We start from the raw sequence: 72,089 nt of genomic DNA on the forward strand, positions 1-72,089 counted from the left end.
GTATTAAGCACTTACCCAGCACCCTCCTGGTATTCCCTGGGTGCTCAGGATTGTTCACTCTAATGCATCATTGAATCTCATAATCTAGATCTTTTGCTATCTTCTTCCCTCAGTTTTTTACAACTCTATATTAGGTGTCTATTGCTATGTGACAAATTGCTCCAAAACTTAGCGGCTTAAAATAGCATATTTATTATCTCACAGTTTCTGTGAGATAGGAATTCGGGAGCAGCTATCAATGGTTCTTGTTTCCGAAATTCTCATGCAGTTGCAGTCAAGACACTGGAAGATCTACTTCCAAGATGTCTAACTTACCTGGCTGTTGGCAGGAGGCTCAATTCCTTGTCACGTGAGTCTCTTCATAGGGTTTCTAAAATATCCTTTTGATAGGGCATTTTGATAGTGAATGATGTGTTTTATCACTGAGTCTTAGAATTCCTATACATTCAATTTCCTCATATTCAATTCCTTGGTAGCAAGTTACTGAACCCAGCTCACACATAAAGGGAGAAAAATTAAGCTCCACTCTTGAAGGGAAACTTATCAAAGTATTGGTGGACCTATTTTAAGACTATTTGCTATGATTTGGATATGTGTCAACTCCAAACCTCATGTTGAAATTTGATCCCCAGTGTTGGAAGTGAGGCCTAGTAGAAGGTATTTGGATCATGGAGGCACATCTCTCTGAATAGATTAATGCCCTCCCTCTCATGAATAGATAAATGCCTTCCCTCAGAGCTGGTTGTTAGAAAGAGCCTGGCATCTCCTCCCCTCTCTTGATTTGCCATGTGATCTCCATGCTCTCTGGCTCTCTTTCACCTTCCACCATGAGTGGAAGCGGCCTAAGACCACCAGAAGCAGATGCCCAACTTGGAACTTTCACGAGGCAAATAAACATTTTTTTCTTGATAAATTATTCAAATTATATCTCACATCTTTAAAATAAAAATAATAAAAAAGTTACCAAGCCTCAAGTATTCCTTTATAACAACACAAAATAAAGCTAAGACCCTACCATATCACACACACCCATCCTTGCCTTTAATTCATCGGTCTCACATTTTAGTTGATGGTATGGTTCTGAACTAAACTAATAATTGGGAGTAGTTATGTTAAAATATTTAGTTCCTTTAGGAAACATATTATAAAAATGAAAAAAAAGGAGTATATACATCCACTTTATATCCTGGCTCTGCCATTTAAAACTTGGTGATTTGGGGGAAGTTATGTAACTTTTGTAAACCTCACTTTCATTATATATAATATGGGCATTTTGGTATCTGCCATGCAGAATGTAATGCAGAGTAGAGGTCATGCATTTAAAGCAACTAAGACAGGATTTTAGGTGGAACAGGTGTGTAATAATGTATAACCATAATAACAATAGCATATTGTTACTCAAGGCTTGGTATTGTACTTGGGGACTTTTGTAGACATTGGCATAACTTTATAAATGATAGGAATCACTGTGGCAGATATGTGTGAAGCAGCATTTTTTTTCAGAGCTCTCCTCAGTCCAAACGTTCACCTCCATCCCCCCTCAGTGATCCCTGCTTCCAGGTTGTAGTGTATTATAATGAAAATGTCTGTCAGTGTAAGGTCCTGGCTCTAAGCCCTTGCTCTATCATCTATGAGCTAGATGACCTTAGGTAAACTTTTCAACCTTTGTAAATTGTCTTTTTTCATATATATATTTAAGATTACTCATCCCTTTCTTGCAACACAGTGAATCAGTAGCAGTTGAAGCAACACAGCCTCACAAATTGATATCTCATTCTTTTGTTCAAGTCAGTGGTTCTCAAACATGGCTGTATATTGTAATCACTAGGAGTGGGTTTTTTTTGAAATTTTCCTGATGACTGGTCCCACTCCAGAGATTCTGATTTAATTGGTCTGGGGGCCAAATGGTGCCAACACATCTGGGGTTTTTTAAATCCCCCTAGGAATTCCTAATATGCTGAGAACTGCTGATAAGACTGATAATTTTATCTCCCACAGCAGTCATGAAATCAATTAGACCAAAGTTAAAAGTCTAAAAATTTTTAAAATCTTATCTTTCTATGTTTTTGATGTTTCAATTCTGTTTTTCCCTTGGTAAATTATTGTTTTTCTAAATATACATTTGACTCACTTGATCTGTAGCTTCTAATTTTATTATTATTCTTGCTTTGCTCAAACACCAAATTTTCCCTTGTGCTGAGGTCATATATTCTACTTTGTAAAGCAATAAGTAAAGGACAAGCAAGTACACATGCATGATATTATTTTCCGTTAGGAATATTCTTTCAGCAGGAGAAATGATACCATGTTGTTTTGGTAGAAGTATGTAGGCATCCTGCATGCTCACTGAGAACCATCAATGCACGGTGCCATTGGCACATTGGGCTGTGTATTGGCAACGATGCATGCAGCAGATGGGACTGAGTGTAGGCAGTCAAGTGTTCAAGCTCTGTCTCTGAATTGACTAATGGTTTTGATGGCAGAAATTCAAAGCCAAAGCACTGGGATGCCAGTCTTTGTGTTGTATTGAGTGTTTGCAATTAAAGCTATGGGACCATTCCCTTTCTGCTCTAACTCAAACTTAATTAATTTTGAATTAAAACAAATAGTTTCTGTGACCACATGAGGTACATTCTGGGTTTGGCTTATTGGGATTAGTATAACGAAGTCTCCACCCCTTCATTATCCCCCCACAAAAGACCCCTAAGAAGCTGATTTAAAATGTCATCCAAAGTGGCATGTTGCTGCTAAATATTTTGATATGTATAGGGCATTTTCATATCCGTGTCCTATGTAGAAATCTGTAGGAGTCCTCTTGGAAAATGCCAGTGACCTAATGTAGCATAGAATCAGCATGGGTATTTGGCAATCCTCCACAGCTCTGAGAAGGTCATTTGTCAGGGTTTTCAGAACTATTTAAGGCTAGTTCCTGGTTTAAAATAAAGATACAGTATAAGGTGTAGTTGCAGTTGGAAATTTCTGATCATACTTTGATTATTGTTCTGAGAATTAGCTCTATGACTAAAGATCTGTCCTAATGTACCCAAGATCATGAATTTAGCTTTCATGTGAGATATTTAGGTTGATCTATTTCATTAGCATCAATATATCTTTTAATCCTGCTGGAGGCCTTTGAGTTTTTTTTCTTTAGCAAAAGGGAGTTTCTGATGGGTGTCGTTGTACTACTCTTACTAGGAGAACATTGCAAAGCCCATACCCAAGAATGTGGATAACACATTTAGATGACAAGCAGCCAAAATCTAAAGCTACTCCTTATTTCAATATGTTTCTGGGTACAAATGAAGTGCTCTGGATTTCTATGAGAATCATATTTGTGCAGTGTAAGTTTTTAATTGATCACTGCAGCTGAGGTCTTTGTCGACTGAATTCTTGCTAAGCTGTCCACTGTGATGAGAATAACCCAGCACAGCAGGTACTCTGCTACATCATGACAAAGGACACAGCTTTACTGGCTGGTAGCTTTTGCCTAAAGGAATTGTATATAATTATTTGTAGACTTTATAGATTGTGTATAATTACTTATTCCACATTCTCTATATTGAAGACCATGTAACCCATATTACTTGGCTTTGTATGCTAACTCCAGTGCGTTATCTTGAGTTATGTTGGAACTGAGTCCATATAAGCTGTTACTTGTATTGTTTTCATTTTGCTTGCTTCCTATTAGAGACTCCAGAGTAGAAACATCCGTGGACACAGGAACTGGGTAATTATAATGCTTGAGGAAAATCTGCCAGCAAGTCACCCAGGATGCTGCCTGATAGTGTCTGACAGCTGACGTAGAGTGTGAACTGAGTGGCAGGATGAAACTCTGCTTGCTTAATTCAACACTTTCCATGGCTAGTTCTGTGTCGACACATGGAGAAGAGTGTCTTATGTCCTTCTCCTTCTATTCTACCTCCATTCTACTATTGTATAGTCAGAAGGCAGAAAGAATTTTCCTAAGAGTTGTAGGGTTGCGACTTCAGGGTCATGTGTAATTCTTCCTAACTTCCAATTTAGCTTTTTAAGAAAACTACTGTTGTAGAGAACTGTTATTGCTGTGATTAAAAGGAATTCCATGTTTTGTCAATGACTCAAAATTATGTTATGATTAAAAACTCATAGTTGCTGGGCTCGGTGGCTCAGCCTGTAATCCTGCGTATTTGGGAGGCTGAGGTGAGTGGATTGCCTGAGTCCGCGGGTTCGAGACCCGCCTGGGCAACTTGGCGAGACCTCATCTCTACAATAAATCAAAAAATCAGCTGGGCATAGTAGCGCACGCCTGTAGTTCCAGCTACTCAGAAGGCTGAGGCGGAAGGATCGCCGGAGCCCAGCAGGTTGAGGCTGCGGTGGCCGGGAGCGGCCACTGCACTCCAGTCTGGGCGACAGAGTGAGACTCCAACTCAAACAAAAAACAAAAACTCATAGTTAATATAATTAAATACAAATGGGGGAAACATGCCATTGCTCTTATTGCTCAGCAGGTATTCTTTAAGTGTAATGTGCTAGTGCCATTGTTTAAATCACCAGCAAATTCTGGCTTTTATCTCATTTTAGTTTTGCTTCCAAGGCTAGGGTCTTCAAAGTCCCTGAGTACAGCTATCAATTCTGACACAGTCATCTTTGTATTACTAAGAAGAGATTAGTCTATGTTTGAGTAATGGACCTTGAAACATTAAGAGCTTATTATAGATAAGTCTAGTTTTTACTCACTCAAAGTCTGCTGTCTGTTCAGCAGTTCTTCAGGGTAGTTGCCTTCAAGCGGTGACTCGGAGAATACACTCTGCTACTGTCATGTGACTCTGTCATCTCAATATGTAGCTTCTAGTTCCATATGACAGGGAAAAAGAGACCTAAAGGGTTTTTGCCTACTCTTCTGCTTGCAAATAGAACTAACTAGAGAATCTATGCCCAGGAAGAGAAGGATGAAAGGGAACCTGGTAAATACAGAGCATTATCACTGTCACATTGTCATTTCATTCTCTTGATTTTCCTTCTCTGCTTTGTCACCTCATGTTCAATTGCTTGAGATGTCTCCAAACTAGTCTTCTTGGCTTTGGTCTATGACATCTACAATACATTCTGAACATCCTTGCCAGTGTCACCTTTAAACACTGCTTTTATCACATCAGCTTTTCTGCAACACCTTCAACACTCCCAACCCTACCATTGATTATAAATACTGTCTTCATTTCCTCAGTGTGTGTCATGTAAGTCTTTGCAGTTTGGCGCCAGGCTGCATTTCTAAGCCTAGCCTTGTGCATCTTCAGCATGAGCACTAAGCCTGAGTTCCCAACTTCATGCTTTCTTAAATCTGCCAGGTCCAGTTTCATGCTTTCCTAAAGCTCATGCTTTCCTAAACCTACTGTGCCCAGGTCTAACTGCATCATTATTTTCACTGGGCTGCCCCCCCCATCTATCCCTGAGTATTCCCAGTTCAAGAATTCAAAGTAATTGTTCTCTTGCCCACTACATCTATTATTTGTGTCACCCATCTGGCATTGTGGACTAGTACTATTACTTAGCTCTTTCTGGACATTGTCTTCTCTCTTTTATTAGGTCATTTGCAGAACGGGAGCTATATATATTCTTGCACATACCAAAGATCTCCAGAAGATGCTAAATATACAGTAGTGTGTGGTAATAGATACCTGAGTGATTGACCTGGGAACACTGGTTTGCTTTACATGATCCATAAGCTCTGGTTTCTTATAAAGTTAATGTTAACGTTATAAAGAGATTTATACTCTTATTTCTTGTGAATGAGGGGTCTCCCCAAAAGCATATAATTTGTTACAAAAAATTTATTCTTACATGTTTAAACTTCAGTCACTTTCAAAGTACTCTCCATTTGATGCAATACACCCATTAAGACACCTTTTCCATTGCTCAAAACAATTTTTGAATTCATCAATTTTGATGCCTTTTAGGGCTTCTGTCATTTTTTTATTTCACTTCTTTCACACTAGCAAAATTTTTCTCTTTGAGGACTTTTTTCATCAGGAGAAACCAAAAAAGACTCTCGGGATGAGATCAGGTGAATAGGGAGGGTGGGACACGGGGGCCAAACTGTTTTGGGGTTAAAAACTGCTGAACACTAAGAATGGCGTGGTCATAAAATGGGCAAATGCATTGAAAGAATCTCCAAAAAATATTCACTGAAGCTGAAAGCAGCCTCTCACAATGGTAGCTGGTACACTGATACTGATGGGTTCCTGGAACAAATACAAATGGGGGAAAGTGCCATTGCTCTTATTGCTCAGCAGGTATTCTTTAAGTGTAATGTGCTAGTGCCATTGTTTAAATCACCAGCAAATTCTGGCTTTTACCTCATTTTAGTTTTTCTTCCAAGGCAAAACTACAAGGGGCCCACCCTCCAAAAGATAATTTTGGGTTTTTTTGGGGGTCCCCCTTGTATGATGAGAGAATGAATTCTGTGAATTAGAAATCCTAAGATGAATATCTTGATTCCTAGTGAAATTTTGCTTGTTTTCATTATTTCTCTTTCTTTCTTTGAAAGCAGGATTTATTGAGAGGACAGAAAAACTCCCACAGTTGGAGGGGACCCGAAGGGGTTGTCCTGTATATATATATGGTTTTAAAGTCTTTTACATTAGTGACCTAGGAAAGTCAATGGTTCATGGTAGTGAATGCTTGATACTATATTCTGCTTTTAATCAATGTCTTAATACCATGATTAGGAATGGGCTACAAAGTTAAGTTGGGAAGGTTTGGAGCAAGACAACTGTGTGTTTAGATTCTCAAACCTGCAACTTGTGACTGAGCCTTTGGGTTTTTGGCTTCCCTGAATCAGTTTCTGTGAAATGGTTATAACTGCCTCCACCCCAGAACTGTTGAGGTGAGAAATAACAAAGTCTGCAAGACACTTAGCACATTACCTTACAGATAGTTATTGCTCAAAAATAATTAATTCTACTACTACTGCTGTTTAAGAAAATATAAATGTCACTTTATTGGTGTTTAAAAAGCCACATTGTTTCCATTATTTTTCTTTCTCCAGTTTCTTAGCAAAACAGGCAGGTGGAGGAATTGATTCTTGGAGGGGGTGAGGGTGGGGGCACTTCAAACAAAAACATTTTGGCAGCAGGTGCCTCACCAAAGTTCACATGCTGAAGTCACTGCACAGGTAAGAAAGACCCTCCTCTATCGGTTCACTGGGTTGCTGGAACTGTTTCTGTGGTGACTGCAGGGCCAGCTTGAGAGAGATGTGGTTAATTGTGGGAGGAGACTGTGATATGACAACCTTGGCCACAGCTGCTCCTAGAATCAGGTAAAATCATAATGGTCATTGACAGACAGAGGGCAGCTCCATTTAGAACATCGAAATAAATGGTAAGAAAAAGTAATAAAAGGAAGACACTTTGGTTCATGCCCAGTCTTGTTTTGTTATGCTGCCTAGCAGAGCAGCTGAATGAGAATTTAATTTGTTGTGAATACTGGCAGTGTGCTGGGGAAAAATGGAATTTACAAACGTTTTGAATTACTGGGAAGCTTGTGAAATTGTATGCACTGTTCTGTTTTATACGTTTTGATGGGTGTGATGCCTTATTTCAATAGTGGGGGTTGAGGCTGCTGTGAGCAGGATTTGGAACTCCACCGTATTCTAAAAGACTTAACAGATTTATCTGAGTTTTCAGGGAAAAAAGGCTTCAGCAAGTATACAGATCAAAATGTGGCAGATTGGGTTTGATATCAAGTCCAAAATGCCTGTTCATAGAAAGAAGGAAATGAAGGGACAGCGGGAGTGGTGAGTGGTGATACTTTCTTCATTTAATGTCTCCAAGTTTCTGCTTTTCCTTTTCTGATTTTTGAAAACCTACTACCTGGGAAGAACTATCAAGGATTTCTTAAACTACATTTCTTTGCATTATTTCTGTAGTGGGGGAATTATCTAAAACACTAGTACCTTAATAGCTTTAACTATTTAGACTTTTGAACTTCACATTTCTAGCTTTAAATATTATGAATCCTTATAGATCTGGATCATAAACAAGCTTTCCCTATCTCTGGGTTATATTTGGGGGCAAAAATAGAATCAATTTTCCTGCATTTTAGGTAGGTTCTAAAATTACTTACCTAAGGTTGGAGCTTCCTATTTTTCTAAATCAAGACAAGAATATAAGATATACAATACAATAAGTGATTCTAAACTGAGTTCAAAAAGTCAGTAATTGAGAATGGTCAGGAGGCCTGAAGTAGGAAAGCTTGATTTATTTTTCTTAAGAAGATTTCCTCTTTGCTTCCTTAGAAGCAATGTAAGTAGCCCTCTCACAGATAATGGTGAGAGAATCTTATCAGGCTTCTATCTTCCATTCTTCTAACTAGTTCTGGCTCCAGTGCAAGTGCTGATAGGTGACAGTTCATGAGATAGTAATAAAGGGCAGCAGGCATTGGTGGAAGAGGCACTGGAGTCAACATTAGAGCTGGAGTTAATCCCCGGCATGAATTCACTTTGGGGAAACATAATTCAAGTGAAAAACAATGAGCTTGCTGTGGAAAAGAACAGTTCGAAGAGAAGCTCTCTGAGGCTTCCCTTTCATATGCCCACCATAACCTGCTCCCTCTATTTATAAATTCTGGGGCTGGCATTACCTTTGGTGGCTTGTTTAATCTGCTGGTTAGAGCCTGTTAAGAATAAGCAAGAAGATAGTGCCCAAACTCTTACTGTGCTAAGGTCTAGGTAGAGGTGAAGGTAAGAACTCAGGCGGATGTTTTATCAAAACAAGCTGGTCAACCAGAAACAAAAGGAAGGTAGAGGAATTGATTCTTGGGGGGCTCCACACAAAAATATTTTGGCAGCAGGTGTCTTCCAAAGCTCACAGTAGGAATAAAAGGAAGAAGGGTTAAGTGATAGGTGTTACAGAGGCAAGAAAACCAGACAGCTCGGTCCATCTCTTAGTCCTGAACATCTTCAGAGGAAAAACAGAGAGCAATAGTACTTTTTGAATTATGTGACTCAGGGCTTCCCAGGTACCTCACTGTAGTTTTTAAAAAAGCAAAACAGTTCCTGGGGAAAGTTACAGGATTATGCAGAAAAACGAATAAGAATCTTCAGAGTTCAGATGTCACAGAACAACTGCTTTCCTCTTTATCTGCGCCTGGGAACTTTTCTTTCTTTTCTCTTTCTTTTTCATTCCTCTTTCTACTCCCTTGCTTTGATGCCTTTGCCCTCATTTGTATTTTTTTGTCACCTGACAGCGACCATAGTCTTTCTTGATCCTGCTAAGGTTAGACATTGTTAGGGCTGAATTTATCATTTCTCTATTTTAAAAAAATTTAGTAATAGGGGTCAGATTTCAATCATGGCTTCAGGTGAGTTGAAGATTAACATATTCTAAAATTTTACTTGCATGGTTATAAATGTATAGAAGGTTATATCCACATCATAGTGTTTAAAAAAGTCATGCTCATATATTATTGAAAGAATTAGGTTAAATAAAGATTACATATTGCATAGGCAGAGACATTTTAAAATGAAATAGTGACCCTTCAAGATGCCTAGTGACTCTTAGCAATATCTGCTTTTCCTAAGCTTTGAAAATGAAATTTTAAAAAGTTATTCCAAATGATTTTTTACATCAATTTCATTTATTTTTCTAGGAGACTTAGTAATACGGATAGCATTTTTTTCTTTTCTTTTTTTTACAAGTGTAATCAATTTGTTAAAATACTTGATAAGTTTATTTAAAAATAAATTAGAGAGAGAAAGGGAAGGGAGAGAGAAGATTCACCTCCCCAAGATGGAGGAGGGACCCACAGCCAGGAAGCATGGCAACAGCCATACCTCAAAGAGCACATGGCCACACCAGAGTCTAGCAAGGCAATGGCCAGCATTTTTTTTTTAATTGTTTAGCCTAATAAGTGCTCAGCTTTCTGTTTCACAAGTTTGAGTTTTATTTTCTTTTACAAGAAGTTTTCAGGGTTGGAATTTTTAGAAATTCACATTGTAGCTACCCTGTGGTCCATTTTACTACCTATCTAGATCTTTCCCTGAAGGCATAACAGTGAAGAAAATAGGAAAATATTGCATATTTTTTCCTGGAAGAAGGCCGATATTTATTTTGTATACTGCTTAGTAATACCACTCCCTTAAGAGATTGAGGGTATGGTCTCAATTTATCTTAAACAAGGCTTGGGCCTACTTGATGTAACATTTGGGGATTTAACACATTAGCCAAGAAACCACATGCTACAAATCTGCAGGCACATGACACTGAAAAACAGCTAAGGGTTTATACTATACATAAAACTCTGAATGTGCTTTCATGCTTTAAGGACTCTTTTAACCCATAGGATTACTTTAGCAACGATGGTGGTCTCTGAGTCAGTGGTTGATTGTTTCTTTTTTATTACTCTTTCTCCTCAATAATTGCATTAATCCCATTGCTGTGCTATAGACACTGAAGTAGGGTACTAATGAGAATAATATCTCAACATTCATGGGTCAAATGCCATTTAGATCTTTTGCTCTGTGAGACGGAATTAGCATATTGCCTAATTTTATTATTTTGTGTTCTATTATGTTATCATATTATTGAATAGCTACTTTACATATAGTCCAATAATTAAATCATATATCTGATAAGTAGATAGAATCAACAAGAGGCTCAAAATAATCTTTTTTGGTATCACATCTCCAATGCAATTTAAAATTAGAATGAATTATTTTCAACTGATTGACTCACATTTTCCTTATCTGTTTTCTGCTGTTCACTTAAAAAAAATTTTTTTAAAAGTTAATGTGGCAAAATGAATAGTGATAGCTTAGTGATTGTGATGAGAATCCATGAATGGGACCTGGGCCTGTTTTTCATCTATAGTCCCCTTTGGGACAGTTATGTAACCATTATGTTCAACCCCATTATGTTCAAGGCTCCTCCGAATGTCTCCATCTTCTCAACCTGTTCCTCTCTTCCTCATTCTCCACATAAAACTTCTCCCACTTTCTCTTTCCCACCACTGGGCTTTGTATAATTTTTTTCTTCTTCTTAGAACATCTTTTCCCATCCTTATTACCTTCAAATCTCCTCATCCTTTGGGTCTTAGCTTTATGTTTTTCAGAAATCCATCACTGATCTTCTCAGCTACCTCCAATCCACCTATGATATGAGTACTTGTCCTTCTTAGCACAGTAGCAGCTGAAGTTTCATATTTATTTATGTGATCCTTGGCTAAAGTAGTTCTTCCTATTAGAATGTAAGCCAAATAAAAGCAGGAGTAGTTTCTGGTTCCCTAGCATAGATCCTTGCACGTAGTTTTTATATATTTGTTAAATGAATGTATAAATCAATGAATGAATGAACACAGTAGTTAAACACAGTAGTTTAAAATATTTTTATTATTTTAAGGGGAAAACCTTGACAGTATAGTACCTTCATTTGTTCAAATACCTCTTTTGGTAGAAACAAAGCAAATTGTATAGTTTGGTATGTATCAGGTTGAAATTGGTTTAAAGTTAAAACATGAAATCTATTAGAAATATTTAAAAAATTCTAAACAGAAATTGAAACAAAGTTCTATTCATATTGAATATGGGTAGAAGTTTTTACTTACATATATTTATGCATACATATATAAATAAAACAATTTTAAGAATATTATTAGGCACCTATTATGTACAGTTAATTTACTGACTATTAGAGGGGATGCAGACAACTAACATTTTGAATAGGTACTGTGATGGGTGCTTTCACATATTTTATTACATTTACTTTCTCTAACAGTTCTATTCTTGCAAAATGACTTAGAGAGATTCAATAACATTCCCAATGTGACAAAGCCTGTAAGTGGCCCAACTGGGAATTGTTCCTCTTTGTAACCATGTGAATACACCTAACAACCCTCTAATTATGGGGTAGCATAATTGGCCTGGGTTTCCAGCTGCTTTGCTCTGAAATCCATTGCCGTGTTTGCACTCTGGCCATGATGTCTCTGGGCTGCTCCCAGCCAATGACTGAGAGCAGTAGGGATTCTAAGGTATGTCTATTCTTGAGACACATGGACCTCCTCATTGACTGACTTTGGCTTGAAGACTTCCCAGGGCTTTATTAAACCTTCTTTAGACGGTGCTGTATAGCTTTCACCCAAACTTCTCTCCCTGTCTCTGGATCAGACTTGTGTCTGACAGCTCTACCAGTTTTCCTACCCTGCTCAAAATGCTTACATGTTTAATCCTATTTTGGCATCTATTTTTTGAAGCATTCAGACTAAACCATTCTTTCATCAAGAAGCCCTTGGGAGGAGAGAGAAATAATGTATGCACAGACAACTGGAAGAGGGCAGTGAGAATCCAGATAAGGCAGAGATTATGTTTGCTAGAGGCGGGACTATAAGAAGGAGTTAGAATTTTGCTTTTTCTTTCAAGAATTGACACCTGCCTAGCTGCCTGGGAGAGAACAGAGGAAATAGCACGGGAAAAGGAAGAGACATACCAAAATCTATTTTCAGACTCTTTGACTAGAGCATAAGTAACAATGAAGGGGAAAAAGATGAATTGAAAAAGAGGACAAGTGACATTACATATTATAATCTCAGAGATGATATAGATTGGGGTTAAGAATATAAACTCCAGAATTAGAAAGATCTTGATTTGAGTTCTGGTGTTTTCAATTAATAGCGGTGTTAAATTAGGAAAGCTTTTAAACCTCTATTAGTCTTGCTCACACATAAAATGTGGTTAATAACACCTATATTGTAGGTTAAATGGTATAATGTATGCAAAGAGCCAAAACAAAAAGAAACTGCTTCTGAGGTTAATCAAAGATCATGAAGATTAGGATTTGGGAGTTTAGGTGGGTGTTTAGTTTTTTTTTTGTTGTTGTTGTTGTTTTGAGTTGGAATCTCACTCGGTCACCCAGAATGGAGTGCAGTGGTCGCTCCCGGCCACCACAGCCTCACCTGCTGGGCTCCGGTGATCCTTCCGCCTCAGCCTTCCGAGTAGCTGGAATTACAGGCATGTGCTACCACGCCTGGCTGATTTTTTGATTTATTGTAGAGATGAGGTCTCGCTGCCCAGGTGGGTCTCGAACCCGCGGGCTCAGGCAATCCACTCACCTCAGCCTCCCAAAGGCACGGGATTACAGGCTGAGCCACTGAGCCCGGCTGGTGTTTAGTTTTAAGGTGGGTATACTTTTTAAACTGTATATTAGAGGAGGATTTTGTTTTAAAATTGCATAATATTTTCATTGTGCTACAAAACAAATTTGACTGAGAGTATTTCAATGGCTAATATAGTCTCAGAAATTGCACCTTGTGCACTGCTAGTATACTATAGCTGTGTGCAAAAGTTATTGATCTAAATGTTTTTGTCCAAAAAAGATAGACTAATTTGAGTCAATCAGAAATATTTGCATGAAATTTATGATATGAAATGATGTAATAGTCACATAGTCAAAGATAATTACTTTTTTTTTAAAACCCTGGCATCTATAGTTATTTCAGAATCTCTGGTAGATGCCAGTTATGGATGAGTTTTCCTTCTGACATTTATCATTCTGTAGTTGTTCAATGAGAAAGTTTCAAAACAGTGTACTTCTAAAACATGTATTTCAATGGCAAACTATTCACTTAATTTTGTAAGTTTGTTCTTTTTATCTCTGAATTTTGATGGAAAGTTTTCATCTGTATGAATTTAACAATAGGAAAATATATTATTGAGTAAATTCTCTGTATAAAGTAGAGCAATATCTTACATCAGAGAATGCATATTATCTGATGATGTTCACCCAGTGTTTGTATGACTTTCTTCAATAAAGGTGGGTCATCTTTATTGGCTCTGTGTTTTCTGCCAATGAGTTTTGTCAAAGTAATTTGGCTGTCTAAACAAGCAAGCAAGCAAACAAGCAAACACATGAACAAAACCAGCAAAGCAAAAACAAACAAATAAACAAAGTGCAATTCAGAACAGTTTTATGAAAATATGGAAGGTCAGTTAGTGGTTCCTGCATCAGTCCATGATGCATTATGTGGTTTCCATTAGAAACATAGTTGACTTTTGGCTTAGCACTGTCTTTCCTGGACAAGGGTGAATGTGTTCCAAACAAAAACACTTATGACTTAGTTGTTGAGTTTAAGTAGAGGAATATATGGCCGAAGAGACCTACAAAGAAAGGCAAAAACAAGTTATAATAATAGAAAAAAAGTTGAACTACATATTGACAATAATGGCTTCTGATACACTTGCTACTTCTGGCGTGGAAATTTGGCATCAGTATAAGGAGTAACAATAGGAATAATCAATGAACAGTGGAGAGATACTAAAATTAGATTGAGCAGAAAAGCATGGCTAAAGCTTAGAATATTTACCAATATTGTGAAGACTGAAGATTCTTCAGTTGTCCATTGAAGAATATACATTGGTTCACAGACCTTGGGGTCATACTGAATTTGAATGAATATTTAGTAAATGGGAAAAGCTAGTTTCAAGTGAATATGTTTACAATATATTTTGCCTTTATTTGTTTTTCTCATAAGACAAGAAAAATTGAATTATATTGTATAAGATAATATATGCTATTGTAAATTTCCAAGTTTTTCAGTAAATTTAACATTACAATAATATTTTGTCCATTAATAGGGGTAAGAAAACATCTGTTGGTAGGTTTTACTGCGTTATTGTGTTTTTGCAAATCTGAAGTGGAGAATAAGATAGCAATGACTAGCATCAGAAATTGTTTGCTGCTAATTTCCTAATTTGCATAATGTATCTCTAACAAACTGGATTGTCAGTTTATAGGAGACACCAAATGTTCATATAATGAAGTTAAAAAAAATTATCTTCTGAAACATGGCTTGTTGCTTGGCCAAGCTGGGTGGCATGATGTTTACTTTGGATACTTCCATAGTAAATCCTAGTAAAAATGTTAAACCCTTTTAAGAGGAATTATCAAATGTTAACCAGACAGTAATATATTAGAAGTGAATATGATTCAATGAAATATACTACAGTCTTGATTTTTTAAATCCATATTCTATGATTACTAGTAATGTAAGTTGAAAAAAAATAAACATAGCAATTGCTTTGAGGCCCATGTGTGGTATCTGATACCTGTCACATCTAAAACTTCTAAGATGCTATGTCTTATATTCTGCAGTTACACTTACAGAGGAATAATGCCAGTGGAAAATGAAATTTGACTTTATTCAAGACAATACTCTTTACACTTATCATACTTCTGTGTATACTCTCTTACTAATCTGCCTACAGAATCAGTGTAAATGATTTTATTCATATCCAGAATTATCTCCAACTGGACCCCAGTTGTCTTCTCTACTACTTCCTTCCTTCACCAGTCTTCTGATTATTCCTTTAAATTAACTGTCTACAACAAAGAGGCAGAGAACCAAATAAAAAGCACAATCCCATTCATAGTAGCCACAAAAAGAAAGAAAGAAAGAAATACCTTAGTATCTTCCTAACCAGAGAAGTGAAAGACCTTTACAATGAGAACTACAAAACACTGCTTGAAGAAGTCCGAGAAGACATAAACAAATGGAAACATATTCCATGCTCATGGATAGGAAGAATCAACGTTGTTAAAATGTCCATCCTACCCAAGGAAATCTTCAGATTCAATGCAATATCTATTAAATTGCCAGCATCATTCTTCTCAAACCTGGAAATGGCAACACAAAAATTCATATGGAAACATAAACACTATGAAAGAATCCTTAGCCAAAGAAGCAAAACAGGAGGCATCACACTCCCAGACATTAAATTTTACTATAAGACTACAATAATCAAAACAGTCTGGTATTGGTACAGAAAACAGGCATATGGACCAATGGAACAAGATAGAGATTCCAGAAGCAAAAACTCAATATTTCAACCAATTCATCTTTCACAAAGCCTCCACTAACAACCACTGGGGAGAGGAGAACCTATTCAGTAAATGGTGCTAGGAAAACTGACTGGCCACATGCAGAAGATTGAAACAGGACCCCAATCCATCACCATACACAAAAATCAACTCTAAATGGATCAAAGACCTAAATGAAAAACCTTAAACTATAAGAATCTCAGAAAATGCAGGAGACACCCTAACAGAAATTGAAGTAGGCAACCAATTCCTGATCAAAACCCCAGATGTGCATGCCAAAATAGATAAGATAGACAAGCAGGGCCTCATCAAACTGAAAAGCTTCTGCAAAGCAATATAAACCATCAAGAGTGGGGAGACAGCCCATAGAATGGGAAAAAAAATATTTGCCAACTGCATATCTGACAAAGGCTAAATATCCAGGATCTACTAGGAACTCAAACATCCCAAAAGGAAAACAACAACAACAACAACAACAACAAAAAACAGCCCCATTAAAAAGTGGGCAAAAGACATGAATAGACACTTCTCTAAAGAAGACATACAGGCAGTCAGCAGACACATGAAAAAGTGTTCAACCTCACTAATCATCAGAGAAATGCAAATCAAAACCACACCAAGATACCACCTATTCCCAGTGAGAATGGCCATCATTAATAAGATAAACAACAATAGATGCTGGCGAGGATGCAGAGAAAAGGGAATGCATCTACATTGCTGGTGGGAATGCAAACTAGTTCAACCTCTGTGAAAAACCCTGTAGCAATTTCTAAAAGAACTAGAAATTGACCTTCCATATGACCTAGCAATCCTCCTACTGGGAATATATTCAGAAGAACTCAAGGCATTCTACAATAAAGATACTTGTACACACATGTTTATTGCAGTACTATTCACAATAGCAAAAACATGAAACCAATCATGCTGCCCATCAAAACTGGACTGCATAAAAAAATGTGGTACATATACACGATGGAATAGTATGCAGCCATAAAGAAAAATAAACATATGGACTTTGCAGCAACTTGGATGGATTTAGAGTCTATCATACTCAGTGATCTATCACAGAAACAAAGAACTGAATACCACATGTTCTCGCTCATAAGCAGACCCTAAACATTTACCATAATATTATTAAGAAAGGAATTGGCAGTATTGGGATACTGCCTGGGTGGGGGTGGGGGAGCAGGGGCACATAACATCAAAAAGGGTATCTGATCACAAACCAGGCAAAGTGGGGACCAAAGAGAAGTCCAAACTTTACCTGTATGATGTCCCCTTATATACCTAATCCTGAATTGTACCCAACATCTTTAATATAAAATATATTTAAAAATTAACTATATCTGGTCTCCTCACAGCCCTCTAACACATGTAGTCCCTCTTGTCATCTTAATTCTGCTCTGATATTTGAAGACATGACAAAAAGTCAGGCAGACCGTAATAATGTAGTATTTTATTGGCCTACATAGCATTTAATTTTTCAATTGAGTTAATTGATACTGTTTAAAATGTCAGAATTTGTTACTTGTCAACTGGAATTCTAGAATATCTTACAAAACATAGCAACACCATATATACATTCCTATTCAATGATTTTTAAATGACTTTTATAGGCATTTGAGTTTGCAACTTCTGAATCTACATTTTGTCCATTGTTCAAGACCCATCTTTTCTGGAAAAGTTGTTCTGTTTTCCTCAGCATTTGAAAACTCCTTTGTGCTCATCATCTCTAGCTTTCATTTAGTTTTTAACATGTAATACCTCATAGTGTCAAGTATATTTTGTGACTATTTTCTCTCCCCTGTGCTCTTGTAAGTTCTTTGATAGTAGGGATTCTACCTGACTCTGTATCAATGCACAAAGCCTGGGATAGTGAAGTTTGCCAATGTTTTCTACTAATTACAATTTTTTAATGGAAATTAGTCTCATTCTTATAAATTCTCAATGTCTTAAAGTATTAAACACACCCAGTCCTTAGGAGTGTATATTATAAATGTTAAAAACCTTCCAATTTAAAACAGCAAAATATTTGGTATTATGCAATTCTTCCTACTGAGTTAAAAGACCTTTTTGGTAGTGACTTGGTTTGATCTCCAACAGAGAAAATTTGGTATGTGGCAGAAATGTGGAGAGAACGAGAATTGGAGCTATTCTTTTGAAATGTAAATGCACATTTCTACATTTAAAAATATTGACTTCAAAAGATACTGTAGACTCATAATGCATATTCAGAGTATTTTATTTATTTTGCTCATTGATACTTGTTTTTTGTTTCTACTAAGGACACAGTAAGGCTTAAAGTTTTTAGACATCAGAGTTGTCTTGTACTTCAGTTTTGGCTAGAGAAACTACCTACTTCGTAGAAAACAGAGAAGAGGAGTCAGGGTGCCTTGAGTTCCCCCTGTTCTGTACCTTTATCCTTGAAGCCAAAGTTACACCCCACAGAAACAGCATATGGAATTGAGAACTAATTGGAGTCTTAGTTTACACTTCTTTCTCCTGTCTGTAATGCCTTATTTCCCATTGCAAATGCTAGGACAATATGCAATTAAGGGCATCAACCTTGTCATTGGTTTGGCATTAATAAATTATTGACTTTCTATGAATCACTCCATAGAAACAAAATAAAAGCAAATCTACCTTGTGGCACCTCCAGAACAGAAACACAGAGAAGTGTTTATTTGATAACCAAGTGTGAATATACATGCAGTATTAAAGTTGTTTCAAAGACAAAACTTCTATGCTGAACCTAATGTATGTGACTGTGTAAGTTTTTCACCTATCAGCCATTCTTTTTCTTTTTTCCTCCCCACTGGTGTGAGGTCTAGTTTTGCTAGATTTTTTTGCTATAAACAAAATTTTGCTATAAACAACAGCTTATCATTTGAAGAGTTCTGCCATAGGAGTGCCAGAAAACTCATAATACTCTGTGGGTTCTACCTAATACCCTGTAATTAACATTCAGCGTGAATTCTTGGTGGATATGTACATAACACATTTTATAATTCATAAAGTCAAATAAAATACGTGCTTCAAATTTTTAATCTCTACTTTGCAACAAGGTATTCATCAAGTTGTCATTAAATCAACATTTATTGTGTATCTACCCAATAGATAAAGAGACAAAAACTTATTTTTGTAAAAAAGTCAAAAGTTGAACAAAATAAAAGTCTTCAAAGAGCTATATCCTAAACACCTATGATTATATCCTAGGCATTGTACTAAGCTCCAGGGAAAATACAATGGTGAAGACCTGCTCTCTTTCTTCATAAATCTTACAATCAGGGGATGGAGATAGTAAAACAAAAAGAAATCACTGAAACCCAAAATTTAAATGCTAAACTGAATATCCTCTTAGTGTAGAAGAATAAAATCCTAGACCTGTAGACATGGGTTCTGAGGCCAGGCTATGTCCTGCAGCTGACTAGCTTTATGAATATGTGAAGTCATTCAAACTCTTGGGAACCCATTTTCTCAATGCATAAAATAAGGTGGATATGACTTGGACAACCTTTATATTTATTTTAATTTCTTTGATTTTTTTCTATGATTCTATATTTAGATAAAGGCAATTAAGGATAGATAAAACAAGAATGAGTACAACTATTAGTGAAATCAATACATTAGAAATCAATAATATTAAACATAAAAACAAAAAAATATATTTTTCCTAAAACTTCCTGAAAAAACTATATATTTTGTGTAATTTTTCTTCAAATGTTCAACTTATGGTATACTTTAATAATATGCTCACTCTATATTGGAACTACTGTCAGTTTTCCCCTTCAGAATAAAGTCTTCTTCTCTTTGCTATCTAGTGACTTGTACTAAAGATGAAAATTGTTAAAATCGATACTAAATAATATGGATAACTGAAAATGAAAATGTCTTGTGTGCATACATCTTCTGTGAATTTTTTCTAATACGTTTGCATATTTTATATAATATAATTGCATATGGCAATTATTTGATTACATAAATTTTGCTAAGAACATAGTTAAGTATAATTATGAAAATAGAAAAATTATATGAATAAAGTGACTAATTAACTAAAATTTATTTAAAGGAACCAAGAATATTCAATAAGAAAAAAACACGTTTATGAAACATTGTGGTTGTGGTAAAAGCACACATGCCAAAAGTTACCATTCAGGACTGAGTCTTTGGCTAGTTACTGACAAAATGAAGGAGTATATATATATATATATATATTTTTTTTTTACATGAAAGTATAAATGCCTACTCCTGATCATATTTCTGCTACATACCTTGCATAAAATATGTTTATGAAAGTTTGCCTGGATTAAAATGATACTTCCTATCAGAGCACATTAAAACCAACACATACACACACACATATAAATATACCTATTAAATGATAGTGTCTATAAATTTTAGACTAAGAAAGAATGTTAACAATAATCTACTTCAGTATCTGTATTTTATAAATATGGGAAAAAGATGTCTTTAAGAGGTTAAGTGATTTTTTTGATATTATACCAACAGTGGCTTAATTGGGACCCTAAATCTTATTTTCTTCCTACTATTCAAGGGTTTCTCCCTAAAATCTCATATGTCATTCTAACCTCTGAGAAGAAAAGAATAATTCCATTAAAATATACCTATAAAAGATAAATTTATAAAATTGGATATCTTAATATAGCAATAATTTTAATATTAGAATTATATTACACTTTCAGGTACATAAAGAGGGTAAATACGTATTTAAGTTAGGTTCTTTATATATATTAAGAAGATATTTAATTTATCTATATTATATATATTTTTATATGTATATAAAATACCTAAAAATTACCACTATATTAATGAGAACTCTTTATCAGAGTTTGGGTATGGTGTCTCCTATTGTGCTTGCAACTTTGTTAAATGGGCACTTTTTTTAATATAGATAATGAACCAAAGTAAATTATCTCAAATTAAGATAAAAAATAGAGATGGGGCAACACCCATGGGTGCCCTCCCACTGTGGGAGCTTTTCTGTTCTCTCAATAAATCTTGCTTTCAAAAAAAAAGAAAAAAGAAAGAAAGAAAATAGAGACGACTACCTAGAGTCAAATTACAAGTTAATGTTAGCCTAGAAAAAAATGTAATTATCAGAATAATTTATTCGGTATATATTAGTATATGTCTTCGACCATTTTGTGTTGCTATAACAATACTACAGATTGAATAATTTATAAAGAAAACAAATTTATTTCTTATAGTTTTGGAGGCTGGGGAGTTTAATATCAAGGTGCCAGTATCTGGTGAGGGCTTTCTTACTGTTTCATTCCATGGTGGAAGGCAGAGAGGAAAAAGAGCTCAAGACAGGGCAGGGAAAAGGAGGGCATATTTACTTTTATAACAAACCCACTCTTCTGAGAACAAACTCACTCTCAGGAAAATGGACCTACAAGTATAATGATGACATTAATTAATCCACAGGAGCAGAGCTATCATGACCTAGTCACCTCTTATTAGGTCCCATCTCCTAACACTGTTGCATTGAAGATTAGGTTTGCAACATGTGAACTTTTTGCAACCATAGCATATAAGGTACCTTCCTATTAGACTCATAATCTGGAAATAATAGTGGCATACAAAAATTATAATAAGTATATTAATCACATAGTTGAATAACTAACATGCTCATTAAATGATTGAAGTGGCTTATGGAGTGCTAACATTTTTTGGTAGAAATTACCATAAAATAAATTGAAAAGCTGTAAATTACCTCAATGCAATTTCTGTATCTTATTGAATTCTATAGTAGACTATATTGTGTTTGGTGATCTAAAGCTGAACTCCCACCTTTCCCTAGAAACCTACATTTCTCTAGCCTTGCCTATCTCATAAAATAACAGCTCTGTGCCTCAAATTTGGTATAAGGACCAAAGCCCTGGAAATACTTTTCTACTTATTTCTTCTTCCCCAGTCCTTAATCAACAAATCCGAATGGCTGGATCTTCAAATGTATATAGATTCTCACTACTTTTCATTACTTCCACCCCTACCTTCCTAGTAAAGGTCATCATTTTGTCTTTAGCCTGAATTATTGCAATAGCTTCCTAACCACTCTCCTTAGTACTATCTTTGTCCCACTACAGTCTGACATCCTGTATAGAGGGAGATCTTTTAAATAATAAATGGACCATATTACTCCAAAGCTCCTGTATTATGTAGGGTTTTCCAGAGAAACAGAACCAATAAGAGATATGTGTGTGTACATATATATACATATATATGTATATATACATGCACACATGTACATATATGTACACATGTGTGTGTACATATGTCTCTGTGTGTGTGTGTGTGTGTGTGTGTGTGTGTGTGTGTGTGTGTGAAATTGTCTTGTGATTGTAGAGGCGAAGTACCAAGAACTGCAGGTGAGTCAGCAAGCTGGAGTACCAGGAGAGCCAATGATGTAGTTCCAGTCTGAGTCCAAGGTTTAAGAACCAGGAAAACTGATATATAATTTTAGTCTGAAGTCTGACTGGCTCATAGTTCAGAAACAGCCAATGTTTCAGTTTAAACACAAAGTCCAAAGACAAGAAAAAGCTGCTGTCCCAGTTCCAAGGTAGTCAGGCAGGCACAATTCTCCCTGAGTCAGGGAAAGGGCAGAATTTTTGTTACATTTGGGCCTTCAACTGATTGCATATGACCCGCCTACATTAGGAAGGCCCATCTGCTTTATTCAATCTACCATGTTAAATGTTCATCTTAGCCAGTTACCTCCCCACAGAAATACCCAGAATGATATTGGATCAAATATTTGGGCACCTTTTGGCCTAGTAACATTGACATAAAATTAACCACCACAACTCCAAACCTCTTTAGTCCCATCTTTTACAATTCCTCTCCCCACCCATTCTGCTCCAGTATCTCTGACTTCCTTGCTTTTCCTTATTTTCTCCTAGCACACTCTTGCCTTCAGACTTTCTATTTACTTTTCTCTCTCTAGAATGGTTTTCTTTTTGATAATGACCTGGCTTATCTCACTACCTTCAAGTCTCTGTTCCATATCCCCTCTGCAAATATGACTTTCTTGACCATTTATAGGGTATTATCTCCTGCCCAGTCATTTGTCTCCCTTAATGCATGTTATCTTTTGTATAGCTCGTATTATTACCTAGCATACAGTAAATATTCACTTAACATTGTTGGCAGGTCCTTGGAAACTGTAATTATAATGACATATAATAAAACCAATTTTACCAACAACTAATTGATATTTTAAAAAAAGATTTCAGATTTTAAGTATATTTCTGGTTGCATGAACATCACCAAACTTCTAAATAAAGACCCCAAATGCTTCCAGTACTAAATGCGAAAATAAATGTGAGCTATACATACATTTATGAAAGAGTAATAACAAGAAGTAAATAATGACTTACCTAATTTTTGGAGAATGAATGGAGGATAGTGGTCAGAGTGGTGGCGAATTAAAGGAAGGAATTAATGCTTGCAATGTGAACATTGTAAGGAGCATTCCTACCACCACACTGTTCAAAAGCAAATAGCAAATAGGACCGGCTGGTTGAGGGCTTTTGTATCACATCATTTATTGCCATGCATTTGTATGATTATTGTACACTTTATATATTTTTTTTACAATAAAATGTATTCATTCAGTCATTCATTTATTTTTCAACCTGCTTATTCTATTCATGGCTTAGAGTGGCTGGAACTTCCTTTGGCAGCTCAAGCATAAGACTGGAACCAGCCCTGGACAGGATGCGGTTTCATCACAAGCAGGGTTCACTTACACACACACACACACACACACACACACACACACACACACACCCTTACTACTGGGACAATTTCTTTTTCCTTTTTTTCTTTTGAGTTGAAGTCTCACTCTGTCACTGTCATCCAGACTGGAGTGCAGTGGCCGCTCCCGGCCACTGCAACCTTGACCTACTGCGCTCCGGCGATCCTTCCTCCTCAGCCTTCCAAGTAGCTGGAAATACAGGCGTGCGCTACCATGCCTGGCTAATTTTTGATTTATTGTAGAGATGAGGTCTCGTCAAGTTGCCCAGGCAGGTCTCGAACCCTCAGGCTCAGGCAATCCACTCACCTCGGCCTCTCAAAGCGCTGGGATTACAGACTGAGCCACCGAGCCTGGCCTACTGGGACAATTTCAACATGCCAATGAACCAAACATGCACAGGTTTGGGATGCAGGAGGAATCCAGAATACTCTACAAGACCCATGTAGAAGAGAACATGCAAACTCCACACAGACATTGACCTAGTGGGAATCCATTTTTTTTTCTCATTAATATTAGAATGAAACGATGTTGAACAAATTAATGTTATTCAAGGACATAATGTAATTTATATTTATTTATTGTTTTCTTTAATGCAAGTTTTTTTAGGGCAGTAACTCTACCTTTGTTCATCATGGCATTCTCATTGCCTTAAACAGTCTCTATATCAACATTAAAATTCCAAAAGATATGACTGCAATGAATTCTCTGGGGACCCCATTTACAGAGTATTTCTAGTATCCTCCATGAGAGGGGAGAAAGGTATTAGGAGAACCAAACCATCCAACTTACTTATGTAACAAATCTTCACATGTACCCTACAACTCTAAAATTAAAATTTAAAAAAGTCAACTTAGGGGAGGAATAGAAAAAGAGAGAGATACGACCAAACTAGAGAGAATTAGAATATGATCACTGTGCTTTTCTCCTGGCTAGGAGAGACCTTTAGCCAGCTTGGACAGTTTCTGGGAAAGCAACAGGCAGGGCTTACAATGTGATTACTTTGAGGTATATGTGAGTTTGAATATTTACAGAAGATTTATTTGAGAGGAAACCTGAATAGATGCAATCCTAGATTGTGCCTATAAAAATTTCATGTACTCTCAGGGTAAACAAATAATTTATATAACCACAAGGAGAAAGGATTAGAGACAGTTTAATGGTTGTGATTGTCTCATGTATAGTAAATGCGGTGATGGCATAGATACTCATAAAAAGGTGAGGACTGCTTGTACACATGAACAGAGAAACATTGCTTAGAAAACACAAACACCTGAGTAGACACCTGTCAAAACAAGAGTCATTAGGGAGACTGCTGGTAGCATTTTAATACCCCCACTACTTCTGCTGACTGTAAAATTTGCCATCTGCTTGTTGTATTTTTGAATGAGGTTGGCCCTTAGAAGTACTATCAATACACTAAGATATAACAAGAAAGTCCCTAAATCTAGGCCTCCGTGTTGAAAGTGAACTTTGATATTTTAATAGTTTTTTCCAGTGGTTTGACAAGAAGCAAGTTTTTTTGTTTGTTTTTTTCACTATTAGATTTCTGGAGAAGAGGTGTTTTCTGCTTTTGGTGAAATATTCTCCTAGAGTATCTCCGAAATCCCTTTAACTTCTAAGAAGCCAATTATTCTAGCTTATCTCTAAAGCCTCTTCAAATTCTAAGAAGCCACAAGTCCCTGGTGATTTTCTTAAGATTCATTCCTTGGTCTTCTTGTTCCTCAGCATATTCAATATCCACCTATTCATACTCTTGACCTCGAAAGTATTTTAAAGATTATTAACAAATTTAACAGCACACCTATCATTTACCAATCACTGAATGCAGTTTTTAAAAATTATTGCTTGCCACATTACTTTGATATTGTTGACAAGAATGCTAAAGACATGTGTTGTCAGTCTTGAATTTATCCTTGCCTTTTTTTTGCTCATGATGTTCATTTTCAGATGTAACTGATTACTCATTATGATTGCATTTATTAAAGGTGATACAAACATTTAACTTGTTTAATACAAGATAGCTTTTTAAAAAGAAAATAAGAATTACTGCATATTTTAAATATTGCTATGTGGTACTCAGGTACTCATATTGTTTTTCATCTTGTCACTTTGATCTAGTGGGAAATGGCAATAATATGAGTCAGTCATGTATTTATTCAACAAACATTTATGTGGTCTTTACTGTGTCAGGTCCTTTTAGGTACTGGATGGGTTTTTGGACAGACAAGAGATTACTATATCAGAGAAACAGAGAAAGGCCATCTGGAAAAGTCTCATTTACTAGTGTAGTAGAGTGAAAGTAACTCTTAAATTATTGTAATAAAATATATTTTGATGGTTTATCATATTTCTCATATTCATTGTAACAATTTTTATCTAGAGGAATCTTAGTTCTCAACCCTGGCTGTGCTTTAGAAATCCTAGGGATCTTTAAAAAAAAATCATCCCTAGGCTCCAGGCATAGAGATTTTGATTTAAGTGTTCATAGGTGAGGCCTAGTCATATCACCAGGTGATTGTAAGGGGTTTTCCCAGTTGAAAAGCCTAGCTAATTCCCCAACTATCTTATTTTCCAAATAATTCATAGTTTCAGAAATTGGTGAACTTGTCATAGTACTTTCCCATAGTGAGTGCAATAAATGGAACTATCCAAAATTCTTAGCCTATTATTCAATATAATATCGACACAATAGTATTTATTAAGCACTTATAACATGCCAGACATTGTATATGAAAAGTTACATATATAATTTTCATCTTTATAATAACCCTGCAAGTTAGATAATATTTTCAGAGTTTCTGTCAAGACTTACAGGTTAAGCAAATTAGCCTAGTTTACTCAGATAACCAGTGTATAGGGCCATGATTCGAAACCACACCTATCTGAATTCAAGGCATCCTTCCAGACTGCATGGCCTTCATATTCTCAGGCTGCATCTCTAGACTAAACCATAACTTGCTTCACTTTACACATTTTAGGTTATGGACAAAAGTGAAATTTTCTTCTTCACTCACACATATCTACCACGTTCTCACCTGTCATTTGTATACCCTGGTAGTTTCTGAAATGCCCTTGCCAGTCAACTTAATTTACCCTTTAGTTTACTTTTAATCATCCTTTAAGGTACAGCTCAAATTCAGCCTCTTCAATAAATCCCTCCTGGATCTTTCTAGTTGGAGGTAATCACTTCTCTCTCTGACTTTCCAATGTGCCTTATCTATACTTCTCTCAGGTGCACTCATCATTTTCTACCTTACAGTTATTTGTACATATGATTAATACTCTTACTTTTTTTATGAGATCCTTGAGATCACAGCTATGTCTGATCATCTTTTTATTCTGTGCAACAACTCACACAGTACCTAGTCCATTGTCAAGGCTGAAAAAATGTTTGCTGAAGGAATACTCAGTGAATGAAAAAGAATAAGCAATTTGATTAAGGTCACCTAACAAATCTGTGCTTGGGACAGGAAAAGAATCCAACTGCACATATAATATGAGACATAGTTCAAAACATCCCTATTTTTTTGAAATATGTCTATTTTGTGTGAAATGATTTGATTCCTAGATGTGTCAAGTTTTTAAAGGGATTTTATGGGTGCTTTGATTTTATATGCAAGCCAAGGAAGTAAGTGACCAATAAATAAGAAATAAGGGCATTTCTCTGTTCCTGGTCATTTGCTTTAGCAACTGGAAAGCGAATAGAAAAGTGTATACTTGTGTGATGGTGTGGGATGATAACATAATGACAAATGGTTTAACAATAGCGTCTTTTATTTAGAACCTCTCCTTTTCACATTTATGCAGAAGAATTTCACATTCACTGCATTTAAGGTGCACTTAGCAGATCTACAGCTTGTATTCAATAAGGGAACACTAATGCATGTAGCATACTTGTTAGAAATTATGTACTTTTCTCAATATCTAGAAGAAACAATGCATAGATAGCTTCTAATAGCAAAGTACAGAAAAATCAAACCTATTGCTTAGGATGTCCTTGGTGATAATTTGTTGTCTTAACATTTATTTAGAAAATCATTCTCATTCCAAAAAAAGGTGATTTCATTCTATTTGCTTTAGATATCACCACTTTGTACTTGTTAGAGGTTACACAGATTGGTGAGTTTTTTCTGACTAAAGGTTGTTACCTTCAGGTCACATCTGGTATGTGGTATTTTGTGTATTGGTTTGTATTGAAACAAAACCACTAAATATTGTGGGAAATTTGTTTTAAATTAATGTTGTTGATGTTATGACTTTTAACTTGAATATGTGCTTGCATATTCTGGGAATACATATAACTTGAACATAGAATGTTCTTATCTAATTGCACAAAAGATAATTACTGAAATTCACAATCTATTGTACAAAGCTTAATTGTTTTGTACTTTCTTCTCAGAAATAAGAGATAAGAATTTTTATTCCATAAAGGACCAGATCCTGAATATTTTAGGCTTTATGAACCATGTACTCTTTTCTGCAAGTACCCCATAGTGTGAAACAAGCCACAGACAATAGATAGATGAATGAGCATGGCTATGTTACAATAAAACTTTACTTATGGACACTAAAATTTGAATTACATATAGTGTTCATGTGTCATGAAATAATATTGTTCTTTCTCCAATTTTTTAAAAATGTAAAAGCCATTCCTGGCTCATAACCATACAAAAGCAGGTGGCGGGCCAGATTTGGCCGTATGGTCAACCAGATATTGTTGAACATCGTTGGCTGACCTCTGTCTTCAATTCTAACTATAGGTCAAAAAAGAAGCTTTTTATTGTCTTAGGAGAATTATGACTAGTGGTGGACTTTTGAAATGTCACATTGAATGAGAAGCTGAATTAACAAAAATATTACTGTTAATACAATGCTTCAGAAACCCAGGGCAACAAATTTTTAAAAATATACTTATAGAGCTGCAAAAAACAAACATGTGCAGGTATCTTTTTTGTAGAATAATTTGAATTCCTCCGGGCATATTCCCAATAGGGGGATTGCTGGGTCATATGGAAGTTCAATTTCTAGTTCTTTCAGAAATCGCCATACTGTCTTCCAAAGAGGTTATACTAGTCTGCATTCCCACCAGCAGTGTAGAAACGTTCTCCTTTTCCTTTGCATCCTCACCAGCATCTGTTGTTTGTTTTATTAATGAATTGTACCCCACATCTTTATAATAAATAAAGAAATTAAATAAAAAATATACTTATAAAAACAAACTTTACCAACAGTAGGAGTACCTTTTATAGCAAAATGACAATTACATGTACACTTACTTACAAGTGAACTTATATTTTCCAATACTATTGCAAGTGTTGGTAAATTTAAATGCTCAATTTCACTATTGATTATCTATATTAGAAAAGATGCTACAGTACATTCTGCAGAATTAATGCATTTTAACATTCCTCATGCATCTTCCACTGTTTAGTGCATATCATGTTACTGTAAAAGGAGATGATACTATCCAAATATTGCTATAAGTAAAGTTCGTGAAGAATAATATTTATCCTTCTGAAAGTGTTCAATTTTTTGTTCCTGTACCTGTTGCCTTTTGAAGGATTAGTACTTGACATTTATGTTTCATTCTTGTATATTACCAAATGCAAGTATATTGTTCTTTTTTAGACTTCCTAAAGCCCTAACAGCCTAGGACTGTGCTAATAATAAATATTTTTATAATCAGAGATGACATTATTTTGAGAAGTATGAGAGGAGTCAGAGAAACATTCTCCCATCAAATTGTTTGTATTCAAATTGATATGTACATTTAGCCACTGGATTTTGGGAATAAATATGTCACAATTTAAGAAATAATAGATACCTATATCATAAAATAATATGTAATCAAAGCATTATCCTTTTGATATGACCATTTGAATTTAGCTTCTCTGACACAGATGATGTTAGATTGAAATATAAATAACTATGTTTCCAAAAACACATTTGGCCTTTATCTTGACACTTACTCTTTTCCTAGGCTCCACCTCAACTTGGACATTCGGCCACATTTCTTGACCACTTGTCAAGGCTGATCTCATCTCATTGTCTTTGATTCATATTGCAGTTGCCCACTTGGTCAAGCATGAGGTAGTTAAGCATGGAGTGAGAATCAGGCAGGCAGTAAAAGTATCTATTGTGCATATTACTTGGTGAATTTTTAAAAATAGTGTTTTCCAAATTATTGTGAGCCCTATTGACTAAATGCTCAACTTTTATGACAACTATTAAGAGCTGCGAGTTCAAAGAAAGCGTGACGCTTAAAGGTAGGAGGATTTGGGTACATACAAAGAGTAATGGGCATTTCTGGTGAGAAGGAGATGAATAAAATCTCAAAAGCAAGGGTGCTTATACATTGTTTGAGGAACAATAAATGGATGTGCCTAACTTCATGGAGAGTAGAGTTCAGATAGGTAATAGTAGGAGAGGAAATTGGAAAGAACCTTTCAAGACAGGTTATGTGTGAAGGCTGTCTGCCAGACTGAATGAGAAGTTTTGACTTTTTTTTTTCACGTGGCATTTAAAGGCCATGTAAAATTTTTGGTAGCGAGGAACATGATAAAAGCAGGGTATAGTAGGTTGGAAAAATTAAGTTGAAATCTCTTAAATGGCCCTAGAATGTGCTATTTGGCTGATTGATTATTGCTTCAATGACACTATTTCTTTTCACTAGCATGAAGGAAATATCAAGTTACCTTTTGAGGCAGAGGAGAAAACTGTAAGATTCAGAGAGTTGTTCACCTGAAATGAAATTAGAAAGCAAGATTAATTTTTGCAATGATCTGAGCTCCTTAAAATGAGGCAGATTTGATTAAGACTGCTTTCTTATTGTTTACATACTCTACCAGCTTTAAAAAAAGGTTGACTATTATTTAAGAATAGTAATTAAAATACAATGTTATTAAGAAACAGATTTTTAAAAGCATAGGGTATCCTATCACACACAGATATACTCCTAAACCCAAAGCCACACAGTTTTTCATTGTTTAACAAAACATATGTCAGCATGAATGAGGCACATAGAATAAAATAGCTTTGTGCTCTACAAAATAATTGATTAAATTTATATTTTAAAAATCTTGTCAAGTCTTAACTTTGGAGAGCATAATGAAAGCTGTTGATTCTTGTTCCTCCTCATCTTCACAACCTTATCTTCTGGATTCCCATAGGCTAATAATGGTTTTGAAAGTAGGCATAAAAATGTAATCAGATATTGATGATCTTAACTAAATTTCAGATTCAAAAGGAATACTCTGTGAAATAAGATGAAAGATTTTTAAAAACAGGTAAACAGTAATGGATTTTATTACCAGATTTTCCCTTTTACTCTTTCTAAAATACCTTTGGACATTTTTCATTTAAAAAAAAAAAGTGTTTTGCGTTAACTCTTTAGTTAGAAACACCACCTGATTATTCTGAGTAGTTTAGGAGTGTGGATCATGTGTAAATTCCTCATGGGTCTGATCTAATTTACTCGGTGCAAAAACAAAACAAAACAAAACAACAATGTCCATATCTTCAAATTTCCACACACAACTTTTACTCATGGGTATATAAGGATGTCCAAAATTAAAAGTTAATTTTTCAAAAGATTTCAACATCTACATTTAATAAATCTTACCAGTTGTATTCATTTTCTGGGACTGTTGTAACTAAGTACCACTGGCTTGGTGGCATAAAACAACAGATATTCTTTCTCCTAGTTTGAAGTCTACAAGTCTAAAATTAGGGTGTCTGCAGGACCATACTCCTTCTGACAGTTTTAGGAAAGAATTATTTGCCTCTTCCTAGATATTGGTGGCTTCTGACTCTGTCTCTAACTTCACATGGTCTGCTTCTCTGTCGCTGTAGGTCTCTCTCTGTCCTCTTCTTATTGTCCTCTTCATTAGCTTTAGGGCCCACTCCAATCCTGTATAATCTCATCTAGATTCTTACCTTGATTGATTACATCTACAAAGACAATTTTTCCTTATTATGTCACTTTCTTAAATTACAGGTGGACATGAACTTTTGAAAACACCATTCAACCTACTATACCAGATTTACAAGTTTTAATATCTTATTCAAATGTATCAAATAGGAAAGAAACATAAGAAAAAAATTTAAAAACCACATTAATGATTTAGCCACCATACTTAGAATTTGATACAATTTTGTTGCTTTTTTCTAATTTCCTATTGCCTGATGACTTCTTGGCCTGATTATTTCTCAGTTACCAGAAAAACTCGCTTGCCTTGTACATCCAACCAGATTCCATCAAATCATTATAAAAGAAATTATGGTTTTGGTGCTTTTCTCCTCATGAATGAAGTGTTTCATTATAAATGCATCTGCTTTTAGGCTTCTTAATTTGAAGGTATATAAATATGTATTGCTTAAAATCAATAAAAAGAATAGATGGCAGGACCTTAAAGATCAAATTAGCTTTGTACCCATTTAGGGATGGCTTTACTATTTATTTCTAATTCATTCATTCTTTCCTGAAATTTTTGGCCGAGTATTTTATGCACAATTGTGCAATATAAGTATCTTAGGGTAATAATAAAGTATAATTCAGTTGTGGAATGAAATCTGAAAATAATCCTATGGATCCCTAATAGCATTGGTGTCAATATAGTTATATTTGGTGGTTTTCCAGAATTAATATTGTGGCATAGATACTCCTCAAGGGCACATCAACAAATCCATTTGTTGTCCAAGGTGTTTCAGCACATCTCCTGTTCTGATAAGTTAAATTTCAAACGTGTCTTCAGTATGTGCTAAATTATTGTATATTAACTTTAACAACGTCACCGTGTTCTATTTTATTAGCCTAATTTGGATCCTGTGTAAGCTCATAAGATGAAATATATTTTATCTGGTGTTTGTTGTAACAGCAGCATTTTTAAAATAATGTTTAAGGGTCACCAGGAGGGTATGGAAATTTTCCATTGGTAATCATGCAAACTGGATTTTAAATTAGGTTATGTCTCTGAACCTGTATTTCTTATTTTTGATGGGTGAAAATAAGAAGTGATGGGAATATGCCCTTCAATGTCAGATGAGTGAGAGGATTCAGCACATCTCTCTCATATCACTAATGCTGTGTATGGGGCTAACTAGATCAATCCTGTTTCAAATTAAAAGATGCTTACAGGCAAACTTGAAGTTGCCTGGGCAGAAAATTAGGTCTGTGGCCCATTAAATTAAGTGTAACTACCTCCAAAAAATCTTCCCCAAATGCCATTTCCACTTTATCATTACCCCATAGAAGAACTTAAGCACAGCTCCCTATTGAAGATCGTTCACTTAAATCTAAACTCTTCCACTTGACTTTTAAATATATACCTTAATCTCATCCCCGCTAGTCCACTGCTGTTTCCCTTATTTTTACAGTTCAGATCCTCTGCCTTGTTCTTTTCCACACATACCATTTTCACTCTAAATATCACTTTCATTTCCTCTCCTACACTCTGGCTTACATGTCTTTTTTCTCCATTTATCTAATCTAACATGGCTCAAGTCTCTTTTCTCCAAGACATTTTCCTGAACTATTGCAGTTTTTAATAAGTTATATCATCTATGAATTTCGATTATATTTTAAAATTGGCAAAATATTATGTGGAAAAGTGTCATCATGATTTTATTATTTTCTAATCATTTTGCATTTATTTCTTACCAACTCAAAATAAAATTCATGCATGCAGAACACGTGTACTGAATGCTTTATATCTCCCAAAGAATCTGTTACCATTATATATTATGGCAAATAAACAATAAAGCTCATTTAAATATACTTGTTATCCAAACAGGCATTCTTATAAACACTTCATATATTCTTACCAACAAATATTCTGAGGTGAGTATTATTTTAATAGTAAGGAAATGATGCATTTTGAGGTAAAGTAACTCACAAAAATACAAAGAACAAAGCTAGCATTCAAATGCAAGCACTTTGGCTACAAAGTCTGTGCTTTTAACCTTTATATCACCTCTATATAGTAGATGATCACTGAGTATTTGGTTGACATAAATTAAAATATTCAATATGTGCATTTAAAAAATATTTGGTCATCATGTTTTCTGTATAATTTTATTTCTGGCTTCATGTCAATTTGGAATGATAGACATAGCTCTGAAAAGACTTCCAGGCAATGTGGCCGGGTAAATTCACACTTTGACAAGAACTCTCTGTTTCAAATGCAGAAAATATAACTCATAAAAACAGAACGCACAAAAACTTATTGCCGCTTTTAAAGACAAAATAACATCTTCATGGACTAGAAATAGAACATAAATGTAAAATATTTGGCAAGAATTAAGTCATTGACTAGTGGTGCATTCTTCTGGAAGCAGCCTAGAAATTGGCTCCCTGGTGATTGTAAGAAATTAAAATATTTCATGCAGGATGGGCCACTGGATTCAAGCTCACTATTTGAAGCCAAAAGTAGCTGTGAGATTCTGTTCCTTGTGAATGAGGAGAAACACGATTCCAAAAACTGCGTAGTGATTACTGCTTATTGTAACTGCTGAACCTAGAGAAGTAAACACACCAATGAGGACTTGAGACAGGGAATACAACTAAGCAATCCCCTGGCTTTGCAACCAAATATGGGATATTCCTAATATCACCTCAGGACAGAGATGACAAATGGCTATTGGGTGGCCTCATTTGGGATTGATGGTGTATTGAGGAATGGATTGGAGAAGCCTGCAAGGTAAAATTCCAGAACACATGAAGAAATCTATTCCTAAGAAAGAGAGAGTCACAAAATTAACATTTGGAAAATAAATTTGCTCACCCCCGCCAGCTTTAGTGGGGTACAATTGGCAAACAAAAATTATATCTATTATGGTATACAATGTGATGTTTTCAAATATGTATACATTGTGAAATGATTACACATTTATTATTTAGTTTGTGAGTGTGTGTGTGTGTGTGTGTGTGTGTGGTGAGAACATTTCAGACCTTCTCTCTTACCAAAATTTCAAGTATGCAATACAGTATTATTATCTATAATCACTGCACTGTATATTAGATCTCCAGAACTTACTCATCTCGCTTAACCGAAACTTTATGCCTGTTGATTAGCAACTGCCTATTTCCCTGAATCTCCAGTTCCTAGAAAACACCATTATACTCTCTGCTTCTGAGTCTGTCTTTTTATAGTCCACATATAAGTGAGATCATGCAGTATTTGTCTTTGTGTACCGGGTTTATTTCACATAGTATAATGTCCTTCAGGCTCATCTGTATTGTTACAAAAAACAGACTTTCTTTTTTTAAGGCTGAATAATATTCTGTGTGTAAATGTGTGTACAGCTCTATGCGTACATATGCGTGTGTCTGTGATATTTTAAAAATCCATTTATCATTCAAATGTCAATGAACACAGGTTGATTTCTTATTTTGGCTATTGTGAATAATGCTACTGTGAACATGGAAGTACAGATAACTCTTTGACATGGCAATTTCATTTCCTTTGGATATACTTGATCTTATAGGATAGTTCTATTTTTAATATTTTGAGAAAACCCCATACTGTTTTCCATAATGGCTGTACCAATATGCATTCTCCATATAAAACAAGAATTCCCTTTTTTCTACATCATCCCCAACACTTGTTATCTTTAGCTTTTTTGACAATAGCTGTTCTAACAGGTATTAGGTGTCAGATCATTGTTATTTTGATTTACATTTACCTGATGATTAGTGATTTTGAGCACCTTTCATATACTTATCTGGCATATTTATATCTTCTTTCATAAAATGTCTACTCATGTTATATACAATCCATGCCTGTGTTATTTTTTTCCTTCTCATTGCCTAGAATGCTATTGTTTACTTCTCCATGTCAGTGCAAACACCACTCATTTTTGAAAGCCTAGCTTAAGTCTTATTTCCTAAAGAAAGTGTTCTCTATTGTCACTATAATTTTTCTCCTTAATTACAAATTGTTTGCAATGCTTAGATGTTTCTTGGTTCTACAAAGTGTCTATAAATACTATTCCTAGAAACCTCTTCTAGTTCTCACATTACTCCTTTCCAGCACCCAAAACACATCCTTACAATTTGAAACCAGGTTTATTGTGAACCAAATATATCAATTAGAGGGAAAGAAATTTGACTCTTGAGGAAGTTAGAACCATAGTAGAGAGTTATCTTTAAACAAATGTTGCAAACAAGCATCTGTGAGAGAATATCAATTTAGTCCCTGTTCTGCTACCAGAGAGAGGGGGGAATTACATTATAAATCATCAACTCTGTAATGCAATGAAACGAAACAGCATGAAAATGTTCTCATTGACACATATGGTTTGATTCATGAAACAATTTCTTCATACCTCTTAGGCCACCGACTGACTCCTCAATATAAATCTTTCTGAAAATTTCACAATGCACTATCCTATCCCAGAGATGATAAAAAGCCTTTATGTAAGCCAAATTCCCAAGATTTAAACAAGAAATGTTACATGTATGTAAAAGCAGGTGACATAAAGACAATTATTTGCAAGCAAGATCCAAGTAACTCTGGGGATTTCATTGAATGCTACCAGGCTAAGTGACTTTTCTAGTCATTAATTTTACAAGTCTTCAACAATCAATAGGCTAGTCTGTTCCCAAATAAATGGCAGGTGTTAAACAGCAGCAAGAAAAGGATACACTACTTTCACGTGGGTATTGACTAGAAATAACCAAGGAATAGACACACCCTATAATTGAATTGCCTAATGAATATTATTTGGGAAAACCATAAACGACTCAAAAAGAACACGGGTAGTGATTGTGACTTATGGAAGAGTCTTAATTCTTTTAAACAATAAAACTCAAGGGTACACAGTAAATTATTATTTAGGAGAAATCTAATCTAATTAGAAGAATTTATGCTTAAATTAAAACCAATGGCATTTGGAAATCTTACTAGCCAGCTATACACACTAGCCAGCTTGACATTTTTTGACATGGAGCAAAGCAGGGCTCTCTGGATCCAGAGATATGTAGCTGTAATTGAGATATGGTTATACTTCAATAAATGTTCTTCTTGGTGTCAATTATTGGTATCAAGCAAAGAAACAAATGAAGCTCTCCTCTTACTCTTCTTCCTCCAATAGTGAACATAGAATATTTTAGGTTCTATCTTTAAGTGAAAATGCTGATAAATACTGTGCCCCTTTCCCAACAAATCAAAATTCCAGAAGTGATTTAGATAAGAAGAAGAACAGGAAGAAAATTGCCTAGAGACCTGGATAGTTGAAAAGCATGAGAAATAAAAGGGTCATATCTTCTTTTGTCAGTAAGTAATTTTGGACTATAAGTTAAGCACTTAAAAAACATACCCCATATCTCTTCTCCTTTGTTTTTTTCTGTTACTGCCTTATCAAGATGCTCTCCCTACTCTGAACAGTTCCTTTGTTGTTTCCTTCATTGATCTTTCTGTTCTTTTGCAGTCACGTCCTTTTCCCCACATCCTCAGAAGCCTGCTCTTTCCTAGCAAATAAATCCACTTCCATGGCTTAAATCTCATCATCTATTTGAGTGATGATTCACAAAGTACAACACACACCTGACACATAGAAATATTTTCTGTTTATCAGACTGTCCCATCTTTTACTCCTCATTCTTATACCTTAATGTCTTTACTATGAGCAAATACTTTCCAGTGGTTCATCTCAAACTTTGCCTCCTTCATACAGGAGTATGCAGTTTAGCTTTGGAGTGAAAGGGGATCAGTAAGAACTACTGATCTGCTGTGATCTTGAGTCCTTAAACTCCTCTGCACTTTTTTGTCTCATTTATATAGTGAAGATGTCAGTTTTTGGACTCTCCTTCAATTCCTGTATGGGCTAATGCATTTCTTGCTTTCTTTCTCTGCCGATCTATATCCACTTTTTTTTTTTTGTTTGCTTGGCTACACTGGATACAGGTTTTCTAAATCTCTATTTATGTCTAGGAAAGAGAGTTCCAATATGGAAAATTCATTTTGGTTTGTTTAGTCTGGGAGATAAATAAACCAAGCAACTCTTTGCTCTTGATTTAACTATCCCCTCTTTCATGAGGTTTTATATGGTGTCCTTTCTCCTTAACCAAGCCCTTCCTTGTTTGGTCTAGCCATATCAAAATCTCTTAGAGCAGATAGCTTTTGGATAGACAGACTTGGGGCTTTTCAACCTCAATGTTTTTACCTCTTTCTTAGAAGGCTCATTAACTTTCACTCACTAGGTTTTGGAAGAGTCAGCTCTGTATAACAATTTCCCAATTCTCTGATGCCCTTAGTTATAATGTAAAAATTCTACTTAGAATAAAAACACAACAATGATCCTACTTCACTTCAAACTACCAATTGGTCTATCAACCATGATTTTTGAACCCCTTTCTCACCAATTGCACAGCACTTTATGTATTCATATATCTTCATGCTCACCTGAAGCCCTTAATCAGCAAAACCAATTCAATTCTCCTGTACTCACTTTGCAGTTATATAGCCATAATGACCAATTTAGATTTTAGCAAATTGTTCCCATCTTTGCTTTTCACATGGTTTAGTGGCATTTATTCATCATGTAATTCTGTTCTTTTCCATTTCTCACTATGGGACAGTTAAATTTTCCATTCTGTTTTCTTGATTCTTTAGGCTTACATCTTATTTCTGCCTTCTATTGTTGCAGACTGTTTCTCCTTTTCATTGTCATTCTTTCCATTTGATTCTGTCATATCTAGCCCTCATCTCAATATTACTATATTATTTGAATGATTGATGTGCAGATTAAGAAAGAAGTACATGGGAAACTGTCTAGTGTTGCTTGGCACACGGCAATAAAAACTGATTTCCTTTCCTCTACCTTGGCACAGAAGTATAGTCCTTTCTACCTTTGACCCTCATAGACCATTTCTTCATATCTCTATTATGACAATTCAGTTATTATACTTTATATTACATTTGTTTGTTTATGTACTTAATTGTAAATTCAAAAAAAAGTATCTATGCATTACCCATGCATTATACTAGCACATGTTAGAACCTAGCACATATTAGTCTTCAGTATATGATTCTTGATTTAAAATGTTTCATTCACAAATTATACAGATAATACTTCAACTCAACAAAATACTTCTATTAATAGATTTGTGTAGACAGACTTAAATAATGTCCTCCTGTTTTGCTGAGCAGTCCTTACACTCTGGGAAACATGGGTTGCCTACTTAATACTATTTGTATTGTAATCTTAACATTTGGATCTAATGAAAATCTATCAGAATTTTTACAGTTTATTTAATGCAGCAACTTTCTCTAAAGTAAATTCATTTAACATAAACATAATCAAACAGTCCTAATTTTAATGAATTGGGGAAAAGCTATTTAAATTGGTGAATGCTTGTTTTAGTTTTAATCTCTTTAAGAACATATAATAACTACAACTATGATAACTACTCAGACACTGCCTAGTGGAGTTTTAATTAATAGATAAAGTTGTTCTCTAATTAGCTCATGAAAGTATTCATCTAAACAGGGTCAACTCTACATATACTGCAATTATACTGTTTATAAATAAATAGATGCTTCTAAAGCACTTAAAGATCAGTTTGCATTCTTAAGATAGTAGAGGTGCCCTCAACCTTTTTCTTTATGTGGTTAATTTATTTAGCCAGGCTTCTATTCTTTTGACAGAGGAAACAAAGTAAAAAGCAATCTAATGTAAGTTTGATTATCTCAGTCAACATTGTAATCCATTTTAAATTTGTGTAGTTCAAATTAATGTGGTTTCCTAAATAGATATCATAGACCGGGTAACTGTACAGGTCTGTAGAGTTACAGAACTAGAAAAAAGTCTTCCTTTAGATTAGTTATTCCAACGATTTCATTTTAGAGATGAAAAAGAAATTTATTTACTCTATAGTTCCTACAGTTATTCATGGGCTAAGCTGGGTTGCTCTCTGAGTATTCCTAAGTCTTAATTCTGTGCTTTGTGAAAAAACAAGAGAAGAGAAAGAGGGGGGGAGAGAGAGAGAGAAAGAGAGAGAGAGAGAGAGAGAGAGAGAGAGAGAACCCATGTGAAAATTTTAAAAAATGTATTTTAACTTAACTATTATTTTGATGTGTGGACCTTAGGAATTTCTACATGATAGCAGATAAACTAGAAATTCTAATTCGTGCAATGAATGAAAAAAGGATACTGCTATTCTGCAAAAGATTTGACACATTACATTCAAGACTTCCTTCACTCATTCAACATGGCCTACGTTTTATTTTTGTTTCTCTGTTTTTACAAAGTTCCAGGTGCTGAAAAGACAAAGTAAATAAAATACAAGTGGTATGATAGAGGCTTGTAAAGGGTGTCAAGGCAGTACTGAGGAAGGGCTTCTAATCCAGATTGGTGGTGGTGCTGTGTGTGTGTGTGTGTTTGTGTGTGTGTTTGTGTGTGTGTGTGTGTTTGTGTGTGTGTGTGTGTGTGTGTGTGTGTGTGAGAGAGAGAGAGAGAGAGAGAGAGAGAGAGAGAGAGAAAGGAGGCTTCTTGGAAGAGGAAATGAAGGATCTAAATCTGTAAGGGCAAACCAGAACTGATCTGGCATCATTCATAACAGTGAAGGAAGTACCAGTTGAAAACATCCCATCTAACTCAGTCAGCCCACTCTGGTCTGTGATCATTTACCTCTCATTGGGCAATGAGAGTTTCTTTTATTTCAGAATGAACAATAGCATTGCAGCCAGAACTTCATTCAAGTAATTATTCAACCATAGCTTCCCACGTGGTCATCACCTGGCCTATTTGAGGTTAGTTTTGGAAGCTACATAAAAGTTTTCAAATTCAAATAACTTGAGGGATTTTTGTTGTTAGAAATGATTAAATAATAGGTAAAGACTTACTACTCAAAATCAGATCCTTCAAGCATCTACATGTCACAATTATGAATGGACAGCTCTAGATTCATGGTTAGGGCTGATTGTCTTCAAAAGTTCAGGTTATCAGTAAGGAATAAAGTATACACTATACTAAGCCAGAAAATCATGTTTTTGTGCCTTTTTATGTGGAAGATATCTGCTTGTTATAATTTATTCACTTTCTCTGTCCATATGTCTCTTAACTTTACTTTTCCAGTTAGTGCTTTCCTGACTGTTTTTTTCTGTGACTTTTGGGGAAATTCGGAGTTTGACATCTGAAGAGTCCTTCTAAGTGCTTACACATTTCACGCTTTTTGCTGTATGAATATCATGGAACAGTTGCCTATGTACACTTTTTATGGGACATTAAGTATTATTTTGTATTCTAGCCTAGATAGAATGGATGAAAAATGTACTATTATGAGGTTTTTGTGTCTTTTGCTTTGATAAAACACTTATTAGATTGCATTTGACTTTCTTGCATGGCTAGTAATTCTGTATATTTTTTACTATTTCTCTGTAAAATACTCATATTCATGTCATGCCAGCTGAGAACTAGAATTTTGCTACCTTTTTTTTCATCTTCTAAGTTATAATCTTTCTCCAATCACATTTCTGGCAGCTACTCCTTCACTCCTTTTTCAATCACTGGTATAAATCTATAGCTCAAACATCATCAAGTAGGTGATCAGTAGTGGTCACTTACAAATGTCACAGAATGAAGAGAATCAGATTTGAAAGACTCAGCTCTAAAAAGCAAAGCCAAGTTTGGTCTCTCATTTAAAACCTTCTGTGACCCTGTGACACTATCACAGTCCTTTCTGTTTGATATTCCCACAACTTTCAACTATTTTAAATATCAAACTTCTCTCTGTTCTTTCAGAGCTTATTCTTGATCCTATTTTTTTGAAGTATGAGTGTATTGACACATATTGATAACATAGATTAAAGATATCTTCTCCAAATAAAAAGTAAGGGATAATGAAATGGTGATAGGTTTTGAAACTACACAAGGGCTTAGAGATCATCCTGTCCAACTTCTTATAAGCACTATCCTGAAATAGTTCGGTGTTTGTGCAAGGTTGCAGAATAGTTGGTTCCAGAACAGACCTTCTGCATTTTGTTCTGTGTTTTAGTGTTTCTACATCAATGCATTTAATTTTTTTAAAACTGCATTAAGCAGCTTCTAATGCAGCAAGGATTGATAACACAGCGATGTAAAACACACCAGCATATACATATGTATGTGAACATTTTATCTCCTAGAGAACCTCAAAGTCTAGTACTGAGAGCAGGTGGGCAAATGCATAACAGATATGCTACAGGAGCCAATGTTAGTTATCTCTAACTGATGAAGGCACTTTTTTTTCCTGCTGAATGTAGACATGGCACCAATATCTTCCCCAACATAGCTTCCCAGACATCCACTATTTGCTTTTGAGGGTTGTCAGGCACATAAAAACTTATTTCCTATCAAGGATTAGTTTTCTTTGAAAGCTAGCGTCTTGAAGACAAAAGAAGATAGTTATAATAAAAGCTGGACTAATAATAGATACCTTTTATCTATTTATCACTAGACTGTAGGATCTAAACACATAATTATTGAAGCAAAATTGCTTACACATGAATCATCTAACAACAACTCACTGTGTTCTGAACTGTAGGAGACTTAGATCTCTATGATATTCACTGTGGGGTATTCTCTAAGTGATTAATGGTTTCACTTCCTCTGCTTGGTCCATGGGTCTTGGCTTGCTTCCTGTTCTCTTAAATCATGCACCACAAAAGATTTTGCAAATTTTGAGTTTATCCTAGAATTATTAGAACAAACCACTCAGACCTTGTTTGCTCAATAGTTTCTTTAGAAAACATGTGTTTTTGCCTTACTTGATGTATTTATTGTTGAAGGAGGGCAATAATGATGAAGACCCTTCCAACTAAGACCCGTACTGTCACTGGGGCTTGGAATGTGAGAAAGAACAGACTTATATGGGTTTAAGCAGGGAAGAATCTGGAGACAGAGCAATGGACTAGTGGAAGCAGAGATTTAGGGAGGTTTTGCTGATGGTGTCAATCCTCAGGAATGCAAAGGTATGGACATAATATATAGTAGTATGTGTTTTGGGATATATATGTCCACAATGGGACCACCAAAAGAGCTATGTTCTCAGGCTGTAGCTTTTTATTTTTAATCTTTGGGATAAACAAAGAAAGAACGAGTTAGAAAGAATGGAAGCTTAGTGTGGGCTGCTGACAGGAAACATATTTTACAAAACTACTTGTTCTTGAATGGCAATTGAATCAACTCATTGTCATCAAGCTTTAAGTGAATGAGTTCTTGCAGTTGGCAAAATTGAATAGGATATGCTTTAATTTTGTTCTGGCTGTTGTCCAACAACAAGAGAGACTTTTCAAGTGTGGAATTACAGAGCTGTGCTGAATGACTCCAAGTGCACTCTATGTAGGTTAAGCTCTTTAGGGGTCACTGCTTGCTGATGGCAACTTGGTGAAAAAAAAGGTGACTAAAAGCTTGGGAAGTCTGGTGTAACAAGTGATATATAGACAAGCTATCTTTGCCCCCAGTACTAGATGAAAATTTGGGTCAACAGTAACTACTTTCATTAGTATGTAGAGAAAACTGTTATTCAAATTGGATGTCATATTGCCCTTAGTCAAAAAGACTTATGATGGTTACTCTTCATGGTAAAACTTTCAGATGTTACCTATTCAATAATAATTCTGGCTAAGATTCAAGGTCAGGAGATTCTTGACAAGTAGATTTGAAGAAAGGGACTTTTTTAAAAGAAGCAGCTGTTTTGCTGATCCACTATTTCTCTGCATGTTGATCAAGAATATTTTGTACATTCACAAATCAAGTAAGACCTGGGGCAGATTTCACTTGTACAGTCATGTTTTGTTTATTCACAAGCTGGTTATCCAGTGTATGAGTTGGAATTCTGAGTAGGAATTCTGACCAGAAGGAGGATTGGTAAATTGGGACGGTATTAATTGCATTTTTTAGAAAAGATATGTGAGGGTAAGGAAAGATGCCATGATTTCACAGAGGCAACAATTAATTTTTACAGACTATATCTAGATTAGTAGAGGTTCAAAGGGAAAGGAAAGAGAAATATGTTCTTTTCCTTTCATCTTTTCTTATTGGATGTGACTTAAAATTTCTGAGAGTTTCACTCTAAAAGCATATACTCCATATTTAAAAAGGAACTGTCTTATTTGCTATGTGCTGCATATTGAGTTGAGTATATTTGATATCTGAACTCTTCCTTAGATGTTATCACCTATATTTTACTTTCGAAGCCCCACTACCGGACTTACCTGGTAATACAACTTTTATATTTTGCCATTTACTTTTATGCCATCCCCATTTTCGAGTGGATCGTCTATTGCCAAAACCAAGTTCTGAGTGTTGGATACTCAGGATAATGGATCTCCATTTGGGGAAATTTCCTATGAGTTTTGTTGTAAGAAATGGGTCTTCACATGACTACTGCTAGAGAGTCAGTAACTCACCAAGGAAGGAAGCAGAATTAACATGGAGCATCTCTTTGACTCAGTGAATTCCTAGTTCGGGTGGACTGTGGAATTTAAACAGCATGGTGCTGCAGGTTTTGCACATATCAAGGGAAGAGAAATATGAAGTGGCTACAGTGATGTACTCAAACTGGCTAGCAAATGTTGGCTATACACACCTCTTTCTAACTCTGAGTTCAGTGACATCATGTGGGTAGCTTGGTATGGATCATGGTTGAAATACTTATCAGATTTGGCAAATGCTGCAAATCATTGCTTTTTTTTCCCTGGAGAATCAGTTGTTAAAGATTTACAAGCAAACCAATGATCCAGCAGTGAAGCTAAAACATTGATTTAAAAAACAAATGTTTCTTCTCTAGTGCAGGAGTTCTCAAAATGTAGTCCTTGAGTCAGCAGTATCAGCATCACCTGGGAACTTGTTAGAAATACATATTATCTGGCCCAATTCCTAGCCTACTGAGCCACCCTCTATGATGTAATTGTCCAGACATAGACTCTTTTCCCATATACCTGTCTTCTTTCTGTCCTCTCCCTCAGGGAACAGTCTCTGGCCAAGCCTGTTCGCTGAGTGATACGAATACTCAGTAATGAGTCATGGGATGCAGGTGATTGTGCAGAGCTGAGAACAATGTGGGCGGCACCCTTACTGTAACTGTAAACACCATAAAGCAACTTGAAAAAATTAACTTGCTTGATTATAAGTGTTTGCTGTACTGTCCCAAAGTGCAGATTCTTTCTTCACCGACCAGTTGCCTGCAGTGCCTCCTGTTAGTTCTTTCTTTTTTTTTAATTTTAAGGATGTGGGGTACAATTTAGGATTAGATATACAAATAGACATTGAGCACAGTCATAAAGAAGGGCAAAATTATGAACTCTGCAGCAACTTGGATGCATTTAGAGTCTGTAATACTCAGTGGTCTATCACAGAAACAAAGAACTGAGTACCACATGTTTTCACTCATAAGCAGACCTTAAACAATTATCATAATACTATAAAAAAAGAAATAATGGGAAACTGCCAGGGGAGGGAAAGGGGGGCTCACTTTATCAATAAGGGTACCTGATCTCAAACCAGGTGAACTGGGGACAAAAGTGAGACCCAAACTTTACCTGTAAGTCTTAATAAACCAATATCTTTCCCTGCTGGACCTCCGGTGGCTCATTTAGAACAGGTAAGTAACATTACACAAAAGCCCTCTCAGATTTCGGATAGCTGTGTTACAGCCTCTTTGGGTGGGGTTCAGGAATTTATTTTAGCAAGTCCTTCCTCCTAGGTGAACTTGATGTATGCCAGAGTATGAAAACCACTGCTCTGAGGGCTAAGTAATTGAAAGAGAACAAACTATGTTTAATTAATTGTATTGTGTCCATAATGGAATGATTACTGTCTCATACCTGTCCCATTGTTCTTATCAAGCTTTCAGAGATACTTGCTAAACAGGATTGCTATGTATAGCATCTAAGTGGGTGGTGGTAAGGATGTGTCAAAACTGTATCATTTCCAGGGTTCATAGCAGATGGAAACATACCACTTATCCAGTGTTTACATTCTTCATCTGAAAGCACTGCCAAAAGGCAAGTGATGCCAGTAAATGCAGTAACTGGACTACCATATTCTTAGCAGGACTAAGTCAGAATCCTGTGGAGGGATTGTTAAAACATAGATAGGGGGACCCCAAACCCAGAGTTTCTGATTCGTTAGGTCTTGTAGGACCTGATAATTTGTATTTCTAAATAAGTTTCCTAGTGATACTGATACTGCTAGTCCAGGGACCACTCTTGGAGAACCACTGTTCTAGAACATCTTTTGAATTGTCTGTTTTTATGTGTGTGTGAGTTCTGCTCCTCAGCTTTTTGTTCTTTCTTGTTCTACATTTATCTTGACTGTAATTTCTCCTCAAAGAGGGCACAGCCCACATCATATGGAGCATGATTTTTAATGTGCAGGAGCCTGCTGGGCCCTCCATTTCCTGTCAAGATATTATTCAGAGTCATAATGCACTTTGTCATTTTTCTTCATTCTCCTACTAAGTTTTTACAGGCTTGGCACTTTGCATTGTGTCAGATGAAACTCAGCAGCTTCCTCATGGCAGTGTTTATGGTCTTATGATTTCCACCTTTCACCGCCATAGGATCACTCACCAGGTTGAGCTGGGCGTTTCCCCTCTTCTTTTAATAGAATTTATTTATTTTCTTTGAATAGGATAACTTCATGCACCTGAGTTTTATACTTTTCCTATTTTTCTCTCCACACATGAAATGCATGAAAAACTCAGTTTAAAGTATATACTGGTTTGAACTGTGGTCTAGGATGAAAGGATTTAAAAGAGCCTTATGACTGTTGCATGCCTTATTGTTAAGCTCAGTTGGGACATCTGCAGCATTTTTCCTGAATTTTTAGAATGAAGCATTATTTGAATATGGGTGGTTCATGTTTTTGCCTGTTTCATATTTTCAAGTTACATCTTTAAATAACTTGTGTTCCCCACTAAACTTGAGTATGAAGACTTTAGGTTAAAATCTGTATCAGCTGCTCAATAGTTGTGTAACCTTGAGCAGGTCACTGGATTTCCTGAATCTCACTTTTCTCATCTATTAAATGGAAATAATGGCATCTGTACTGTTTATTGCATTTGGCTAGTGTGAGTTTCACAATGATATCTATGAAATTTTTTCATAAATTCTAAAATCCTATGCAACTGCAAAGCATTATTCTTAGTGTTTCTTATAATACTCAGCATAGTCAGGTCACGGAATAGACCCTTAGGACATAATATCTGATTATGTGTGTGGTGGTGGTGGAGGGGGCGGTGTCCTTTATAGGTTGTGGAATTGGATACTCAAGATGGCATCTGACAATCTATCTAATATAACCTATGCATAGTAGATATAAAAACTGGCTATTAGCTGGACTTGAGAAGGGAAAAAATGGGAATTGACTGCCGCCTTTAGAACTATTATTGGCATTCTTTACCTGAGAACTTAGGGAGCTATGCTAATGAATAGACTGGATGTGTCATTTAAAGAACAGGAGTACTGAGAAAATAATACACCCTGTTATTGGTCTTTGGTAAGGTGTCTTCCCAATAACTTTTTGGTCTGACAATGAAGATCTTTTTTTTAACTATAAAGACCTCCTTACTGGGACAAAGGGCAGGATGGATGAGGTATTGTGACAGAGAGGGGCTGATAACTGTTAAAAGTATTCCTTTTAAAGATCAATCTGCAAGCTCTGAAACCTACTAGACAGGCTTTGCTTGAGAAAACCAAATAGTCAAAGTTGGCTTTCCTGGAAATGCAAGATAGTAACCAATTCACAACCTTAACCCAAATCCTTTCTTTGTGAAGTTATCAGTTTACAACCCCTGCTTGTTAAGCATATCCTGGAGACCATTTGTTCTTTGAAAATCTGGTTTTGCTAAGTACAACCTTGTAAATTCCAAAGAAAATGTATAGTCACACAACCCGACCTCCTCCCTTATCTAAACTAAGGTATAAGACCCCTCTCCTCCCTCCCTGGAGTGCTCAGCCTGAGAGCATTAGCCCACTGAGTCACGCAGGTGCTAATAAAACTACTACTTCCTAAAATAGCCTTGGTGTCACAGCTTCCCTGTCTTCCTGCAACAGTATCTTAGGTATTCAGATTTGAAAATAATAAGGTGATGTGTGTGTGTTGTCTGTTTATGATATTTGAAACAGGGTTTGTGAAATCCTGAACATTTATTTTAAGAAAATGCATGGTCCTGACTTGTACCCCACATCTTTAAAATCAAATAAAATTTTAAAAAACACATAGAAGTCTTCTAGAGGATATTTCTCTCCCTGTTGTGTTCTCATTGTGTTCAGAAAGTTGAATATGTAGTGCATTTGAGATTTTGTAGTACAGTGCCCCGAAATTTATCTCAGTCATATATTTGACAATTACCTATGCTATTCAAACAAAATAGCATAAAAAATGTTGGAGTATGTGTCTGGGGGACACTCTGCCTCAATACTTATTAGCTTGCTGATGGTGAGGAAGTCAATTAACTTCTCTGAAACTTAGTTTTCTGATCCATGAGAGAGAAATAATAAACTCTGACTTGTTTACCTCCTTTGAATTTCAGATAAAATTAAGTACATAAAAGTAATTTGTCAACTATAAAACATGTTAGAAATGCATTATTTTATTTTAAAAATGCTTATTCTGTAAGAATTTGCATGCAGTCAATGCAGTAGTAATTATTAGAGAATTAAATACAAGCTGGAAAAATGTTATGTTGGTTGAAAGAATCTAGGATCTAGGTGGATTCAGTGCCCACTGAACAGTCACATGCAGTAGACCTTGATACATGCACTGAGCTTCCTGGCAGACTGGCTAGCAACAGTTCTGCCCTCCCAATTCAATGTCTTTACTGTGGCCTGAATGAAGACATAGAAGCCATGCTTCTCCAATTCATCGATGATTCAGATCTGAGAGGAGTACCTAATACCATGAATGACAGATCCAAAATTCAAATTGATCTCAAAAGGCAGAAACAATGATCCCAAAAGCATCAGGATAAAATATAACATGGATATAAATAAAGTTCTTCATTTAGAGTAAAAATAGTCTATTGCACAAATTTAGGAAGGGGGTGATCTGCCTTGGAGGAAGTTGATATGAAACCATCTGGGGTTTTTAGATGTCTACAATCTCAAATAGAATGTGATGCATTTGCTTTAAAAAAAATACCGAATAGAAAAATATGACTGTTCCTAGAGTGAACTGGTGTTTAGATGTCTAACTACTGAGTAAGGGGATGAGAATTTTGGTCCTCACTATCCTAATGTCTCACAGTGTGACCTTTCTAGGGTCATTTAATGTCACTTGGCTTCAGTTTTTCTGACCTTGGAAATGAAAAGTTTAGACTAATTTATTTCTGAGATTGCTTCTTGATATAAGAATCTGTGACTCTGAGTTGGGTCATAAAAACTCTTTATTTTCCTTTTTTTGCTGTCTTTTTTTTCCGGTTTGTTTTGCTTGAGAATTGATATATCCACAGCTAGTAGAAAGTGTGAATTACAGAAGAATATTTGAGAACTAATATTTTAATGTATATGTATGTATCTTTGTATTTCCTCTGTGATTGCGGCACTGAATTTTTGTTGGCTTAGCCAATGGCCTCCTTAAAAATAATGTATTTTCAATTTATTTTGCTTAACTGATGTGCCTTAAGAACTTTTTCTGGAACTTCAATTTTTCCTGTAACTTTCAGGTACAAATCCCAGCAGGGTTCAGCTGGCTCACTTTCCTTCTAAGACAGATAAATTGAGCTGTATGTGCTTTTACAGTGTGTGGTCTTAGATGTCTAGCTTGAGACTTCCAAAATTAAGGTCCTGTCTACTGCTTATAGACATATATAGGGTCTCAGACCTCTCTTTGTAAGAATAACATTTTATCATCAAAACTATGGAGTCACTTTTGCTGCCTAAAAATGAGTGTTGCTTCTCCCTAACTTATAGGAATATTATGTCTTTGATGTGAACTTTAATTGAACAGTGAATGACAGTGGTTTGCAGTGCCTCTGGGTTTTAGAATGTGCTAGGTTTTTCAGGATGGAGGGCTGTGTGCATAGGTATGTTTTTCAATGTTTGAAACCACTTGCCACTTTTCACTCACTTTCTTATGTTATTGGTTTGATATAGGGTTTTTCTATATTCTGTGCAATTGAATTTCTTGTATTCTTTTGTCTCTTTGCCTTATTCTCACTAGTTTTTGAAACCTTGAACCATGTCTTAGCTGATTTAATGAGTGAATTAAGTGAATCAGAATACCTCTTCCACAATTATATCAGATAAAAGAGAATTCTTAATGATAAGGAGATTTTGCTAGGAAAGATTATGGATTGTTCTCATGTTTCCTTTTATTTTTCCCTCTTTCTCTTTCCTCTCTCCTTCTCTGCCTTCCCCCATCTCACCCTCCTTCCTTCCTTCTCTTTTTCCTTTTGTTTCTTTTCTATGTAACTCTTTATTGAATCCCCACTGTGTGTTAGGTAGGCTGATGATTTGTCACTAGTAAAATATCTGTCCTCATGGTGTTTAGGAGAGGAATCATTCAAGTAAGCAATTGAAGTGCAGAGTGGCAGAGCAGACAGCTCAGTAACAAAAGTGAGAGAAAGCATCCCAGAAGAGATTTCAAACCTGAGAGCTGAAGGTTGATTAAGAGTTAGTGGAATGAAAGCTTGGATTGGGTAGGAAATGTTCTAGACAGAAAGTATTGAGATGGGAAAGTCTTAGCACAATTAAGTGGTAAAAAAGATTTACACAAGGGGAGATTGGCCAGAAATGGGATTGAAGGGGCATGATCTTATAAAGGCCCTGTGAGTTATGGATCAAAAGAACAATGGAAAGTCATTGAAAGGTTTAAAGAGAGAAAAAATAATCAGGTTTTCATTTTCAAAAGACTATTTAATATTTTTCCTGCAGAATGGGATTTATTTGAAGGGACACAAGATTGATTATTGTGGTTGTCCTGATGAAAGATGATGTTGATGCATTGAATTGTATGTGTGTTGGGGGCGGGGAGAGCATTAGAGTGGCTGTTTCATTTGAGCAAAACTTTGGAATCCTTTATTTAATTTTCAGGTCACTGTCTTCAAAGCTGTCATTAAAAAAAAAAACGAATAAACAAAAAAGTTCCTTCTTTATCACTATTCCTAATTTGAGAACACAAAGGCTACTGAAAGAACAGATTTGTAGCTTTGAGGGGTTGAGGTGTTCAGAATAGATTTCTAGATGCTGCATTCATTTGAGAAGAAAGAACACTGGAATGAGAAGAGTTAGAGCTCGGAATGTAAACCCCAGTTTTCTACTAATGAACTCTCTATGACTATGGGTTAATAACTTAATCTCTGAGGCCCGACTTTCAATTCTAATCTTCCATGATTCTGTCAATGCCCTTGTAAGAAAATGCTAAGAAAGAAAAATTTCTAGGCATTTACTTGCATTTTAAACATTTTAATACTGTTTTAAAATTCTAGATTCAACAAGTGAGAAGTATCAAAAATCTGAAACTACAAAATTATTAATTTGGAACTAAAAATGAGGTTGCTTTCCTATCTTGCACACCTGCTTATAGACATAAGAGGAGATCTTGTGGTCTGTGAAAGATGAGCCACAGAAATTTAGCTTTTGAGAATGGAAATCTTTAGTAATGAGAAATAAGGCTAAAATATGTCATGCGTTCCAAATGCGGGTCCACCACTAGTGCCCATCAGGCCACATAAAAATCCCCTGTGAGAGCTTGTTCAAAATATAGACACCTGGTTTGATCCTCATAGCGACCCCTCAGTAGGTGATAATCTAAGGCAAATAGGGATGGGTGCTGTGCTGTAGGACAGTGTTTTAATCTTGAAAAATGTTTCCTGAGAAAGTATTTGGAGGTAAAATAAATTTGAGAAAAACTGTGTAATGTCTTTTTACAGATTAAGGTATCAGCACATTAGACATTCTGAGATATCCTATATGAAATAAAGAGATTAACTTTATTCACTGTCCATTTGGCCCTCAGTCACTTTTACTGGAATGTCTATTAACAGTCCTTGGAACCTGCATTCTATAGTGAGAATTTAGAAGAGGTTGTGCCAGAGTCATTTTTTTCTAGTCATTGGAATGTAATGGCCCAAGGATCTCCATCCTTTATTGTTTAAACAAAGGCACACTTTTGTGGAATTACTGAGGGGAACATAGATAAGTAATTTGACTGCAAAACAGATAGATGGGTTTATTTCACCATCAACAAGCTACTTGGCTGTCATGTGGGTTGTGTGTAATATATTACAGGACTATTCACATTTACTGTATGTTAATGGCAGTACGCAACCTACCAAACCTTCTGTGACTGCTCAATCTGATATGGATGGGGGCTGAGCCTGTGATTTCAGTTTTGTCAGAATCAGAAATTAATTATATGAATTACCTTGCCCAGATTAAGACTCTTTGACTGGTAGGCCCCTCAAAATTTATCTTGAATAAGTCTGCACAAAATAGTTGGGTTTTAGTAAAATAATTAAGCTGTTTCCATAAGCTAGACACTAACATTTAAGTGTCTTAAAATGAGTGTATCTTTACACGCTGTCCTACGAAGCAGCTAATATTTGTCATTACATCTAACACTGGCCAAAATGTAGATTCTTCATCATTTAACAACATTTTTGTTGGTCAGCACATGGCAGGCAACAGGCCTGGCTTTCAGGAATTAAAGGAAAAAAGACATGGTTTCTGCTTTTCAAAAAGAGCAGTTTAAGGAAAACTACTACATACACAGATGGTCATAATACATTGTGGTAATAGTTACAAAGGAGGTAAATGCAAGGGGCAATTGGAGCATAAAGAATAAAGTGCTTAAGTTGGCTTAGGGGAATTAGGAAAAATTTCACAGAGGAGACTATTTTGGTTTAGTCTGGTTTCTGATTTTCTTCTGAAACCCTGTGCTGACTCTGCTATTCAATTACCAAGAGAAAGTTTAGATTTTGCTGCCTTGCATGTGCTCATATGCTTTTCCAAAATAAATTGTGTTTATGTAATAATTTTTACCTTTTCTCCTCACTCATCATTTCCATCCTGATATTACTTTGAATTATACCCCCCACAATAGTCTTCGTTTCAGCTGAGTATTCACATTTCTAGTAGGAGCTAATAGAATTTTTCATTTGCTTTTGGTTTGCAGATGTTGAACACATGGCTCTTAGCGTGGTCTTATTCTTACAAGGATGACAGGCTTCAAACATTTTGATTAGTACCTCAATTTTACCCACTTCTCCATTTTGAAGTGAGCCTGTGTTTTATATCTTCTCAGCTTTATCGCTTACAAAGCTCTAGTATTCAGAAAGGCAATCCTTTTCTCCAGTTTTATATCTACCGAGTTACTGTGAGCCTGTTAGAAAGGTTTGGTAGCTTTCACTTCCAGAAATAGAATATTTTACTTAGTTTTTCAAAGAGCTCAAAGAAATATACCTGCATTGAGAATAAATGCACCTCACCTGTTTGCAGTATGTTGCATTTGTATAGCATGTTATAGTTTGTAAGATACTTTACCTGCATTATGATATTTAACTCTCACAATGCCATTTGAAATATGAGACTACTCGGGCTTATGAGGTTTAGTGAGTTATTCCAGATAATGTAACTAGTCAGTGACAGAACCTGGACTCAGAGAGATGCCAGCCTTCAGTTATGAGGTTCTTTCCACTGTACTGTGTAGCAGGATAATATTGCTATTAGGTATAAAAGGAAGATGAAAATGAAGAAGTAGTTTTTGTTTGGTGATTCAAATGCAAAAATTGTAATTATCATTATCAATTACCAGACAATATGGTAGGCAAGTTTGGTAAAGCATAGCAAGAAGATTGAGCTGATTAAGTGTTTCATGAAGCAGCATTGAAGCCAGCAGGACAGATTTTTTTTAAAAGAGTAAAAATTGCAAAAGAACATAAGTCAGCTATGGAGGAAAATAAAAGGGACTACTAAATGTGGAATGGACTTAAACTGAAAGCTGGCCAAGGAGACTGAGACCAGTGGAAAGACTGTAGCTGGAGCCTGTGCCACCTTCATTCTGAGGTTGGGAATATATTGGATTGCAAATTGAAGTTCGTCTTACATACCAATTCTCTACAGCCAAGGTTAATGCCACAGGTGCTGGTCAAGGACAATTTTTTCAGTGAGGATGTATTCAGTTCTTGACAAAATATAAGCAATTTGGTACAGTACAACCACACATGTCACTATCTTCTAATAAAAGAGCTTGGCTAAAGGTGGGGAAGTCAAGGTGTAGTCAGAAAATAATGCAAATCACATTATCATACAGTAATAATAACAGGCCAAAACATTTAATCACACGGGCATTTTTAAACAGTTTTATTACTCTATCATTAACATATAATAAATTGCACATATTTAAGGGGCAAGATTTTGGTAAGACTAACATATGTCTGCAAAAAATAACTAATACCATGATCAAAATAAGGAACATATTGATCATCTCCAAATTAGTCATGTGTACTTTTGTAGTCTTTCCTACCCACCCCTCCCCCAAAATTCCCTCCTAAATGACACTTAGATAAGAGGAAAAATTAAATGCATACAGTGTCAGATTAACCACTCTAAGCAATTACATGTATACAGGTTGAACTAATGAAGTAGATAGTAGAAATTCAGAGACAAAAGATTCCAGGAAAAGACAGAGGAATTTAGGAACAATTCTTAGGGCCCAGGGAACTTGAATTCAACCTAGAACAGGTAGATTAAGTTGGGAGAACATTTCAGCTTTGGAGTAAGGGACAACAAAGCTAAATCAGGAACGAGGGCCCCAGAATCCTGGAAGAGTGAGACGAATTCTTTGACCCAAACAGAGATAGTATACTGATGATTTATAGGGAATAAAGTTTGGCTAGCTTGAAGAAGATCTTAGAAATGAAGCTGAGTGTGGATTTAAGATAAAGAAGAACAACTGAGAACCTTTTTTAAACTAGGGCAAGTGATTTAATTCATTCATTTATTCACTCATTAAAAATATTTTTATTGAGTGCCCTTTATGTATCAGGCACTTTTTAAATGTGATGAATGTGCTTTTAATATGTGGCCATTTGGAAGGGCATTCTCTACAGTGTGTGTGTGTGTGTGTGTGTGTGTGTGTGTGTGTGTGTGTGTGTGTGTGTGAGAGAGAGAGAGAGAGAGAGAGAGAGAGAGCACGAGAGAGAGTGAGAGAGTTTTTAAGTGAGAAAATAGAATTTGGAGAGAACAGAGATGCTCCCACAGTAGGAGGGGATCTGAAGGGGTTGCCCGTGATTTGTTTTTTTAAAACAACTTTATTTAAGAAAATTCTAGATTTACAGAAATGTTTCAAGAATCTTATGGAGAATTCTTGTATATTCTTCAACCAGTTTCCTCCATTGTTAATTATGATATATTTGTCAAAATTAAGAAATTGACACTAGTCCATTACTATTAACCAAATTCCAGACTTAATTTGGATTTTCTTAGTATTTACATAACAGTCTTTTTCTGTCCCAGGATCCCATCTAAATTATTACGTTTGCTCACCATGTCTTCTTAGGCACCTTAGACTGATGGTTTCTCAGGCTTTTGGTGACCTTGACATTTTTGAGTAGTACTAGTTAGCCATTTTATAGAATGTCCTTTGATTTGGCTTTATTTGTTTCCCTCATATTATATACTTTGGAAGTAACAAATAGAAGTCCTGTTCACAAATTAAAAGTCAATTTCACTTCATTAATTTTGTGTTTGGATTTTGCAGCTCTTTAATCTTTTTTGAAGAGTAAACCTCATATTCTCCTCAAATCATGTTCAAGTTATCTATTCTCTTGCATGTTCATTTTAAATATCATATTTGCCATTTCAGTTTATCAGGGTTTCCTGGAAAGAAGTGCTTCCATTTAAATCAATAGAGATTTGAGCAACAGATTCCAGGAAATCCTTCTGAGATCCTGTAGCCTTTGATAGTAATAATTCAGTCACCTCTGTGGTTAGAACTTCAATAATAGAGTCTAAAATGCTTAGCTGTATTTGATTAATAACTTGAATCACCACATGGTTGCTGGAACTTTGTGTAAGCTGCTAGCTGCCATATCACAGATAAGTGCATTGGGATGACCAAGTGCAGACTTGACAAACCCAGGCCACTGTATCATTTTCTTATATATTCTCAAGTCATCTCATTAATTGAAACATTTGATATCGAGCAAGGAGATGCTGAATTAGGACCCTGTACATAGTTTATCGTGACATTTCTTTTCTATCTTTTTTTTTTTCTTCCTAAGTTGGGATCTCGCTTTGTCACCCAGGCTGGAGTGCAGTGGCATGATCATGGCTCACCGCAGCCTCAAACTCCTGAGCTCAGGCAATCCTACTGCCAGAGCCTCTCAAACAACTGAGACTACAGGTGTGCCCCACCGTGCCTGGTTAATTTTTTTAGTTTTTGTAGAGATGAGGTCCCACTATGTTGCCCAGGCTGGTCTCAAGCTCTTGGGCTCAAGTAATCCTTCTTCCTCGGCCCCCCAAAGTGTTGGGATTGCAGGTATGAGTCACCATGCCTGGCCAGACATTTCTTAACCATTAATAAATAGACTCTGGTCTACACTCTAGAAAAAAAAGTAGTATGGCAGTGCTCTTCTTTCTTCTGGGACAGAAGAAAGGACAGTCACATTTTTTCTTTTCTTTCTGTCTACTACAGAAATTGAATTCATTCCTGCCTTTAAGACCATTGGAAGAAATATTAATATATTTTATAGTAATATAAAATATATTACTATATTTTCAACATTTTGCCCTTGATGAGTATATGTTTTGGTTTGATTCTGGCCCCTCTGGTTATTAGCAGTGTCATATTAATTCTGTTACTTAACTTCTCTAAGCCTTGCTATTTTGATCCGTAAGGCTTAGGTAATAATATCTACCTCCTAAATTTAATTTTTGAGTCAATTGATATAAAGCTTGTAAAATGCCCAGCACAGTGTCTGGCACAAAACCAACTCAATACACATGAGTTATTCTTATTATTTCGGTTACTCCTAGTACTAGCATCATAAACTAATTAAGAAAAAGCGATTTGCATCAGCCATGATTCTAATAAAAGCAGCTGATTTTTTTTTTTTTTGAGTTGGAGTCTCACTCTGTCACCCAGACTGGAGTGCAATGGCTGCTCCCAGCCACCGCAGCCTCAACCTGCTGGGCTCCCGTGATCCTTCCACCTCAGCCTTCTGAGTAGCTGGAACTACAAGTGCGCTCTACCACGCCTGGCTAATTTTTGATTTGTTGTAGAGATGAGGTCTCGTCAAGTTGCCCAGGCGGGTCTCGAACCCGTGGGCTCAGGCAATCCACTCACCTCGGTCTCCCAAAGTGCTGGGATTACAGGCTGAGCCACCAAGCCAGGCCGCAGCTGATGTTTTGACTATCATCACTGCCTTGTATCCTGCTGAGACATTTGAATGTGCAGTGCCTCACTGCTCTAGCCTCCAGCTTCCTGCCCTCTAGCCCTTCAACACAGCTTTACATTCATCATCCATGCAGAATGTAAACTGCTTCCACAGTTATTAAAGAGGGAATGATGTTTAAGAATATATATCTGTAAAATACACATCAAACATCTGTTTGAATTAATAAATTAATCATGAAAAGATTTTGGTATGCAGAATTTTGCCTTGGTGACTACATGGGGTTTATGAACAAATACTATTTTTTTAAATTTCAGATTTTGTTTAAATTTTTTTTTTAAGCCAGCTGGAGCTAACATCTACCATGGGTGTTCTCTCAGAGTCACTGCTCAGTTCTCACCACCAGCAAGGGATATGGACAGGCTGTTGATATATGGATTTTCCTGATCCCTAAACACAGTTTTGCATTTGCCAGAGGCCCTGAGAGACTGGTCTAGGACTGTGCCACTGCCAGAGATTTCAGGTCCCCTGCCAGGACTCACAGATCCCTGCTTTGCAGAATAGTAATCTTAGTTGTCTTCTCAGTATGCCACACCATAGAGCCTTTCTTGTTTTTTCTGTTACTTTCTCAGTTAAAGAATGCAGCTTTCTTTGTGTTGGCTTGCGGATCAGATGTTTCAGAGCAGCAGGAAGAAGATAACACCACACCTACAGAAATGCAAAGGTTCTTTACTTGCTAATTCAATCAGCAGGACCTGCTCTGTACAACCAAAGTAGCAGTTTCTTTCCTAGCAGGCCTTGCTGGCAGAGGGATAGTTCAAGAGTTCTTGTCTACAAGCATTTGTTTGCTCTCTTTTCCTTTCTCCTTATAAGAAGTAAAAATAGTAAATGTTTAAATAAGATCTGGGCCCTATGGTTAAAAATAGAACTATTGAAAATAGTCTATAACAGGGCATGGTAGTGCACACCTGTAGTTCCAGCTACTTGGAAGGCTGAGGCAGAAGTATAAGTGTAAGTGTGCCACTGCTCTCCAGTCTGGGTGACAGAGTGATACTCCAACAACCACAAAAAAATTAATAAAATAAAAAAGAAAGAAAGAAAGAAAAAGAAAAAAGAAAAAATAGTCTAATACTGAAAACATTTATTTACAGGCTACTGGAAGTGTCACCAGAGCCTCATTTAACATGGCATTGCAGAAGAGAATCCTAAGACACACAAGAGGTATAACAGTGTTTTTAGAAAATTCATAATATATACAGGGGAATGGGTATGTTTTATGAGTTGCACTTGTAAATATTGAAGAGTAATGGGCTTCCAAAGAAAAGTTTCCTCTGACGGTGTCTGTAAAATCAGAAGTAGCAGTGGGTTACAAGTCTTGTGCCAACCCTGATTGATCAGCAGTGGCTCCTTGGGACACTGTGATGAGAATTTTGAAGGGCCATTCTAACTCTGTAGTGGAAGTGCCATGATTGATTAAAAAGATGCCTGCCATGGGAATAGGACAAGGAAATGTCAACTTGGATAATGAATATTTGTCATCCCTAGAATCACCATTTTTGCTAGGCCAAATCATGCAGCTTTAATTATTTATAGTAATACAAATAATTATATTATCTAATTCTATAACTTATATAAACTAACATAATGTATTTATACTTATTAATTATATAGTGTGAAAAATGTAAACACCATATTTCATAAAATATACAGGGCAAAGTGTGAATTACAGAAACAACAACACTCCACTCATTAATTCGTTCTTAATAACTTCTGTGTGCTAGGTGCTATGGATCTAGAGCTAAGTTCACGTGTCTGTCCTGAAGGAGTTTCAGTTGACTAAAGGAAATGGTGTAGAAATTATTGCAAAGGTTTAAGAAATAAAATGATAACAGTATGTACTAGACTGAGTGTTCACAGAAAAGAAGAAGCAGTTAACTCTGCCTAAGTTTACTAGAAAGTTTGCAAAGGGATAACAATATGGTGTCATTCCAGTTTCTAGAAATAGCACTAAACACTTAGGAATCATTTGCTGTTATCATTCAAAGCAATACTGTTGAATATTGATACTGCTCTTTAGTATGTAATGAAGTTATATGGTTAAGGATGCCGTTGGTATTTTTTTTTATTATTATTGCAAATTGATACTCTTCTGAATTTTCAATTGTAGGGAACTGAATACTTGGAGTTCTCAATTTATTTTTTCCTACTAGTTTTTCCCCCCATACCAACTCCTATTGAATTCCATTGCTTTGTTTTATATTGATCTGTGTTGTCCAAACTCTTACACTAACTCAGATATTTATAGCTGGAATATGCCAATAAAGATACGGGACCTGCTGGCAAAGCATTATGCATTTGGAAATAATTTGACATGCCATACCTTGTATGGCCTTCTGGGTTTTCAAATTGGTTAAACTGTCATATCTATATTTATCTATGCTTTAACATGCCAAGACATCTAATTACAGTTGTTTCGCAAGTATGTCATAATAATAAATTTACAGGTTTGGTGATTTAATTCCAAGAAGCTATGTATATAAATAGACCCAGATGTCTGTGTATGGTTGTGTGAGAATGTGAGCACATGCATGTACACAGGTTTAAAGTTGCTTCAGGGTTCCTAATTAACTACCTCTAAGCAATTATATATGCTATTAATATTTTAAAACTAAATGTATTAGATAGATATGGATCAGTAAGTTAATGATGATGGAACTGAGGCAAAATATAAATGAATGCTTTGTTAAAAAAAAAAAAGACATAGCACTTTTGTATGTATCAAATGGAGATATATATATATAATTTTAAGATGTGTGTTACATTTCAGGATTAGGCATACAAGTGAACATAATACATGTAATGTTTGGGCCTTCCTTTGGTCCCTGCTTTGCTGGTTTGAGATCAGGTATCCTTTTGATGTTGTGCCCCCCACTACCCCTATGCCAGCAATATCCCACTGCTGCCAATCCCTTTCTTGTAGTATTATGGTAAATGTTCAGGGTCTGCTTATGAGTGAGAACATGTGGTACTCTGCTCTTTATTTCTATGATAAATCACTCATTATTATAGGCTATAAATTCATCTAAGTTGCTGTGAAATCCATATGTTTGTTCTTTATAGCTGTGCAATATTCCATTGTGTATATGTACCACATTTTTTTTAATCCAGTTCAGTTTCGATGGGCAGCACAGTTGGTTCCATGCTTTTGCTATGAATAGTTCTGCAATAAACATAATAGTGCAGGTCTGTTTTTTGTAGAAGATTTGAGTTTCTTCAGGTATATTCCCAGTAGGGGGATTGCTGGGTCATATCGGATGTCGATTTCTAGTTCTTTTAGAAATTGCCACATTGTTTTCCATAGAAGTTGAACTAGTTTGCATTCTGACCAGCAGTGTAGAAGCATTCCCTTTTATCTGTATCCTCACCAGCATTTGTTGTTGTTTATTTTATTAATTATAGCCATTCTTACTGGGGTTAGGTGATATCTTAATGCAGTTTTGATTTGCATTTCTCTGGGGATTAGTGAGGCTGAGCACTTTTTCATGTGTCTATTGGCTGCCTGTATATCTTCTTTTGAAAAGTGTCTATTCATGTCTTTTGCCCACTATTTAAGGGGCTGTCAGTTTTGTTTTTTTTTTTCCTTTTGACACATTTTAGTTCCTTGGATATCCTGGATGTTAGGCCTTTGTCAGACATACAGTTGGCAAATAATTTTACCATTATGTGGGCTGTCTTCCCACATAATGGTTTGTTTTGATGGTTTGTTTTGCTTTGCAGAAGCTTTTAAATTTAATGAGGTCCCACTTGTCTATCTTATCTTTTATGGGATGGACATCTGGGACTTGATCAGGAGTTGGTTGCCTATTCCAATTTCTATAAGGGTGTCTCCTGTGTTTTCTAAAGTTCTTACAATTTGAGGTTTTTATGTTTAGGTCTTTGATCCATTTAGAGTTGAGTTTTGTGTATGGCGATAGGTTGGGGTCCGATTTCAATCTTCTGCATGTGGTCAGCCAGTTTTCCCAGCACCATTGACTGAATAGGTTCTCCTCTCCCCAAGATTGTTGCTGGAGGCTTTGTCAAAGATGAGTTGGTTGAGAAACTGAAGTTTTGCTTCCAGAATCTGTGTCATGTTCCATTGGTCCATATGCCTGTTCTTGTACCAATACTAGGCTGCTTTGATTATTGTAGTCTTATAGTAACACTTAAAGCCTGGAAGTGTGATACCTCCTACTTTGTTTCTTTTGCTAAGGATTATTTTAGCTATTCATGGCCTTTTATGTTTCTATTGAATTTCTGTATTGCCATTTCCAGATCTGATAAGAATAATGTAAATAATTAATGGATATTGAGTTGAATATGTGGACTGTCTTTTGTAGGATGGACATCCTAACAATGTTGATTCTTCTAATCCATGAGCATGGGATATTTTTCCACTTGTTTGTGTCTTCTTTGATTTCTTTGAGCAGTGTTTTGTAGTTTTCATTGTAAAGGTCTTTCACTTCTCTGATTAGGAAGATGCAAGGTTTTTTTTGTAGCTATTTTGAATAGAATTGTGCTTTTTACTTGATCGGTGCCTGTTTGTCGTTGGTGTATGAGAATGTGACTGTGTTTTGTACCTTTATTTTGTATCACAAGACTTTCCCAAAGTTCTTTATATGTGCAAGGAGGTTTTGGACAGATTCTCTTGGATTTTCGAGGTATAGGATCATATTGTCAGCAAAGAGGGATAGCTTAACTTCTTCTTCTGCAATTTGGATACCCCTAGTTTCCTTCTTTTGTCTAAATGTTCTAGCTAGGACTTCTAACACAATGTTGAACAGGAGGGATGAGAGTGGACAGCTTTGTCTTATTCCAGTTTTCAGGGGAAAGGTTTCCACTTTCTGTCCATTTAGCAATATGCTAGCTGTTGCTTTATTGTAGATAGCACTTACTATTTTGAGATATGTTCCTTCTATGCCTAGGTGTTCAAGGGTTTTTAATCAAGAAAGTATGCTGGATTTTATCAAAAGAATTTTCTGCATTTAATGATATAATCATGTGGTTTTGTTCTTATATTTATTGATGTATTTAATGACATTTGTGGTCTAGCAGATATTGAAGCAGTCCTGCATCCTTGGGATGAAGTCTATTTGGTCAGAGTGGATGATTTTTGAGATGTGTTGTTGGATCCAATTGGCTAGAATCATGTTGAGAATTTTTGCATCTATGTTCATTATGGATATTGGTCTGTAGTTCTCTTTTTATGATGAATCATTACCCAGGTGGGTATTAGTGTGATGTTAGCTTTGTAAAATTATTTGGGGGGACTTCTGTCTTCTCAATTTTCTGGAACCCTTTCAATAGGATTGGTGTCAGGTCCTCCTTATAGGTTTTGTAGAATTCCACTGGAAAGTCATTTGGTCCAGGTTTTTTTTTTGTAGGTAGTATTCTTATGATGGAGTCAAATTCCTGGGTTGTTATTGGTCTATTTAGTGTCTTCTTGTTTTAACCTTGGGAGGGTGTGTGATGTCAGAAAGTCCTCCATTTCATTTAGGTTAACAAGTTTGTTTCTATACAGGTGTGTATAGTAATCTCTGATAATCTTTGTATTTCTTCAGAGTCACTTGTGATTTGATCTTTTGCATTTCTGATTGTGTTTATTTGAGCTTTTTCTCTCTTTTTCTTGGTCATTCTGGCTAGGGGTTCATGAATATTGTTTATTCTTACAGAGAACCAGCTTTTTGTTTTGTTGTTTTTTTTCCATGACATTTTTGTCTTTTATGTCCCATATTTGGGCTTTTACTTTAGTGATCTGAATTCTTCTGCTAAAGATAGAGTTTTGGTGGTCTTGTCTTTCCAGCTCCCTCAGGTGATTTATTAGGCTGTTAACTTGTGACCTTTCCATTTTCTTAATGTGTATTCATGGTGATATAAACTCCTCTCTTAGAACTGGCATCCCAGAGGTTGTGGTAGGATATTTCTTTATTTTAATTTGTTTCCAGGAAACTTTAAATTTCTGTTTTGATTTCTCTGTTGGCCCAGTAGTCTTTCAGCATCATGCTGTTTAGTGCCCATATCTTTGTGGGTTTTGGGGGAATTTTATTGGTGTTTATATTTATTTTTATTCCACTGTGGTCTGAGAAGGTGCATGGTGGTATTTCGACTTTAGGAAATTTGTTTATGCTTGATTTATGGCCAAGGATGTACTCAATCTTGGAGTGTGTTTTATGCAGTGATGAGTAGAATATATATTCTGTGATTGTTGGGTGAAGTGTTGTCAAGTTGAGGTTCCAGATCTCTTTGTTGATTTTTTTCCTTGATCATTTATCTAGGGATGTTAGTGAGATATTTAAATCCCCAGATATAATAGTGTTAGAATCAGTATCTATTATTAGTTTACTTAGTAGTTGCTTTATAAATGCTGGTGCTTTTGTGTTGAGTGCATATTCATTTAGGATAGATATTTCTTGTTGATGGTTGGACATAGACATTGGTTGAAACTTTGATCATTATGTAGTATCCTTTCATATATTTTTAAATATTTGATAGCTTAAAGGTTGTTTTGTCTGACATTTAGACCATAACTCCTGCCTTCTTTTGTGATCTATTTACCTGGAAATTTGTTTTCCATCGTGAAACCTTGAGTCTGTGTACATACCTTACAGTGAGATGAGTTTCCTGGATGCTGCAAATTATTGGGTAATGGTTTTTTATCCAGTTTGCCATTATGTGTCTTTTCAGTGGTGCATGTGGTCCATTCACATTCAGACTGATTATTGAAATGTGAGTGTTAATCCTCATCATGAAGTTCTTATAAATTTTTTTGTTTGCTTCTTTGTTTTCTTTTAACTTTTGGGTTGATGTTTGTGTATGTTTTCAAGTTTACAGCTGTGATGTAGACTCTGTTGATTCTATGTTCTCCTGTTCCTTTGGGAAGTGCATGTCCTTCTTTTTTCCTTTCTTCTGTGCTTACTACCTTTTTAAGCATCTCTGGTAGAGCTGGTCTGGAAGCTGCATAATCTCTTATTGATTGGATGTCTGGGAAAGATTGTAATATTCCATCACAGAAGAAGCTGAGCTCAGTTGGGTAGGAAATTCTCCTTGAAATTGTTTATGTTTGAGGATTTTGAATGTTGAACTCCAGTCTCTCCTAGCTTATAGTGTTTCTGCCAATAGGTCTGCTGCTATTCTGATTGGTTTTCCCTAGTAGGTGGTCTGACTTTTCTCTCTTGCTACCTTTAGGATTTTTTCTTTTATACCTATGTTGTATAGGCAAATTACTATGTGTCTAGGGGTTGGTCTTCTCATTTGATGCCTTGTGGGGGTTCTCTGCATCTCTTGTGTTGGATGGTCACATTTCTGGTGAGGGGGAGAAGTGTTCTTGGGTAATCTCCTGGAATGCTTGCTCCAAGGTGTTATCTCTCTCCTTTTTTCTGAGATACCAATAATGTGTAGGTTTAGCCTCTTGATATAATTGTACATTTCTTGGAGACTTTGTTCTTTCTTTCTATGTTTTTTACAGGTTGGTTTAATTCCATGTTTTGATCTTCAAGTTTTAAGATTCTTTCTTCTCCCTAATTAATCCTGTTTCCATGCTTCTTATCTTATTATTTGCTTCCTATTAGATATTTTTATGGTCAAAGTCTCTGTTACAAGTTCTTTCAGTGCTGCATCTTTTCTTTTGTGAGTCTTATTCACTCTTTCCATCCATTCCCTAATCCCTATTGTATTCTGGGGCCAATTGTTGGTGACTTCCATTGTTTGGGCTCAGAAGTCTGGGTTTTTAGGTATTTTCTCTTTGTTTCACAGGGAATTACTTTTGTTCTTCTATTGATTTTTCCTCATTTGTGACAGATTTCTTTCTTTTCTCTTTAGTTCTGTTATTCAGTGGCAATGGGAGAGTCTTTCACTTCTGATGCTTGCTCAGCTCTCTATTTTCCCCTGATCAGAGCTCTGAATTCGTTCTATTTTGAAACAGGGCTGTGGGTGAGAAACTTTGCTCTCTCTTGTGAATTTAAGAGTTCAATAGGGTGGAGGATGGGGAGAACTGGTCTCTTTGGGGGAACTTCCTTATCCTTTTATGGTCACACTCTTTGTCCCATGACTGAATTGGGGTTGGGGTTTGGGCTCCTGAGATTCAACATTTGTCCTGTCTCTCTGGAGTTTCTGCTTTTTGTATATTTCCTCTGGGTCATGGTCAATCCCTGAATAGTTAATCTGCCAGTCACAGATACTGGGTCTGTCAGTCTGTGGTGAGCAATCCAGAGAACTTTCCTGCCCAGTTTTCAAGATGGTGGCAGGGTGCTTGTTTCATCTTTTCCAGTGGAGTTCTGCCTCTGGTCTCCCTCACTGTGCTCCCTCTTTATTCCTTACTGCTTTGTCCAGCCAGGTGCTGCAGTGGTCAGGCAGAATCTGGTGCCAGCAGTCACTCCTGGCAACTTCTTTCCAAGGGCTTTGCTGATTTTTAAAAAAAGACACTTGACTTCTGAGCCCCAGGAAGTGCTAGGTTCAAGCAAAGCAGCTGCAGCACCAGTTGCTTCACCAGGAGAGGCTTGGTCACTTGCTCCCAAGTCCCCACTCAGTCAGCCACTTACATGCCCACTTACCCACAGACATGTAGGCAAAATTTTCCATACACTCACTCACACTGGGACTTGCCTCATCCAAGTGGCTCTGCCACCATCTTCTCAGAAATCCAGGGATTTTTAAATTTTATTTCTTAGAATTTCTCTTTCTAGAAGATTTTTTATATATAAAATTAACCTTATTTTATTCATAAACAGAGATTAGGAACCAGTTTTATAAATAATTATAACGCATACTTACTGTGATTTTTTTTCTAATTACAAAAGTAATTTAAAATTTGAAACAGGAAGCCTTACTACAGAAAGCAGAAACCCCCATCACCAATGTGTAACTAAGATGGATTTTTTTCCCCTTACTTCCTTTTTAGTATGTGTTAGGCTACTTGTTCTTGGCTACTTGTTCTTTCAGTAATTTTAACCATTCCACAAATCCTTACTGAGCATCTAATAATACCCATGATGGTGTGTATATGTTCTTTGTGTATGTGTACATGTCATTTATTTTTACTTAAGATATAATTTGTAAATATCATAAAATTAATTCATTAAAGTATATAAATGATAGTTTTAAATATATTCACAGAGTTGTGCACCTATCGCCATTATCTAATAGTACCATATTCTCATTATCTTAAAAAAAAACCCACTCTTATTACCAGTCATTTCCATCCTGCCCCCTCAATCCCTAGCATCTACTTTATTTCTATATAGATTTGCCTATTCTGGGCATTTCTATAAATGGTCAATGTGGCTTTTGTGACTGGTTTCTTTCACTTAGCTTAATGTTTTCAAGATTTATCCATAATGTAGCATACATCAGCATTTTATTCCCTTTTTGTGAGTGAATAATATTATATCTCATGAATAGGCTACATTTTGTTTATTCACTCATCAGTTGATGACATTTTAGTTGTTTCCACTTTTTTAATAATATTAATAATGCTGCTATGGACATTTACATACAAGTTTTTTTCTGTGAACACATGTTTTAAATTATCTTGTGTAACCTAGGAGTGGAATTGCTGGATGAGATGATAACTCTTTTTCAACATTTTGAGAAATCAACAAACTGTCTTCCACAGTGGCTGCACTATACACATATGCTTCGTTCAGGCACCCTTGTTGATAAGAGGTGTCTCCAGACAGATGTTTACTACCATTATTCCCATCTCCCTTCCCCTTCCTCCCATAGTTTCCCACCACTGTCAGTCATTTTCTTATGGTAGTACGTTGGATAATCAAGGTCCACTATATAAGTGAGAACATGTGATACTCAGATCTTTGTTCTTGTGAGAGGTCACTCAGTATTATAGACTTTAGTACCATCCATGTTGCTGTGAAATTCATGATTTTGTTCTTTTTTATGGCTGCATAGTATTCCATCATGTATATGTACCACATTTTTTAATCCAGTTCTCTTTTGATGGACAGCATGGTTGGTTCCAGGTTCTTGCTATTGTGAACAATGCTGCAATAAACATTCATGTGCAAGTATCTTTTTGATAGAGTGATTTGAGTTCTTCAGGGTATATTCCCAGTAGGGGGATTGCAGGGTCATATGGGAGATAAATATTTAGAGCTTTTAAGAATCACCACACTGCTTTCCACAGAGGTTGCACTAGTTTACACTCCCACCAACAGTGTAGAAGTGTTCCCTTTTTGTCACACCCCCTCCAGCAGCTGTTATTTTTTGAGTTGTTGATAATTGCCATTCTGACTGGAGTTAGGTGGTAGTTCAGTGTGATTTTGATTTACATCTCCTTGATGACTAGTGAGGTTGAACATTTCTTCATGTGTCTGTTGGCTGCTCGTATGTCTTCCTTTGAGAAGTGTCTGTTCGTATATTTTGCCACTTTAAAATGGGGTTGTTTGTTTTTTTCTTTTCAGCATGTTTGAGTTCCTTGTAGATCCAAGATGTTAAGCCTTTGTCAGACCTGGAGTTGGCAAATACTTTTTCCCAGTGTGTGGTTTGTCTCCCTGCTCTCTTGATGGTTTCTTTGACTTTGCAGAAGCTTGTCAGTTTAATGAGGTCCCACTGGTCTATCTTATCTCTTATGGCCTGTGGGTTTGGGGTTTTGTTCAGGAATTGGATGCCAGTTCCAATTTCCATAAGGGTATGTCCTGCATTTTCTAAGGTTCTTATGGTTTAAGGTTTTGCATTTAGTTCTCTAATCCATTTAGAGTTAATTTTTTGTGTATGGGGAGAGATAGGGGTCCTGTTTCAATCTTCTGTATGTGGTCAGTCAGTTTTCCCAGCACCATTTACTGAATAGGTTCTCCTCTCCCCAGTGGTAGGTGGTGGAGGCTTTGTCGAAGATGAGTTGGTTGAGAAATTGAGATTTTGCTTCTGGAATCTCAATTCTATTCCATTGATCTATATGCCTGTTCCTATACCAATACCAAGTTGTTTTGATGATTGTAGCTTTATAGTAAAGTTTGAAGTCTGATAATGTGATACCACCTGCTTTGATTTTTTGCTGAGGATTGTTCTGGCTATTCTTGGTCGTTTGTGTTTCCATATGAATTCCTGTGTTGTTTTTTGAAAATCTGAGAAGAATGTTGCTGGTAATTTGATAGGTATTGCATTGAATCTGTAGATTGCCTTAGGTAAGATGGACATCTTCACAATGTTGATTCTTCTAATCCATGAGCATGGGATATTTTTCCACATGTTTATGGCATCTTTGATTTCTTTGAGCAGAGTTTTGTAGTTTTCATTATAGAGGTCTTTCATGTCTCTGGTTAGGAAGATGCCAAGGTATTTTTATTTTTTTTGTGTGGCTATTGTGAATGGAATTGTGCTTTTTATTTGGGTTTCTATTTCTTTATTATTGGTGTAAAGAAATGTGATTGTCTTTTGCACATTTATTTTATATCCTGAGATTTTGCCAAAGGCCTTTATCAGTATAAGGAAGTTTTTGACAGATTCTCTTTGGTTTTTCAAGGTATACAATCATGTCATCTGCAAAGAGAGATAACTTGACTTCCTCTTTTCGTATTTGGATACCCTTGATTGCCTTCTCTTCTCTGATTGCTCTAGTCAGGACTTCCAATACTATATTGAACAGGAGGGGTGAGAATGGGCATCCTTGTCTTGTCCCAGTTTTCAGGGCAAATGGTTCCAATTTTTGTCCGTTTAGGAGGATGCTGGCTGTGGGTTTCTTGTAGATGGCTTTTACTATTTTGAGGTATGTTCCCCATATGCCTAGATGTTCAAAGGTTTTTATCAAGAAGGGGTGCTGGATTTTATCAAAAGTTTTTTCTGCATCTAATGATATAATCATGTGGTTTTTGTTTTGACATCTGTTGATGTATTTAATTACATTTATGGTTTTATGAATGTTGAACCAGCCTTGCATTCCAGGGATGAAGCCTACTTGGTCATGATGGATAATTTTTGAGATGTGTTGTTGAATCTGATTTGCTAGGATCTTGTTGAGAATTTTAGCACCAATGTTCATCAAAGATATTGGCCTGTAGTTCTCTTTCTTTGTTGGGTCTTTATATAAATGGTTATAAATGTGATGTTTATACCCATTTATATAATGGCTTGGGTATAAATGTGATGTTAGGTTCGTAAAATGATTTGGAGAGGGTTCCATCTTTCTCAATCACCTGAAATACCTTCAGTAGGATTGGAATCAGCTCTTCCTTAAATGTCTTGTAGAATTTTGCTGGAAAGCCATCTGGTCCAGGGCTTTTTTTGTAGGTAGTTTTCTTATTATGTAGTCAATTTCCGTGATTGTTATTGCTCTATTTAGGGTCTCAATTTCTTCTTGTTTCAACCTAGACAGGTTGTGTGATGACAGAAAGTCCTCCATTTCCTTAAGGTTTTCAAGTTTGTTTCCATACAAGTGTACATTGTAGTCTGTAATGATCTTTTGTATTTCTTCAGGGTTAGATGTGACTTCATGTTTTGTGTTTCTGATTGTGCTTATTTGGGTTTTTTCTCTCTTTTCCTTGGTCAGTCTAGTTAGGGATCATTGGTCTTGTTTATCCTTTTGAAGAACGAGCTTTTTGTTTAATTGATTTTTTGTATTGTCTTTTTGCCTTCTATGTCCTGGATTTGGGCTTTTATTTTGGTGATCTGGATTCTTCTGCTGAAATTAGGGTTTTTGTGGTTTTGCTTTTCCAGCTTCCTTAGGTGGCTTGTTAGGTTGTTAATTTGTGATCCTTCCATTGTATTCATGTGCGTTTGTAGGAATATAAAGTCCCCCTTTCGGGGGACCTTGTTGGTGTTAATGCTTATTTTTATTCTACTGTGGTCCGAGAAGGTGCATGGTAAAATTTTCGTCCTTTTAAATTTACTTATGCTTGATTTATAGCCAATTATGTGGTCGATCTTAGAATACATTCCATGCGGTGATGAATAGAATGTGTATTCTGTGGTTCTTGGATGGAGTGTTCTGTAGTATCAATTAAGTCCATTTGGTCAAGAGTCACATTGTGGTTCCGGATCTCATTGGTGAATATTTTGTCCTGATGATCTGTCTAGGGTTGTGAGTGGGGTATTAAAGTCCACAGTTATGATGGTGTTAGAGTCAATATCTTTCTTTAGTTTTCCTAGAAGTTGCTTTATGAAAGTTGGTGCACCTATGTTAGGTGTATATATGTTTAGGATAGATATTTCTTGTTGATGGAGTGAACCTTTTATCATTATGTAGTGGCCCTCTGTATCTTTTTTAATTTTTGATAGCTTAAATGGTATTTTGTCTGAAATTAGGATCATGATTCCTCCTTTCTTTTGTGTTCCATTCGCCTGAAAATTTGTTTCCCATCCTCTTACTTTGAGTCTGTGCATGTCCTTTCTAGTGAGATGGGTCTCTTGAAGACAGTATATTGTTGCCTGGTGATATTTTATCCATTTTGCCATTCTATGTCTTTTCAGTGTTGCATTTAGTCCATTCACGTTCAGGCTAATTATTGAAATGTGAGAGTTTGTCCCTATCATAGAGTTCTTATAGAGTTGTTCTTCTACTTGGTTTATTGTCTTTCTTTTGGTTTTGGGGTTGGTTCATGTGTATTTTATTCTTTTTCCTGTACTCTTGTGAAGAACATTGTTCTTTTTTTCCCCCTTTTCTTCTGTGTTTAGTACTTTCTTAAGTGTTTCATGTAGAGGTGGTTTGGTGGCAGCGTAAGTTCTTAGGAATTGGATATCTGGGAAAAATTTTAATTCTCCCTCACTGATGAAGCTTAACTTGTCTGGGTAGGTAATTCTTGGTTGAGATTGTTTAACTTTTAGGCATTTGAAGATAGGGCCTCAAGCTCTCCTAGCCGGCAGGGTTTCTGTAGATAAATCTGCTGCTATTCTAATTGGTCTTCCATGGTAGGTGATCTGGCCTTTTACTCTTGCTGCCTTTAGGATTTTTTCTTTTATGCCTACTTTGTTTAGGTGAATTATTATGTGTCTGGGAGTTGGTCTTCTCATTTGTTATCTTGCAGGGGTTCTCTGAATCTCTTGTGTTTGAATTTTTGCATCATTGATTAGACAAGGGAAGTTTTCTTGAATGATCTTATGGAAGGTTTGTTCCAGTGTGGTCTTGTCTCTCTTTCTGACTCAGGAAGGCCAATTACCCTTAGGTTCAGTCTCTTGAAGTAATCGCTCATCTCTTGAAGGTTTTTTTTCTGTCTTTTTGAGCTTGTTTTCTGTGTTTTTAAGAGTTTGGGTTAGTTCTATATTTTGGTCCTCAAGCTCTGAGATTCTTTCTTCTGCTTGGGTAATTCTGCTTTCCATGCTTATCAGTTTGTTATTTATTTCATTCACAGTATTCTTTATTACTGTTATCTCAGATATCATCTCCTTCCTAGTTTCTTCTTGACTCTCCTCAATTCTTTTTAATCTCTCCATTGATGTCTTGATATCTAGGTTTGTAGTTTGAGACCAGTCATTTTGGGGGCTCTTCATTGTTTGCATTCCAACGTCAGTTTTCTCATTGTCTGCCCTCCAAGGGGTCTGGAAGAGACCCATTTTCTTCTTTTGGTTTATCTTCATTTGTGTAGATTTTTCTCTCTCCCCCTTTCCCTCCCCTTCTTTAATTCTGTTTTTCAGGTAAGGTGGAATTGCTTTTGTTTCACTTGTATAATCTCCTGTTCTTCCTTATGAGGGTCCTCTGGCTTTGTTCACTTTTGAGGTTGGAGTGTGGGCTGCGGGCTGTACTTTTCACAGTTTTGAGGTTTAATCGAGGGGGAAACTGTGATTCAGAATCTATTGCTGATTTACAACATCCACCAACAGGTGTATGAGCATACTGGAACCTATTTCCTACTGCCTTACAATCTGTCTGTGCAGCGGGGTGTAGCTTGGGTCCCTGGAGCAAAAGGAGGTACAAAAGAGGAAAATAATGGAGAAATGGGGCATCAATAGGAAGTTAGAAAGAGAGGAGAGTGAGAGGGAAAACAGATATACATACCAACTAACAGGTGAAAAAGAGACACAAGGTCAGAGAGAAGTGAAAAAAACACAGAAGGAAAATTCCCTAAAGAATACTGGTAGCTATACAGAGACAGACCAATAAAATCATGAAACAGATAGTGTAAGTCAGAAAGCAAACAAAAGTGAGCAAAATATACAATCAGGATGA

The sequence above is a fragment of the Carlito syrichta genome, unplaced genomic scaffold (assembly GCF_000164805.1).
Source record: "Carlito syrichta isolate Samal-C Ts95f unplaced genomic scaffold, Tarsius_syrichta-2.0.1 Scaffold309487, whole genome shotgun sequence".
Taxonomy (NCBI): Eukaryota; Metazoa; Chordata; class Mammalia; order Primates; family Tarsiidae; genus Carlito; species Carlito syrichta.